At 37.1% G+C, this 72,089-nt stretch overlaps 1 protein-coding gene across 1 annotated transcript; it reads left to right on the top strand.

The window, feature by feature from the left end:
• Nucleotides 1-16,570: 16,570 nt before the first annotated feature.
• Nucleotides 16,571-43,610, top strand: LOC121324618 (cysteine-rich protein 2-like). The gene is made up of 8 exons (XM_041266703.1): nucleotides 16,571-16,705; nucleotides 31,927-32,021; nucleotides 34,775-34,832; nucleotides 36,057-36,194; nucleotides 37,982-38,050; nucleotides 39,471-39,565; nucleotides 40,641-40,698; nucleotides 42,493-43,610. Exons 1-8 carry the CDS (start codon nucleotides 16,663-16,665, stop codon nucleotides 42,558-42,560), a joined length of 624 nt encoding a protein of 207 aa, XP_041122637.1. The 5' UTR covers nucleotides 16,571-16,662; the 3' UTR covers nucleotides 42,561-43,610.
• Nucleotides 43,611-72,089: the final 28,479 nt, after the last annotated feature.

The following is a 72,089-nucleotide window of genomic DNA, read 5'->3' on the forward strand; positions in this document are numbered from 1 at the left end:
TATGTGTTTAGTTCTGAAGTGTTGGGTAGTTTCTCCACAGCAGACCTTTGAAACCTTAATGCTAAGATACTTTTTGTTTGTCTCATTGTTTCTGAAAAATAAAGAAAAAATGGCTCCCATTTAATTGACACAATCATTCTACACTCTTGAGTCCAACACTAGTAGCACTAAAATGTCTTGTTTGTTATTGTATACCGAGCCTCAAAAGAAACTTGTCACTATTATATACGTATTTAAACACTATTATAAAAATAAGGTATATAAATGATGGACATTGACAAAATGGTTTCTTTTCAGTCACTCGATCATTCATCCTTGACCATGACACGCTTGAGTGACTATTATTGAAGCATATGCACTTAATCACCTAATTAGTGAGACAGTTGACTGGATATGGAGTGATTTCAGCTGTTGAATTGCAAGCTTGAATAAAAGCAATAAAGAAAATCATAGAAAACCCCCAAATGCCACATCTGTCAAGAGAGCAGCGCCTCATGCAATCAGCATGTAGGAGGCTGGACCAGGGCAGCGTACTGTGGCTCACCGTCTTGGGTGCTCACAGCCAGCAATTTCAAACCTGGCGAGATGGTATAACCAGACACACACTGTCAATGACAGGCCACGAACTGGGAGACCAAGAGTCACAACACCTGCCCAAGATTGACAGATCATTTCGTAGCATCTTCGTGATGTCAATTGTTAATCAGCACAATAAAGTCACTGCACCTGCTCTAAAACAGTATTTTTATAGTAGTCATTTTTTGATCACATCCAGTGAATTTTATAAGTGATAAGTTTCTTTTGATACTCAAATATAAGTGATACGTTTCTTTTGATGCTCAAATATAAGTGATAGGTGTCTCTTGCTCAGTATATAATGACTGAGACTTACAGTTGAAATTCTTCTAATTGTATAACTAAGTTTGTACTTTATTAGAAATTTGACAATGAAGTTTGTTTACTCCCATTAGTAGTTTTGACCTTAGGAACACATTATACTGTATTTACATGCTGTAAGCCAGCTATATACACCAAAGAGGAGCCCTGGAGACTACTATCAAAAATTTGAATAGTATTCCATTCCTTTCATAGAGTTATTTTAGTTTATTGTAATAAAAGCAACTAGTACAGCAGTTTACATTCCCTTTCGTTAACTTGGGCATAACAATATAATTACTGGTAATACAGGCTAGTGGTCTGTGGCATGGTGTAGTGTGTGTGTGGGGGAGGAATATTGGGTTGACAGAGAGGGGGTTAAATTCCTCCCTGCCAGAAATCACGTGAGAATGTGACTGGAGTCAAAAATTTGAATAACTGATGATTAATTAGTCCAGTCACAGGTGTATACAAAGGGTCCACAGTCCACAATCCTGCCTGTCCACAATCCTAACTGGGCGCTATATATATGATAATCAGTCCTGTAAATGATAGACACTTTTCACATATACAAAAGTGGCCCAGTTTTTATTTATTTTTTTTAAATATGGGTAATTCACCTCCTCAGCCCCCATTTCTTATTGCAATAAAACAGTTGCCAACATGAAGGAAAGGGAGAGGGGGGTCTTATTCAATATTTTTAAAGATTCATTTTTAAAGCTACAGATAACATGCTTTGACCTTACTTTGAACTGAGATTTTTTAAAATAACAATGGATCATCTGTGTTATTTTGATGGCTTCTTTGATGGTGTTAACCTCAGAGAACAGGAGGCTTACTGTCTTATTAATAGTCAAAAGAACTAAACAGACACAGATATGACTGTTAAATTGGGTAGTTTATCGTAGAATAAAATAGCATTCATTCATGTGGCAGTACTGTAATATTTCCAATAACATTGTTTATCTCTATAAACAAATAGTTGAGCTTCGCATTCCAACTTGGCTTGACTTACATGAATTGTTTACACTGTTTTTTGATTACTCGAGAGCTCTACGGATACACATTACACAATGCTGGTTTACAGGCAATGACAAACTTTTCCATCATTGTTTCCATTATCGTTTTTATCTTCAGTGTAGATTTTACACGTCCCTCCAGTGATCACCAAGATGACATTTCTCCACAGAAAAATCACCTGTGGCCTGTTTAATGGTGAACTTGTGCAAGAAGAACAAAAATTGGAATCACAGCCTGGACATCTTTCTATCAGTGATTATCGAGACAGACACTCTAAGGCCATTTTCCACTTCCAACCTGGAGCGGGACGTCTTGTATCACAGCTAGCACAGAGAATCCAATCTGGGGTACTGATTGCACACTAAAGCCCCTTTCACACTGGCACTCCTACCCAGGTCCGGACCCGGGTTGTGGCTACCCGCCCGGGTCACAATCCCGAGCAGTGTGAAACCACATACCTGGCTCGTACCCAGGTTGACTTGAGTCTCAGTGACCCACCTCATGATGTGGTTTGACACGCTTTGACCTGAGTTGAGCAAGACAAAATGCAAATATGGCCGTTCGTGAGCCGACGCAATAACAAACAGCCACGTCTGTGTGAAGGTTTCACTTCTGCAAGGAATGTTTCTTTTTATTCTGTTTAGCCTTATTTTTGTTGATTGAGACACAGCATGAGCCAGATTGCAGAAGGGACGTATAAACATTAGCTTACATGTGTTTTTAGGCCTTGACATACCCTTAACTTAACTGTTAGTTTTTTGTTTGTTTAACTTGCTGGTATGACATATTGTCACCCAGTGGATAAATGGTTTAACAGCAAAAAAAAACAAAACAAAACAAAAAAAAAACATACGAGTACACAATTATGAAAGAAAAGGAGCAGCTACACAATTTAACTAAGAATGGAAAGCTAGTACCACTGTTATTACAGTGATAGAAACATTACACAACATATTGGGTGTTGGCTGCCACACCCAGGCTTTGAAAAACGATGTGAGTTCACAGACCTGGTACTCACTACTCACGTCCAGTGCTCTCTTGCATTTGAATCTGTTTGTCTTCAATTAAAACAGGTAATGTTACAAACCCCAGAGAACAGAACCCTCACCTTTCTTAAAATGATTGTAGCACACAAAGTAATTCCAGAAATCTTATCTATCTTGTACTTCCATTCACTCTATACTCCAGGTTTCAAACGTACAGTTTATTGTGCATCTTACTGCAAATATTTATATTTTAAAACATGATATCTACACACAAGTCTTCTGTTTGCTTACCTAGCCACCCAGAAGGTGTGTTAAAGTTTCACTTTGTGTTATTTCCCCTTCATGTGTTTTCTGGGTCAAAGCATGTTATTGGCTGCAAAGCATGGCAGTAAATAAGAGATGGCTGGTTAGTGTCAGGAAAGAAGTCAGGGAATGAAAATACATGCTTGACATAACATGTGTTTCTTTTAATACCTGTATAGCAAATGAAAGCGGCTGATAGGAAAATAGTTATGTACAATTATTTTATAAGCTACAACCACTTTAATTTTCTTATCTACAGGACTCACAAACTAACAGCCTTTAATTGAAATCAGCATTCCTCAGGTCATTTTTAAAATTAAAGTGCCAGTATGAAATTCACAATCACAAACATAAATACAAACTGAAAACCACATTACAACACCAAAAAAAAAAAAAAAAGTAACATTCTAACCTTCAACACTTTAAACAAACAGGAATGCAAACAGGGCATGTCTTCTGTTGGAGTTGAGTGCACAAAAGACTACATTTGGATATAGGGAGTTCCCTCTAACATGTAGGGTATTGAGGCTCTGAAACACTGTGGCTGGGTGATGTAAGAATTCTGGCCTGCCAGTGTGTTCATGGGGTGTTTTCATTGCTGTCAAGCAGTTCTGATCACAGAAGAAATCAATTAAAGCACCCAGCTGTCTTCCTCTGTGTCTTAGTAATTGCAACCAACTTCTGTGCACAGGCACGCTCAATAGAGCTATTGTTATAGACTCCCCTCTACACACCCTGACTCAGCTCTCGCGCTGCAGGGTTCGGCTCCAGGGGGTGTCCAGAGGAGCTGTGTACTATGAAATTAGGTGGAAAAGAGAAAAAATAACCCAACATTTTAAACCACCATTTTGTAACCAAGTGAATATATAAATAAAAGCCTTGTAAACTAAAGAAAAAACAAGGAAGCAATTCAAGAATAAATAACCACCTATCCAAACTACATCTGGGTAATAAATTATACCCAGAACTCCATGCTCTCACATTTGACGCCATCATCTGTGGGTATACAGTATTAAAATCATGTCATTGCTCAGTTATTTATTAAATATGCAGTAGGTGGCAATGGTGTATACGTATGGTTTGTTTTGGGTGTAGTCAAGATTTGGTTGTAGATCAAGGTTTGGTTTTAAATGGTGGTTTGGTCAAGTTGATATAATAATACCAACTTGGTATGGTATGTAATATGATACACATTATCTCTATGTATTCTTTTTCTTGTGCAGATTCACTTTGTCTATCTTTTTTTTTTTTTTTTTTTTTTTTTTTTATTCAGCAGTTTAAAACATCATTGTGCCCTCAAAAAGCTCTCAGAAAGGTGTCTAATCTCCAAATACATTTGGTGCACCAAACAAGTTAATGCATACAGGTTAACAAGATGTACTTAGAAATTAGACATGTTTTTAAGCGCTGTAGTAAGGCCATATGACTATTTTACCATTTTTACAAAATGACTAGGATCAGATGACTGAAACAGAAAATTATATATATATATTGAATCTAAATAAGAATACATTAGTTAAGATAACTCAGATAATTCATACCCATAGCAAGCTGCTAATTAAGGAGTCAAAACAGGAGATCAAAATTGATTCTCACTAACCTGTCAGCATGGAAATATCCACGCCTCCCATATTAAACGTGTCAGGACTGAGGATTAGAAAACTTACCTCTGGTTTTCTTCGGATCAGTTGCTTTTCTAATGGGGTTATTTACAATCCTTTAAACATTCATATTGTAAAACTATTTTCAATCAGTTGTATTATGTTCTAGTTGGGGATGAAAAAATGGGGACTAGAGTATTGAATTTTATTTGTGCATAAAAACGAAAATATGGACATGCTACTTGTATGAAGTATAAGGTCTTGTTTTCATTGTATTTCCATGTATTTTATTTTTTTGTGGTAGTAACTCAAGTTCCTCATATGACTGGCTAGGTCTTCTGACTAGAAATGTCCCTGTTATTTTTTTCCCCATCCAGCTGCCTCTGTGTGCTCCGTACGGAAATATAACGTTATTGTCTAGATAGTTGGTCTCAGCGCCATCTTGTGGACAGTTAATCAAGAAAAAACTAAACAAACATGAATGTTTTTTAATTGCATTATTTTAAATATTACTTTTAAAAAAAATGAACTATTACATAAATATGTACAGCTTTAAAAAAAAAAAAAAACATCTGTTTTATAGTGCAGACCATGAAGACACATAATCCACATTAACTGAAATGAAAAGCCATCTGCAAAGATCCACTAGGTGGTGCTATATTCTCTTTTGTTTGTAATGTATATGTTATAGTAAAAGTCAGAATATTGGTAAATCTAAGATTTATTCGTGTATGTCGACATTTACAATGCAAAACGATTAATGTCCAAAATAAACATGGTAACACTTTACCTCTAACATTTACCGGTAAATTTCAAGAATAACCAAGTTCCTTTGGCGAAGGCCTGTCTTTGTGGCATTTTGTGTCAAGTGTGATTTGTTGAAAAAACTAAGGTCCTAAATGATTTAATTTGCATTTAACATAGTTGCATTTTTCATCAAATACTGCGTATTTGGAGTACAGTATCCAGAAAAACCACTGTGAATCGTTTTATACACAAATTTACTAGAATGTTGGTTGTTCTACATAAGTGGATCACAACATTGTTAAGTACGATTTTGACTAGTTTAAATTGTTTAGTTTTGCAGTAAACCCATTCATGATTATTTTCTTAATAGAAAACGAGTATGCATAAATAAATATATTCTTTGACATTATCGATTATTTTGCTACTTGACCATTTATATGCAGGAATAAACACATTCTTTGATGATACCTGTATTTACCAATAAGCTTCGGTAAATCATAAGATGAACAGGTAAATGTCTCAAACGCAATCTAATTGTTCATCATTTCAGACAGTTACCAATAAGATTTGATAAATATTAAGAGTAACCAGTGAATGTCAGAAAAGCAAGCTATCTCTTCATCATTTCAGGCAATAAATCACTTGAAAGGCTTTGTATAAAAGCGATCGGGGATACTGTATAATAATATCTAAAAGCTTCTGCTTCAGGGGTGTGATCATCTTGTTTTGAAATGGCAGCTGTTCTGCAAAGGGAGCAAAGGCATAAAATCCCCATAACAAATGTTCCAGTACTTGACGGTGATATGACTTGAGCTCATTTTTAACGCAATCTATAATGACGTCATCTTTGTGTCTTGTGTTGTTTACAGTGGCTTATATGATTGGATATAGTTGGCCACATGCGGTGGATTTTTCCTGGAAGCTCCATGTATTGTGATTGGATGCAGCTTAAAGAGACACCCAATCACAGGACTGAATGGAACTGTCAGTACACTGGTTCACATAGAACTTTAGATTCAGGTACACAGACTAATTGCAACTAAATAAATTACACGTCTTTAGGAAAAATACAATTGGGTCCCAGACTGGCTCACATTGGTATGCAGGATGAGTCAGACAGTCAGTGGAGCAAAGGTCTGCATTCTGACTGCAAAGTTCCTTTTCTTCTCTTGAGATTCCACTGGGTTATGGAACTCCTGGGTTTAAACAAACAGGCAATTGGCCTGGAGATGGGATGGAGGACAACCACTGATCTTCGGTTCTCCTGAGCTGTTCTGGGGAGTTGCTGAAGTGGGTGAATATAATTGGACATTCTTAATTGGGGAGAAAATACGGATGCACATAAATAGGGCACTTTAAATGTATATAAAAATAAATGAATAAATACAAATAGACAATTGGCCTTGTGTGATCAATACGCACAACAACAATCCAATTGCTGTACATGATGGGTTATAAGAGTAGAAAATTAGAGTAAGCAGGACAAACATACATCCCAACTCCACCCTAAACTATCTGTCCCATCTGGCACGCCTGCACCCAGGACCCAGCAAAGGGGACAGCCATGTAAGGCAAAGAAAATGCATTGGCCTTTTATCAGTTTGACGTGGAAAAGCTGGTGAAAAGGGCCTTAGCAGCCATAAGGCGTGTGGTATGTTTCAGCTGCTAACTCGATTTATAAATAGGCCACTCTAGAAGTGTGACTGCCTGAGCATGCAAGGAATAACACTGATAAACTCTGGGCTAGCCAAACTAAAGTAGTGTCCCATCAAGAACTTGTGAAGAGCTAAAGAAAACTAATGACACTCTTATTTCAAAGCGTGCAGGTCAGCACCTTCACAAACTATAGATTTTTTAAATTGCTGTGCAAAAGTGATGTGCAAATATTTTTCTGCTAATTTATAGAATAACATACAGTGACATCTGGTGGCTAGATGTTGTAATTGCACCAAGGATCTTTTTCAACTAAAGCAGATGGTGTAACAGTGCTTAAACTGCAGCTTTTCTTGTACACTATCTGAATCTTATTCCTGATGCTATCTTGATACAATAGCATATGCGTAGTATAGGGCAGCGTATGACAGGGTATGAACTGTCAGTATGACATAACTATCAGGGACATCAATTTGTGATGGTTTTGAAAGATGCAAAATACAATTGGGATGCCATTATAATACCAGTATGTTACCCAGCAAAAACCTGAGCAGAACTATTAGCAGGCCACAGCATTGTCAGCAAAGTCAAGGGATTTGGATCCAAATCTACATGCAGCGTGCATTATTTTTATACCATTTTTATACATGAAACCATGAAAATGTTACCAGTGTTGTGCAAAAAATACCCTACAGTTACCCACATGCTACCTCAAGATAAAAGCTTGGCCTTGTGTGGTGTGCAGGGTGAGTCATACAGTCAGAGGAGTGCTGGGATAGCAGCGGGAGCATTGCATGGGCTCTGATGCTCATGTAGTTTAACGAGGCAAACCCTTCTGGGACTGATTCTTCTTATCACGCTACAGCAGACCATACTGGCCAGGCGCCTGGTGAGCTCAAGCCAACACCTGCAGTGCTGGCCTTTGTCCTCTCTCTTGAGACATCTACTTTGGAGTTCCTGGGGGTAAAGAGGAAATTGGGGTAAAGAAATTGGGCACTCTATGCATGTATCATGGTAAATAAATAAATACATAAATAAATATTAGTTGACTGTCCCTATGTGGGGTTCTTTTGGTGACAGACAGCTGTCATCACTTGTAAATGTTTCTGCAGGCACCAGTATTTGGGAGGGGTGGCGTGAATGCCAAGGGGAGGGAGGAGCTGGCACTGAACAACTGGCAGCAGAGACAGAGAGTCTGTATTTTTTCCCCCCACAAAGTGTGCTTTAAGGTTTGGAAAATAAAGCCAGTGTCTCTAGCAACTGTCTGGCAGTGTTCCAGCCCTCAAACATGGTGTACTTGTGTGGCTTTCTTTTTTTTTTATGGCAGTAGAAAGGGACTAGCTGGCTTACTAGGACACCAAAGGAGTGACTTTATTTATACAGCGTTTGTTTTTTAAAACCAGATCTTCCTTGTTGGACACTGTAATTCTGAAAGAATTTCAAGTTAGATTTTAATTAAACTTTTTTTTTTTTTTACAACTTATATTTTGTTACATTCAATAATTCCTGTATTTATATAAATGGACGATTCAAAAAGGGGTCAGATTTTTCATTATTATTTCTTAACAAAAAAAAAATCAAACATTATTCTCCTGCGTATGTGTCATTCATTTAATTTGTTTCACAATTCTTCTATAATTTTTTTGTTTTTTTCACAGACTTTAAAGCTCAGCAGTTTAGGGTTAATCTCATAGTCACAAGCTTGCCGCTGAAGACAATTTAAAGAAGCCTTTAGCTGAGTATCCCACTAGAGAATTTCATGTCATCACTGTGAGACTAAAGATTAGAGAACGACTATTGGTATCACTTGCAACACCTGTGTCCCTGCCTTGTGATTAACTGGTTCATTTCTGCTATTAGAGAGTCTGATGTTTTTTTTTAATAAACATTTAACCACCAAAGGCACATTGATATGAATCGATTTTTGAGATACTACCACATAAACACAATAAATGAATGTCATTTCTCTTTTTCCTAAATATTTAAATCGACACCAGACTCAACCTGCTCATTACACCTGTCTGCAGGGAGGTTTGCACAGGTGTTGAGCTCTCTAACCTCCAACCAATAAACTGCTGAGTTATTTTACTGTGTCACTAGCGAGAGTTATAAAATGGATGCTGTTTGTTTACAGGGCAGGAGTAAGATGGAAACAAGACGGGGGTTGGCTTTAGAGTCAAAAGACTGAAAAAACGTAGCCCTGTACACATTGACTGTGGCTATCACTTAAGAACATACAGCACAAGGAGAACTGTATCCGTTTAAAATCAGTAGTTTGTGAATTTATGGGATGAAATCTTCACTGCTTGGGTTAAATGGATATTTTCCACCTCAAGGAACGAACGTTTTATGTTGCAAATAAAAATCCCTGTTTATTTTAGGTTACATAAACCTTTCCAATGAGGACACCTCCAGCAACTATAGAATATAAAGATAGTACAGTAATATTTTGGTAATTAAAATAAAAAGCAAAAAGTTGTGAAAACAAGTCATGTTCATGTGAGGTCAATAACCTATTGCTGATTCTACTGGTATGAAGGGGGGTCATAAAGTCCTTTTGCAGAGTTTACCAGCACATGGTGGAAGACAAGATGAGTCGATAAAAATAAATTCATAGGTTTTGCCACCAGGGGGCGTAATTGTCGCCTTAATTTGCATAATCAAATTCAATTTGGATGCTGACTAAAAGAACTATCAGTATGACATCACAAGAGAAGGCTTGTGCTGACTCCACACAGAGTCTTCGTCTAGGTTCATGAACTGCACAAACAGTACGAAATCTGCACCACCCACGCCTGATTTCAAACCGGAAGATTACTGGTTAACAGGATCTCAATACTTGTGTTTACCAGGATGCTCTGCAATCACCCATGCTGAAGTAACTTGCATTCCTCAGGAAGTGACCAATGTTGTGATCCCATTAACAACATTATTGCCCTAGGGTGCTTGTAGTTGAGACCAAGAGAGGACACATTGAACACCTACTGTAAAAAATAAGCTCTCTTTTTATTGGCTCGTCTTGTCTCCTGTGTGCTGATATTCAAGCTCCCCAATTTTCACTGTCATACTTTGTACCATTTCCCAGCTATGGCACTGCAAAGTGACCAAAGGACTTTGTGACCACCCTGTACTTAAAGCTTGTATCACAAATACACTGCAGTCGGTGTATTTTCCTTTGATTCATCTGTAATACCCACCCACTTTCTATTTCGTATTCTCCTGACTTCTGAAATCCCTGCATAGACAATAAAACTTACAATACAGTTACCATTTCAAGAGAACAGTTCATATATAGAGCAAAACTAAAGTCATGGTTAAAACAAGTCAGGACATCCAATATCCTCCAGCCTGGGTCATCAGTACTGACAGTAATCCCAAGTCATTAAAGTATACAGTAGAACTGAACCAAAAGCAACTGGAAGGTATTGATGTTGAAATAAAACAGGACTGATGTGTTGGTAAGAATCAATACTAATCATAGCGGGATATTTAGTGGGTATTTATTTACATCTAGCCATTGCTGAACCTCTAAACTGATTGTAGTTAACAAGGTAAATCCACAACCGTTATCTGTCATACACTTTTATTGGTTTTGAAATGTGCAGTTTTGAAAGAAACATATTATAGCAAACCTCTATTTTCATTTTAAAACATGATATCTGGTACTAAAGCAGTCTCTGTTAGCAAGCTCTACTTTTAAGTACTCTTGCACTTCCTTGGTCCTTTCACATGTAGCGTGAACATTAACAACATGTATTTAAAGCTAATTTCCCGATCACATTGTTTTGTTGTACATTTATTAAATAATGTAACACAAGTGGTGTGTATCTAAATGTGGCAGGCTGGTGAGTGGATAGAGGCCCAGAGACAGTCTGAAGTTCAAAAAAATAATTATTTTATTATAAATACACAAAAATATAAGGGCACAAGGGCAAAATAAAAAATCTTCAAACACAAATAAAAAGACAATAAAACAAAACTTATAAAAAAAAAATAAGGTTTCCAGGCTGGGCAATGCCTTCACTGGACTCAAAAATACAAACAACAAAACACCAACCTGCTTCCTCAACTCCCTCCTCCCAAATGAGAAGCAGAGGCCTCCTTTTATGTCAGGTGGCTGGGCGCTGATTGATCGTTAATTAACCTAATCAACTAATCAACCCCAGCCACCTGAACACAATGAACCCAGGCAGGTAGGGGAATTTAACCCCATCCCTGCCAATTTCTAAAGGGCAGAGCTGTGCTCTGCCACACTAATCTACAGTGTAGTTAATGGACCTGTATTTGGAAGACTAGCCCATATTTATTTCTCTTGATCAAGTCATGTTTCTTAGCTTGGTCACTATATAGTTCAGTGCTATGCTTGCTGATTTTAAGACACTATAAATTCAAACTGTACCATACATTTCACACAGCATTCAATCATCAGAACTGCTGAGCCATACAAAACTACATCTCGAACTGCAGTCCAGCTAATCACTTTGACCATAGCGAGCTTCACCAAGTAAAGCTTACAATACTGCCAACGGATTTAGATTTATTCCAAATCAGCTTTCATTTTCTGCTGGGAGTTGATGCTAAGATGCAGTGCTATGGGAAGAAGCAGCAGACTGAATTGATTGATCGATAGATGGAGGCATGCTGACAGCGTCGTCCTTAGGTAGATGGCCTGTCAAGAAAGACAGAGCAGTGAAAACTCAGCTTTGTATAGACATTGCCAGGTGGGAATTAAGACAATTAGCTTTCCTCCCAGTCTATCCAAACCATGTATAGGTACAGTAGTTGTAAGCTGAAAAACATGTTAAGGTCACAAAGTCATGTAGGGATAGGGTATGTAAAAAGTGAGTTTGGAATACAATTAGTTAGTTGATCCATCAGTTCTAGTGCAATTCGTGTGCCTCCTTCCACTCTTTCAGAACAGAAGGTAATTGATCACTCGCTTTCTTCTGTACTAGATTGTTGATCCATTTATACTCTATGTCACATGCATGTGTTTTCTTTCTGCATAGTGGAGTTCTGTAACCTATTGGGTTTAAATAAGAGTTTACATTTTACTCATTGACTGTGCTATTTTATTCCTGGAAATTATAAGAACTTTCTTAATTAAGTTAATTGAACTAACAAAATAAAACACAAAACCAAAAAAATAAATACATTGGCTCTCCAATGTACAACTTTTAAAAACTTTCTAAATACAGCAGAGCACTAAACAACTCACAAGCTATCCTTTCCTTTGCTTTGGCTCCTCACAAGCAGATGCCTGTCCGCTACCCGGGTGGAGAAATGCAAATCAGCTTAATATCAGATATGAACTTTGCATTAGGGTTCATTACAAATTCGGGGTTTCAAATCCAGTGCTGTTTATTAAAGTATTTCAATTAACTAATTGAAGAAGAATTTCCCTGTAGGGTATGCATTGATGTTTTATTTATTTTTTATTTTTTTTATAGCGATTGAATAAAGGAAGTCTGGTGTTGCTTTGAACAATCCTATTCATTTAAACACTGCAGTGTGTAAGACTCTTTGGTCACATTCCCATTTTAGATGGAGAACTGCTCTTAACAGATTTTAAACCTGGATATCAACAAGGTTTGTATAAATGATTGAATATATAAATTAAATAGAAGGTGGCCACATGGTAACTGGATTACTGATATTTGATTTATGGAGTAATTAGAACACCATTAAATGGTTTTAAATGGGTGTTTACCTGTAGTCATTATTAAAGTACTGGCTATGGGATAATGTACTTTTAAGTGTAGTGTTTGTATAAGCATAGAATTTGGAATGTTTATATCTGTGTTCACTACATTTAAAAACAAACAAGCGTTATCGTATTCCATTTACTTCACAGAAAATTACCGTAAAAGGTATTTTTTCTTCTCTTTCTGAAATGGTTTGTTCTTTAGTCTTGGTTATTTGAATAAATGTTATTTCTCATACTGTGCTTATATTTGCCTTGGTATTTGCTAGTTTAGATGAGTTCCATTTCATATACGGAATTCCAAAAAAGCTACTTGAATACTACAGGACAATAAAAATAAATCGACTTTAGATGCATTCATTTTCTAATAGAGCCCTTTGCTGTGGACATTTATCTGCAGGCCTTACCAGACTATAGAGTTCTCTTTTAATAGTATTTATTTTTTTATACTAATTTTGTATATGATCAGGGTGAACCAATTACAGGATTTCCCAGAAAGGCCATGAACCCAGAGAGTTACAAAGCTTTCTCTTTATTCTGTCCTAAAAATGGGTCAGGGAGATATATACTGAACACACGCACACACACAAACAAACAAACAAACAGTGCCTCTGTATTCCGAAAGGAAGATCAGAATTTCAGCATTGTGGGGCCAAATGCCTGACCAGTACCCAGGCAGTGATCCTTTCAAAAGCACCACATGCTGGCCTTTCACACAACCCAGAAAGATATGAACCCTGTCTCAAATAGGGCAGGGGCTACTGTGTTGAAAATGAGATTGTATAATGATTTTGTAAAGTGGACTATAACATTGAGATCAAACTCATTTCACTTGTGATTCAAACCCAGGTCTTCAGATGTGGAAAAAGTGTCAGGGGTTTGAGCATTAACCTACTGCATTACATAACCCTCAGATATATACATTTTAAAAGAAATTACACAACATACTGGAAATACTGGGAACCACAAGAAAGAGAGATTAAAAGCTATGTCGAATACATCACAGCATTTACATCCTTTAACTAAATTTAACATTGCCCAGAATGTTATTATGTCAAATTTACTGGAGCTACCAGCTATTTACCCATAACTCCATGGCTGTCAGTTATCTTTGAAGCTTCCTATACTTTGTGGAAGTGGGAAATATCTTTAAATATCACATAGCAGTGATTTTCTGACATTAATAGAACAAAGACATCTGAAATCTATTTCCAGATGGTGGGGGTCTATGTGAGATTTTGCACTTGTGGTTCTTCTGACCCACAAGCCAAATGATCCCATTTGGGCAAATACAAAAGACTAGCTGTCTTCCAGTGGTTCAAACATACCTCCAGAGAAGACCAAATAGTTTTAAAGGGCAAGTGCTGTTTGAGCCAATTAAAGGTAATTAACCCTAATTAAAAAAAAAAAACATGTTTGGATGTATTTAAGGGTCTCCACATCTGCAGGTTAAAGCAGGCAATGGGTTAACAAAACACATCAAATGGCTTTACATCATACTGTACTGTACTTCAAAAACTAATATAGAGACCCTATGGAGATGATCTTACCTTCCTTTGCAAGAGCAATCCTGAGATCCAAATCCAACTGAGTGTGTGTAGGATGAACTTGAGTGTTACATTTGGGACTACACTCCTCTGCTTGCCTCATATACTGAAATGCTTTCACTGGGGCTATCAGGTGGAAACGGAGCAGATTAATCTTTAACACACTCATGTGTTGTGTCTAAGCACTATTATTGAAACTTTAAAGTCCAGGGTTAAAATATAACTTTGAACTAGAAAACAGACAGGAGCTTCCATTTTTCTATCCTTCAAGTCACATCAAAATGATCTCCATCCTTGCACTCTGTGTGAGTGAATCATTACTCTCTTCAACAGCACTGTTTAAGTATAATATAAGTATAATATAAAAAAAGCTGTAGAGCTTCAACTTTATAACGTTTTTCCTGGTACTATTTCTCATAAAATCAATAGTTGTGAACAGCTCCACAATCTCTACCTACATGAAACAACGAATGCAAATCCCTTCAACTTATTTTGCGTTATCGCTTGCAAAACAGAATTTGAATTTAGAAGAAGAAGAAGAAGAAGAAGAAGAAGAAGAAGAAGAAAGAAGAAGAAGAAGGCTGAGAATAACTACCTATTGACAGGGAAGATGTGACTAAGGGGACCAGAAGAGCTCTCACCCTTTTCGACAAATATCTTCTCAATTTGTGCACTTGTCTTTTGAATGTCATACAGTTCACTCAGCCATTTGATGAATGACGCAGATATTTCTTTGCATCACTTTCAGAGGTCAGCAGGATCAAGTAAGAGTACATCTGCTGCCAATCCCACCAGCCCCCTCCGAGAGCAAGGCTGATGCTTGAATACTGTGAATAGTTATCCCTTTCTTCTGCTAATCACAAGGGCTCTGTTGATACTGTCCTATATGCTTGAGTTGTGGCTCAAGTTGGCACACCCAGTGACATCAGCATTAAATCATTGGGAATAAGGGTGGGAGGAATGTGATTTCAACACCTGCCCATTGCTTGTTATGCGATCATTAGCAAGACAGGGTTAGAGATTACGGCAGCGATTTGAAAAGGAATTTAACTATCGTACAAAGGGAATTAAAATGCTCCACCTGTTTCCCTGCACCTTTCTGCACACTGAAACTCTACTTAAATTCTAACCCTCCAATGTGTCTGAATCTTTTTGACCACAGTTCACACACAGCTCTCCAGCACTGTCTCCCTGCAGCTACTGGGTCTATTTTTATAATAGAACAAAACCTGAGCAATCCAGTACTGCTGTAACTTCAGTTGTCCAACACATTGTCTTGCACAAAGCACTTCATAGAGCTCTCTGACGCTTCTGTCTAGCACATTACTGCCTGAGCATACAACAACTCCCCCACATGCATTCCTTTACAATGCATAGCATCAGGACAGCTTTATCAGTACTTATTTCTAAATTTAAGTTCATGTGATAGTAGCCGTTTAACGGAGCAGGGCAGGTATTGGTATTGCATGGCTAACTACGCATTTCAGCAGATTTGTGGTTCAATTAACACAGGCATCAGTGACAGCAGTTAGATAGTGGTTCTTTGGAGGGCAGAGTTGATGCTAATGAAAGGCAATAACAGCACTGGAGGGAGGTCTGAGAGCTTTCTCTGTGCATGGGTCCACAACAACATTGTCTTATTCTGCATTACATGTATTGAATTAGGTAATAAAATAGGTATTTGACTACTTTAACAGTGTTGAAAGAAAGAAAAAAATACCGTTATGGTATACAAAAATGCACCCCGTTTCAGTCAGTTAGCTGTAATGATGTTGCAATATACATATGCAGTTTTAAGTTGGGATCTAGGTCCCAATTAATTTTGTCTAGACACCCGTTTAACCACAGAGTGTGATGTATAAAAGAACGTACAAGACCCATTTTGAAAGCAACACGATTGGTTCATTAATACTTAATTAACAGTTATTCAGTCAAATGCTCCGTTGATCACGCTGCAGAGCGGAGCGCTCAGATCTCAGCTATTTGCTCCTGCAATGTCAACTATGCCTGAATCGCCACTGTCCGCCTGTCAATGACCGTGAGCTTTCCATAGAGAAATCAGAAGGGCGCTGGACTTTATTCGGGAGGGCGTGGGAGTGGTTATGCAAATTAAGAGCGGTGCTTTGCAATTGATGAGAGCCAGTGGTGCTGGAGAGAAGAGCGCATTTTCTTTGTGGAGAAGAGAAAGACAGACTGGGGTGGCGTTGAAATTGAATCTAAATATCATGGCATCCAAGTGTCCAAAATGCGAGAAAACCGTATATTTCGGTAAGAAACATTGAGTTATTTATTTAAATGAAAAATGATTACTCTTAAAATGAATGTCACCTGCGTTCTGTTTTCAGAAAAATGCTTTGATACGCTTGGTGGTAATGGAATTGAACCACTGGTAAAACTGTCTGTTGGGCAGTCTTCGAGTTAATTTTGTACATTGTTTTCATTAAAATAAATAAATAAATAAATAAATAAATAAATAAATAATAATAATAAATAATAATAATAATAATAATAATAATAATAATAATAATAATAATCCATTAACATTATGCAGATGCATTGAGCACGTAAGGGCTAGGTTGCTTACGGTACGTGTTTTAATGTATTTGTATTGTCAGCGTTTTATGTCAAAATTGCTATTTCATTTAAAATTGTAAGCAGGAGTGAAATTGCCTACCCCTGCAAGGTTACTGTACATTTCAGCACCACGAGTAGTCCTAACAATTTTGTACTCGACAGACTGACTAGTAGTGACTGAATTAATTTCTATGCACTAGTTAGCATGTGTCTGTCTGGCTGTCCATGAATCGTAAACTGGGGTGGATCCTAAGCAATCCAATTGATTGGAAAATAAAACGAGAATGGCTTGGAAAAAGCTGAGCCGTTAAAATAAAGAAATTATGAGTGATGTCTATTTTCTTTTTGTATGACATAACGATGACTGTCATGGGAATTAAAGTTTTTTTTTTTTTTCCTGAAATCCTTTGGTGGAAAGTTCAGTAGATTACACAAAGACCATGGAAGTTTTTTGTTATTTATTTATTTACCACAGTCGCTTGCATATGTCCATTTAAAACACGCTAAAGTATAGAAAAGTGATAGTGAGCACATTTTTGAGCCTGGTTGTGGGAACTGTAACCACAGTGGCACTGTATGTGTGGTTCTGAATGTCAATACCGGTACTAGGGACTGCCAGCCCAATAGTTAGTTTACAGTAGTTTGAACTTGGTGTTTAGTTTTAGGTACTTTTGACACAGCATGCAGTCTTTTTATCTTTTTCAAAGTAGTCTATTTTTAAAGGACACAGTACAGAGTATTTCTCTGGTTCGTTTGCAGTTCTAAAAATGGAAGTCACTGGTTAGGTTACTGTAAACTACAGTGTTTTGTTAACATGTCTAAACAATCTTGTGGAAGTGTGTATGTTTAAAGCTTTAAGAATTATCAATATAAAGACCCTACATTTCAATATGTATATGTAAAATAAATAAAAATTCCCAACTACATATCCCTACATGATTGCAGTACTGAAAGAAGACCCTGAAACAGGGTTTCAACCTATACAAAATGTTTCATGTTTTCTGAAAGTTGTTTCGCAGAAAGTCATATCTTTCTCAAAACAGAATAAACTATGTACTCATAATAACTGATGTATATTCAATACAGTATTTGCCTTTTCAGTTTCTGTATACAGTGTGTGCAAGGAGGTTACCGCACAAACATTCAGTTGAGAATTGAGAGGTTGACTAACCACTTCGTCCAGTGGTTCGAGCCCTGTGCTAAAAGCCACAATATTTGATCTTCACCATTATCAAGGGGGATTCACTTGACCATTTTGTACTTAAGTCTCAACCCAACCATTACACCAGGCAGAAATTAAAACTACGTACTGTAGCACTCGAGTTGGGCTATCCTTGAAAAATAAATGTCTCTATGAATGCTGTAGCGTTTGTAATTAAAGCTTTAACTTATTAAATCTAATATGGAGAGTAGTACATTACTGTATGGAAAACACATGTCTGCTTGAGTTTGGAGTGAACAGAATAGTAGAACAGTTCGAACAAAAGAAGTAGCCCACACTGCTATACTAGTCATGAGTTTCAGTTGAATACCAGTGAGTTAAGCTCTTATCGGTTAAATGTCAGAGGTAGCTGCTGAACACTGAATGGTTGCATGTGTTAGGCACCCTTTGTGCATGGTCAATAGCAGGGCCTCCAGGCTTGTAGGATTCATGACGTTTTAATCATTAAATGTCATTCCAGTTAAGTCAATTTTAAATCACCAAATTCCGTTAATTTAATACTTTTGTTTTAACAGATTTTGAATTAAGTCCAGCCTTCTATGCTTTGTCATCAACTGAGTCCCATCAGCAGTAAGCATTTAGACCTATTCCTTATAAAATAGTTGCAGTTTCCCTGTACAATTCGGAATGAATTCAATCTGGATGTTTTCTTATTAAAGTTTCTAGGTTGTACTTCTGTTGTCTGAATAAACACTGAGATGAGAAAACCTTCAGAAAGGTTGGGAAATACCACCATACAGAAAACAATGCAGTATATCCCTGCCTTTCTTTAATTTTAAACAACTGGCCAATTTTCCGGAAGGCAATGCTGTTCAGATTCTCAGACAGGAACAATTATTCATTTTGTTAAAACACACCGTTGGGGAAAAAAGTATAATATTTAAGTAAGTTACAGAAGACAATTTCTGCCATTCAGAAAAGACATTTTCTTGGTAATGTTAAGTAAGACCAAAAATAAGGGGAAGAATTGGTTTTCAGTTTTCAGTTTCTAAATACAATGACCAGGATAATTACATATGGTTTTATCATTATGGAACCAACGTGACCACTGGGATCTTTATAGTTATTCGAGGATGGCTTTATTTTTCAGCTTGACCTAAAACCAGGAGGGGGCAATCCAGAATAATAGCTTGTGAACAATGAAAGGAGAACTTTTTTTGCAGCATTTACCAGCTGGTATTTTAAGAAGGAGCCTCTTTTGTATTAATTGTGGGTAAAGTTAGGTTGTCACAGATTGGTGCTAATCAGGATCTGTAATGCCAGATGTATAAAATAGATGTTTATTTTCTAAACCAAGCAAATGTTAGCAAAGAGAATGTTTTCATATGTTCCCTGAAACGTGTCGGCATGCGACCAGCCATTGTTATCTCAGCCTACACTATAGTCTGGAGGAGGGCCGCCTAGTTCTCTTGGATTACAGGGATCAGCGTTTTTTCCTTTGAGATCACATAGTTTAATAAATGATTTGTTTAGAAAATCCTGAAGTAAATATTCAAACAACATTTCTATCAAACCTGGAAGGAATTACATAGTAGTTTTGAAAATAAAAATAAAACAGCCATACAGATATAAATCACATTAAATACTGGCATTGAAGGAATTATGAAGCCAATAATAATACATGTTATTGTGTTTAAGTGTTTGTTTATAATAACTGGATTTTCATGTTGCTGCACAGATTGTTCTTTCCAGCATTATGATTGCCAAATGATGTTAAGTTCCATTTTCTGTGGCTATTGTTCTGGAATACTTGTTCAAGAGCATGCTTCCTGATGTGCTGGTATCAGATTCAGAGGTGGAAAATATACAGTATTTAGCAATTAAGTAAAGGAAATGTGTTTGTGTGCGTCACAGCATAGAACAGCAAATCTCAGTTCTACAACAGTGGCAATGCTTTTTAATCTTTTCAATCAAAACCATGTAGTCAGCTTTGATATACTGGAGTACAGGCTCATTATTCACATACAAATGGACAATGCTGTGACTCTCAAGGAAGTGTTTCACTGACCGATTTCCAGCGTCTATTACAATCTGTCTGCCATTTTCCCCCAGTTGATCTAACACTTAAACATCTAAACTTCACAGGAATGCTTAATAAGGCAAATAATCTCAAAACTGTTACGTCCGAGTGTGGTAACTGGGCTTTCCTTTCACACAGCCCTAAAATTTTCTGTCCTATGCCAGTGATTTAAATCAGACAACGCTAATGACGTACTGTAATAGACCAGTTTGAGTGATTGCTTAAGAAATGCTTTTTAAATAAATGATTATTGTCTCACTAAGTGAAATGCCCCTGTGGGGAGCTCTGTAGGTGGATAGCACTGCCCACCTGTCATCAGGCTCTGAGGGACTGAGTGAGTGGAGGGGAGGCAAATGGCTAATGGATAATGGCTACTGAGCAGAAAAGCTGTGTCTGCTAATGTTAATAACAGAAATAAATTAGATTAGAGCATGAGAACTGACTTCAGGCCAGGAAGTGTTTTCAGCAAGGCTCATTATAGAATCCTTTCCATCATTTCCATCCACCCTTTCATAGAGTTTAGTTTGCCCTTGGGAGTTGGGATGAATGCTGACCACATCACAGAATGGCCTCATCCCTTATATTAAACAGCTTCTGTAGTTGGCACCTCTTTACATTGAACTCTCTCAGTATTTGTTTACCATGTGCATGAAGGAAATCAATGACCTTGTCTTGTACTGAACAACTCTGTGAACCTTTTCTATGAAGGAACACTCCCTCGGTTGTTACTGTTCTAAACAGTCTTCTGCAACAATTTCAAAATGCAATACAACATTAAATGGGTTCTTCCTTTTTATGTAACGACCTTTTTTGTTCAATGCTGTCTGCCCCTATCACTGTCATCCTCGGCCTTGTTATATAATTCTTTTGGTCTATACAGGTTATGTCTGCGCCCTGCCTTTTTTTTTTTTTTTAACACAAATCCTCTCTCGTTTTCTTTTAAATGCGTTGTTTCTGGATTAGAAATTCTTTCTGCCTTAACAAATTCCAGTCAAACGTTATACAGGGACTGCCTTTATATCCTTGTATATCTCATTATCTCTGGAATTGTGCTTGGTTATAAAAAAGCTGTAAAAATATCTATCGATTGTATGCTTGTATTGCAAAACAGCAGTGGCTGTCCCCAGGCCAGCAAAATGTGCCCCTCAGCTCCCAGTCTGACAGTCCAGGGCACTCCTGTGTGAGAGGAGTCCACTTGAAGCTCCGTCAGACAAAAAAAGTGATTCATTCGAGAGGGAGTGAGGTCATCCCTATTTTCTGTCCTTGCGTATTCTCAGCCATGGCAGGAAGTGTTGAGAGGACCTTAGCCAGATGAAATCACAACAATCTTTACTGTGGTCACCAGGAAAGTTAAAGACAACTGCCTTGAGTCAATGATGACAACTGTCTGCTGTTACACCCTGGTTCCTTGTTGAATCTGATCCCAGAAACTGAAAGGTTGCCTTCTTCCTTGGATGGGCGATCTGGAGTTGGGTTGAGGAAGTGATGTTGGGTGATGTGGGTCCTTTGCTTTCCACTCTGAGCCAATACACTCAGTGCCACAGCATTCATTTTATGAGAGGGCAAGGGATATTTGCACAATAACATAAAAATCCATTGATATGTTTTTAAAAAAGACTCTGCTTTTTAGGATGATTTCAATTACTCAGGAAGGTTCTTAGTTTTCTACTTTTAGTGTTTGTTTTTCCTATGTATTAGAATGGCCGCACTGCAGGATAAATCATAAGATATTAAGGTAGAATAAATATTAATATAATGTCTTAAAGCAAGCCCAGATAAATAGGCCATATTTATAAACATAAAATGACCAACAAAAAAAAAGAACCCTATATTAATTGGTATAGTCCAAACACGCATGATTGAGGCACCCTTGTCAGATTGTGATTTGTGTGTTAGATTGTTTGGGAGGAACCAGGGTTACAGAGGCAAACGGCAAAGCTAGTGAATTAGTCTACATAGTTTCCAAGCCTCTTATGAAAGTGACATCTTTGAAAGTGAAATAAGTCATGTCTCAGAATTGTTAAGGGAGGAATCAAAGACAAACTGTTTTCTTTTATTCAAACTCCAGTAGCTTCCAGCTGCATATGCACAGTATATACTTTCTAATGGTCCTTAACTGTTTACTTTGACACAGTGTTTCTGTTATGATGGATGACATCTACCATGATTTGTGCATTCGGTATGTTAGAATGACGGGTCAAAAATCGCAGTGTTTTTTTAAAAAATGTGAAGGGTTTCTTTGTTAAAACAGCAAAGCCCCCCCCCCCCCCAAACCACACACACAGTGCTGGTTTCCCCTCAATCGCTTTGCCATATGTGCCATAGCACTAACACGCCAATGAGACTGAACAAAATGCTATTGTGAAGTGACTTTCCCCTAGCCAGTCATGTGTTCAGATTTCACATTCCGTTAGGAGCACCTGTGAGGGGCAGAGGCAGTGAGGCAAACAGCACATGGAATCAGAGTCAAAGAAGTAATACTCAAAGCCATAGAAAGTTGAAGGTCTGTGTAAGTGTTATATTCCCCTTGGTTAGGAAAATATAATAAATATCATTATTTTTATAAACAGCACTCAGGCCTACGAAAAATGTAAAGCTACTTGTATTTTAATATTTTCATATTATTATTATACTGGTCTATGTTATATTAGACACTTGGATACTTTTACCCACCATCATTTTATTTTTGAAAAATCCCTTTCTGTAGAAGTATATCTCACAGTGCAAAAGGTGTGTATACTGTACCACTTCAAGGCAGAAAAAAAAATGCTGTGCCTTCCTGGATGAAAGTTTGACTTCGTGGTGTGGGTGGTGAATCAACAGAGAGCAGGTTCACCTGGCTGTGTGGAGTTGCCTGTCTTCGCTACAGTAGTTATACCACAGGCAGTGTAGCTTTGGCTCTGTTGGACCAGTACACTGAGTACAGTGAGCTGAAACAGACAGCTTGCCGACATTCCCCCTGGGTTCGGGTGTAGAGCGCTAATTTGCTTGGTCATTGGACTAGAGGATGCCCACTGACCTTCATTCCTCTTGAGCTGTTGTGGAGATTTGCAGTGGTGTGTGTGTCTAAATTGAACATTGTAAATTGGTGGTAAACCCCCCCCCCCCCAAAAAAAAAAAAAAAAACTAATGAGAGAAAGAACATGATAAAATATACAAATGGATATGACAATTAACGTAAGGCAGGGATTCCCAATCCTGGTCCTGGTGACTCACTGTGTCTGCAGGTTTTCATTCCAACTGAGCTCTCAGTTACTTAACTAGACCCTTAATTGAACTGATAATTTGCTTAATTAGACCCTTTTAATTGTTTTCATATCTTAAACAGTTGCAGAGTTCAAGTTAGCTATAACATTGTGTAAGTAACTTGAACTCTGCAATTGTTTGAGATCTGAAACTAATTAAAAAGGTCTAATTAAGCAAATGATCATGTCAGTTAAGAGTTTAATTAAGTACTGTAATTGAAAACTTAGTTGGAATGAAAATCAGTAGATAAAGTGGATCCCGAGGACCAGGTTTGGGAAACCCTAATGTAAGGGATAGTAAAAAGACATGCTTGACCATGGTAAAGTAGTGTAAATGCATCGTAAAAGCTAAGTGACCATGCAGATTTACCATGGCAAGACTTTTAAAGAGATTAATAGTGTTTAGAATGAGCCCTGATGATTCAATAGACACTGATCTCAAGAATAAAGTTTTCATTTTGTCAGTATCTCCAGAAAGTTGGTTCAGTAGTTGGTAAGGATCAACACAGCTTCCATGAGAACCTCACCCAGTACCTTTCACGCTTGCCAACCAGAAGGTTGTGGTTTGAGAAATCTCTCCACCCTTTCTATATTCATTTCAGGAGCCACCCTTGTCAGATGTAAAATGGTGTCTGGTGTCAAAGGAATAAAAAAAGAATCAAAGCCATCACCATCTTGCAAGTACCACATTAATGACATTCCCAAAACACTTTAATCTAGTCTTGTTGATGAAGAATTAGTCAACATTAGCCAACACTTTTGTATGCTTAACGCTTAAAATATGCTTACATTCTAATAAACATTCTTGCAATATTGAATAGTTTCAGCTATCCTGTTCTATTAACTTGGTTAATAGAAGTCTCTTGTTTTCTCTCTATCCACATTGATTTGAGGAACCACCTAACCTTGCATAATAACTACGAAAGCCAAGACTAACAGGAAATCATCACAACTTACTGAAAGTGGGCAGCTGCACATGAAGAGAATTCAACCAAAAATTGCCTTATTTCTATTTTTGGTGAATTTGAAAAGATTTTCCGTTTTATTCAAGTAGTGTGGAGATTAATGAGTCCACAAAAAAGACCAAGAAAGAAATGTACTGTCTTTCCAGAAGCAGAAAAATAAAACGCCTACAGACAGAAATCAGACCGCCCAGCTGTCTGGCACGGTAACCATAGCAACTAATTTTATAGGTCCTCCTAATTCTGGAATATGATAAACAGAGGGCACTTGTCATGATCATACAGTTTTACTATACAGTAGCTACAGAGGTTTCTTTCATTTTTATTTTTATTTCATTTAGAAATTCTTAAATTGTGCCTTTTACAAGGTGCTAATTGAAAGTGAATGGATGTGGCATTTCAAAAGGTGTGCACATTAGTGTGGTTTACAGAGTCTAAAACACAATTCAACTGAATTTTAATCAAATTAATAAATACAATAAAATTGCGTCAGCATTAAAATTATTGAAATTGTGACCATACAAGACTTTTTAGTTGTGTGCAGAACATTTTGATGTGACTTTACCTACACATTAAAAATGATTAAAAAAATGTATTGCAATGATTGGTATTTAGTTTTAGTTCTTGAAGAACGCTGTGCTGATCTGTCAATGTGGCTCTTACAAAGGGTTGACGCCCTTAAAGATGTATCACATGGTAATGGAAATAATGTTCCTCTGGCCGTGTACACTGTTCCCTTCATTTTTTTTTCAGTTGATTGTTGTAGTGACTGTGCTTCATGGATATTAATTTAACAGTATTGCTTCTGGCTATTTCAATTTTTATAGCATTGTAGAACAATGAATGCAGTTACGGTAATGATTTTTCCAGCTACAACACTCAGCTTTATGCCAGAGCAGCTTTAGGAACAATCATAGAACAGTCAGCTTTTTCTTTCATTCTTAAAACCTGTGTGGACACTTGAACTGTGACCAACCTAGTCATCTAATTTAGTTACCTTCTCACAAATGAAGCTTGTGTCAAGCACCACATCTGATTTAATAATAATAATAATAATAATAATAATAATAATAATAATAATAATAGTATTTTTATTTTTATGTTGCAGCTTTCATAGTGGACCACCATCACAAAGTGCTTTAGAGGGATAGGCTGTGAACTGTGCGTTATAAGCAGAGTCACTTACAGTAGAACATTGATTTAACATCTCATCTAAAGAGGGGCTCCTGAGCTCTCTGCGTAGGAAGCGCCCAATAGCCTGGAGATCGGGAGTCCAAATCCAAGCTATGTCATTGCCGACCATGACCGGGAGTTCCTAGGGGGCGGCGCACAATTGGCTGAGTGCCACCTGGGTAGGGAAGGCTTAGGTCTGCAGGGCAATCCAATCCACAGTGCTAAAAAAGACAGCTAGGCAGGGACACATTTTGGAGGATGAGTGTGTCAGCCACTGTTTCCCAAGTCATCAGGAGGTTGCAGCAGTGAACCAGGATTAAAAACACAATTGGCAATTCCAAATTGGGGAGAAAACTGGGGTAAAATCTTTGGCAACAACTAATTTTATATATATATATATATATATATATATATATATATATATATATATATATATATATATATATATATAATTAGGAGCAGTCTTCCTCAGGTTTCTCAACTTGCTCAGGGTTTTTAAGTGACTTGCTCAGGGTTAGTCAGTGGCAGAGGTGGGAGTTGGACCAGTGACCTTCTGGTTATAAGCCCTGGACTTCAGCCACTGGACCACTCTGCCTCCTGCAGTACTGGAGATCCCTTTTCAGGAAGATTGAGATGGAGAAGCAAGCTGTTCTTATGACAGTGAGCAAGGACTCCTTAGGGGTTGTACATTCTTTTACACAAGCTGAAAACTTGAGGGGGATACCAAGATAGAAACAAATGCTTACAGTAGTTCTAGTAACCAAAGAGGGCAGAATTCAGGGAGATAGGTCAGATACATGCTGTATGATTTAAAGTACATACAGTACAGTACTAGAGAAATCAGTATAATCGGTTGCCCACACTGTTGATGCCTTGATGAACAGAGCTCAATGTGATGCTTGACTGTTGGGTCTTGTATTCATATTTCTGAATTTACATGTCCCCAGATCACATCAAATGACTCCACACAATACAATTCCCAAATCTCATAAGGAAGTGTGCATGAGCAGATGTGAATAGGGTTTCATGTGTTGTGTAAACATTGCTGATTGCAGTAAATAAAAACAGAAGCAAAAGCCCAGGGAGTCTTAATCAGACCTAATTATCTGATCCAGTTTTCTTGCTGATTCTCACTTGATTGCAGCCTGTGTTGTTGTTCTATTAAATCTCTGGTTCTTGCTGTTCTGGCACTAAATCCAAGGATTACAGATGGTGCTTGCAGGATCATACTTTAGTTACAGTATAATCTATAAAATATGCCAATACTGCTCTTATAAATAGTAGTAATAATAATAATAATAATAATAATAATAATAATAATAATAATAATAATAATAATAATGCAAAGTAACAAGCAATCCATATTAAGAGCATCTTATAGAGTAAGGCTGTGGATGCGTTATCCTTTAATGTTTTTTAATGTTTTTTTTTAATTGTTTTTATTGTATTGTGTTTATAATGCTAAATAAGCAGACTGTTCCCTGTGGAGAACCAAAACCTGCACATTGCAAATTGTTTCAACACAACCTTGAAAACCTATTGATGTCATCCATTCGGCTAGCTGAATTCTATGGTAAAACTAGTCAACTAGACAAACATTGAAGAAAGCATTAGCCGAAACATTTATCTACTGGTTATTAATAGATATTTGAACATAATCATATATGAAATTGATGTGAGTAGCTGTGCTAGGCAAACACCCTCACAGTATTACGAATATTATGTTGCTACACCAAAATCGTGAGACTGCAGATATTTTATAAAATATAAAGTCATCCAAAAGCTTTCTTTAAACAGCTAAATAATGTCATTTTAAGTCATCTGTTATTTTATAAAATATGTACTGTAAATATGACAAAGAAATATATTTAAAAAATTGTACTGGAAGTAAACACATAGCTTTCAAAACAATCCCAAAGGTCTCCATGGTAACCATGCATAGTCTGCATGTTTGCCATGATGATAAAGAGTGGGAGCCTTGGATCATGCAGACGGTTTTAGGGTGGGAGCTGGTACCTCATGAGACAATAGTGCAACAGAGAAAGTGTAGCTGTCCCCCTAATTTAGCGTGTAACAATGCAACCCAACATCTGTTCATCAGGAAATCCCCCTGGCTTATCATGTGGCTCTCCGTAATATTCAGGGTGTGCTTTTGTTTTTAATTCAAGTCCTGTCACTTTTTCCTTGCTCTTGGACTGCATTTCATCACATCTTCCTGTTTTTTCAGTTTTGTTTGCTAGCCTGTGACGCAGTTCAGTTCAGTAATGCTTTTAGAAGTAGCCCTTAAAAAAATCTGGCAGAATGTTCTAGAAAATCAGAACTAACGGTTCACAAATCATTATGATCCATCTGTTAATATCCAGCAGGTGGGTTTTTGAGTGTTATGAGGGAATGGTTTGATTAAAAACAAAAAAACAAACAAAAAAAAACTTGAACTGTACCTGTTTGGTTGCCCCATCGCTATGAAGGGTATTCAGTTTTACTATCAATCCAACAAGGCGTTCAGAAGTTATAGGCCAAGATTTTGCAAACACTGTGCATAAAGCTAGCAAACATAATCTTGTGTTCTTCTCAAGGATAACATTTTATTAACAGGATCTCCTGATTTCTACTTGCTTTATTAAAAAGAAAAATAAAGAAAAAATATATATACCATACTAGGTAAAGATCTGTTTGCAAGCCTTACTTTCAAGTTATCAGTTATATATACTTGTACTTTCTCAGTCATCTATCAGCGCTGCCATGTTATACTACTACTGTACCTACAGAACTTATATGATTGCAGTGTGCCTGCTCTGCCTTACTGTATCTATGGGATGAAAAATTATACATCTATTCTCCTACTAAAATATATATATTTACAGAAAATACCTACAGATCTTATCTTTTCAGCATTGGTTCATTGTGTACTACATACTCTGCTTAAAATTATTTTAAAACCATAGGGAGCACGTAATCTGTTCAGCAGGAAGATATGTTTCTGCATGGACTGTTTAAATGGGAACCACCAGAAAATAACTGGAACCATACAAAGAAATAAAGGAATTGCGCAGTTTTTTTCCCCTCCCTCCCATCATCTTCTGAAATGATTCTATTAAACTTATTAGTAATGACTTGATGTTGAGTCATTACATAAACTGCTGCCAGTATAGGGCCCCCATTTTATATCTCATGTTAGTAAAAGCCTGTCAACTTTACAATAATGGAGACGAATAATACCATCAATTTAAACGTTTTTAAAGTACAGTAACCAAATGTGATTTCACAATCGAAATCTTTAGCAATCACTCATGACCTCCCTGTATTTACAGAGAGCGTCATGCCCGGGCGGTTAATGGGCATGTGTTTTCATAATGTTTAAGATCATTTTGTTGTCTCTGTAACAACTAGATTAACTGTGGCATTAATCTTCCATTAGGAATTTAGGCAACATAAATGCATTCTTTGAATAAAACTCCCAATTGTTGTAATCCATCACCAGGGCTCGTGCAGGGTTTTGTACTAAACTGTTTTGGGGGGAAAAATATTTACCACATTTTAATTAATGACAAGAATGAATCGACCAAAAAACTAGGTTTAACCTAAAAGGTATGTTGAAAAGCCCCAAAAATGTCATTTGTGCCAATTGATTAATCAGATTGGAAGGATAGCATATATTCTACCACAGCAGATGATGTAATGCTTTTGTCTTCCCTATCAAACAAGTAGCCAGATCTCTAAAACACCACAATTAAAAACAGAATAAACTATTTCAGACTAGTGGTACTTGCTATAAAATGGATACTATCCTTTTCTTTTTGACTACGAAATGGCAGTCCCTGAGTTGAACATGGAACTGAATGAACCAGCTGCTGTTAACACTGGATGTGACTGTTGCCTGGTAACAACAGCTCTGTTTGATAAACATTCTCACTAGAATACTGCAGAGTAACACACTAGTCCTTTAAAATTAATACATAACAATAACACAATAATTTAATTTTAAGATGAGAATGAATTAAAAAATGTGGTAGAAATAGGTTAACGTATTTGTTGTGTTGAATCAGTTTTATGCCAGTCATGAGAAATTGCCTTATATAAATCAAGTTATTTGATTGTTCCTCAACATTCTGGGCATAAAACTGATTGATTCCAGGCCGTTACCTCAGTATTTATTCAGCAGCACAACCTTTCCAACCAATCAGGTTGCTCAGTTGCCATCTATATGTCACGGTACACGTCAGCTTTTGATTTCTGTAGTGTGGGAACTAGTACAAGCTAAAGAATAACTCGTAATGTTAACCTCCTTGTACACGGCACTGTAATGATAGAAACATGTAGTTTTATTGCACTTTTATAAATAGCACAATTGTCTTATTCAAACTTAACCAACCAACGCCCCAAAAACGTGAAGCTTATTGATCCGAAGGGTAACATCTATTTTAAGATCTCTTTTCTTTTGTTGCCATAAAAAATGACCCTACCTAACATTAAACATCTGCTGAAACTTGAAATAACAGGAAGTGTCTCCTCATGCATCGCCATTTTCTCCTATTCAATTTAAGGAAACAAAAGGTACAAACCCCATTTAGATAAGGGAGCAGTGTTTCCTGAGTTGGGCTATAACACTGAGGGGGGCACTGTCTCAGTATTGTTGACTGTTGTTATATATTTAGAAAGAGTAACATTTCATGTACTATATTTAATTTGTGATGAAAGAAATGGGGCAAGAGACAACCCAGCATATTCGCTTGGGATCTGAACTAGAAATGTGATGCATTTCTCAGTTCGAACAGGATGCAAACTCGGATTATGTCACAATGTAAAATTTGAAGCTTGCTGGCTATGGAGTTGTATTATGCTGGCAGGTGGCAGTGAAATTGGCTCTGCTGCCGGTAAACCTTAGGGACCGCAGCTTTAAAGAATAAGCTGAGGAACTTGTAGTGGTCTCCTTTAAGAGCTCCCAACTGTAACTTTGTAGCAAGCATATGAAGCGTGTCCAGTCAGATAATTCTCCTGTTATAGTAGGTGGTCAAGGGGAAGAGAGAAAGGGGACATGCCAAGTAATTTGAATCTCTGTTTATTGCATCACTTGATGAACTGCTTAGAAACCAAGGTTTACTAAAATATGTGTAACAATGATAGTAATCTTTATATAGCACCTTTCATACTGGACCACCATCACAAAGCACTTTACAGAAGTAGGCTGTGAACTATATACAGAATCACTTACAATAGGACAGTGATTTAGCATAAGGAGATTTTCTCAGGGAGAAAAGTGGCAGAAATGGGATTTGAACCAGTGATTTCTTGGTTACAAGACCTGGACTTTAACCGTTGGACCACACTGCCTCCTTAGATGTATTGTACCAGCCCCCGGGTTACTTTCCATGCCCTGCTGTGTGTCCTTTATACTCTCCAAATGAAAGGTGTGTCTCAGATGCTTTTATATCCAGATTTTTATTATATTATTTTATTTCCACACTGCTGTTCCACAGGGATTAGCAAAGGCTTCTGATACAGTGCATTACATTCTCTGGATTCCATTTCCCATCTTCTCTTGGAAACTATTTCATTTTCAATTGGAAAATAAATCTGTACTGCATGGTTTGCCTTTCTAGCAAGGGGTAAGAGGATTTTCAAGTTCTTTTTGTTTATAGAGAATTTCGAAGGTACTGAGCTTGGTGTCAGACTGTTGACATTACATTTTTTTTTGTTACTGCAAAATTCAGAGTTATGTAAATAGAGGTTTAAATGTTACGTGCAGTGTATGAAAATAATTGGTTAGATTTGGCTACTATTTTTGTAATCCACAATGACTGGAATTTGCAGATCCTTGTAGAGTATTAGCTGACACACAGGGATAAACAATTATCTGAACCACAAAATGCTGCAAGAAATATCAAGCTAATATATGCTAAAACAAAGCACTTGTCATATAATGGCTATACCTACTATAGATGATGCATCAAGTGTACGTGGGGATAACCTGTCTCACATTTGATCTAATGAGTTATACTTATCACCTCATACACTCGATGGATCCTGTAGTTATCTTCTTCGTTTTCCAGGATTTTTACAGCACCTTAAGTAAAGTAACACACCCATGTTATTTATTGCTCATTTTGTAGAAGATGCTCAGAGTTTAACTTGAGACCAAATGGACATTGCTTGGATAACATTCTTGTTTTTTGTATTCCTTACGTACTGTTTGAATACTCTCTATTGTAGTTGACTTGATTCCAGCAAGACAATCATCTCATTCCTAAGTCTATTGCTAGGTTGTCATTCATTATTTTTGGTTTTCCTTGCAGCCGAGAAGGTTACTTCCCTGGGAAAAGACTGGCACAAGTTCTGTTTGAAGTGTGAGCGCTGTAACAAGACTCTGACTGCAGGGGGCCATGCTGAGGTAAGGCTATACCCTTGAATCTCTGTGTCTTTACTCAGAACTACTCTCTGTACTATTTATACAACATATTGTACTTCTTCCCTTCCCTCTCAAGCTAACAAAGCGTGTAATGCACTAATATTACTGCACGTCTGACATATTAGGCCAAGGCCTCACCTTCATTGTCTAAACTATATATTTTTGATGAATGGGCATTTAGACACCCCTACAAAATGACAAAAAAGTCCACTGCTCGCAGGAAAGGGAGCATATTAAGACACAGTCTAGGTGTGACTTCATTGAGAGAACACAAAAGAGATTATTAACTTTTATTCTATCAGGTATTAATGGTATAAGGATTTACAGTATACGGTATACAGGATTAATCCAGGGGCATGTTTAAGACACCACAATGAGCACGTGCACAAACCTTAATTCTAGTACTTGCAGACCAAACAGTAGGTGTGTGAGATGTTTTTTAGAAAGTTTGGTGTAGAAATACAACATATTAAAAATATATACTTTGTCCAAAAAAAAAAAAAAAATTTCAAACAGTTCTTGGCAAGTGAATAGCAACATTTGGTCAGATGGGGACAGGGGTCAGCAAGCATACAGGAAGTTGGCCTGAATTTTCAAGCGTAACCTTAAACATCCTCCTTAAACATTCCTGTGTCCTTTATCAGTGCATTCCTAAAAGCTATATCAGAAGTTTTGAGTACTAGGCCAGCCTGCCTCCCAAGTCCTTAGATGCAGTTACTTTGCCAGGATGATTACACTGTGCAGATTCATGGCGTGCTGGGGAAGGTGCTGAGTGAGAGTCTCAGCTCCAGTCCTCTCTCTCCAGCAAATCCTGTGAAGAGCCTATTGTTCACCTTACGAATCGCCGTCTCTGATCGGGAAGGAGATTTATAACTGAGATTCATTCTCTCCGTGCCACAATGTTAATGTGTGTTTTTAATAATGTAATTCGACTTTAATATCACTGAGACATGCCAAAATGGCAACACTGTCTCACAGTTTCTGTGCTCCAAACACAGCCTCCTACAGCTCTCAGTTCCAAACACTGGGCCACAGAACCTCTGAGGTTCCACGCTGTAAACACAGGGTCACACTTCTCCAACACCAAACCAAACCATTCAACTGCTACACACTACACAACAGATAACAACATCATAACAAAATAGCATCCAGGCCTCCTGTTAACATCCTATTAATAATTACGAAAAATACACCTCATGCTAGAATTAATCACACCTGACACAAACTTTTTTTTTTTTTGATTTGTATAATGGTCTGAGCAACACCAGCTGGTCTGTGGGGGCAAGCCCTTAGGCTAGAAATCACTGTACTAGACAAGCAGAAGTATAGCGTAGCCGAAATGTGGATTATGAAAGGTGAGGGACACTGGCGACCAGTAAGCCAGGAAAGCCATGAAAGCTTCCCCTGAAAACACTCCTCTGATATGTCTCTCACCCCATTTAATACATTAGTCCTTATTAACACATTACTTTGTCTAAAAACATCCTCAGATTAAAAACATGGTGAGATGGAACAGTTTACAAAGGATATCCTGGGGACATTGACAAAAGCAATATCAGATATCAATATCACATTTAAGTCTCATAATTGAATTGTGCTGTATACAATTAAAGAGATTTCTAAAAACAATTCAGTTTATTGAAATAACAGGCAATCACCCCTCTCTGACGAGAGCAGTAGCCCAGTTTGCTCCTGTCCTGTTATTCCTTTTTTGTCTTGGCAACAGTGGGAGTCGAAACAAAGGAATAATATGCTAAGGAAAAGCAGGTGGCTGTTTATTGGCAGATATACTGGATGTGTTAGAAAATCTGGAGGAACAAATGCAGACAGTAGCGCTTCCCCGGGGACACTTTAACTAGATGGAACTCTTTTAAAAGTAATGTCTGGGCACAGCAGCGCTCTGTGTGTCATTAAGCACACATCTGGCAAACTCTTTGGTTAATATATAACGAGACAGGCTCAATTTCAGATCTGGTAGCTGGGGCTTTGCTGTAGGAAAGTCTCAAAATTTGATATGTATACTTTCTCGTAAAAGTTTGAAAAATATTAATGATACTTTACAATGTGATTTATAGATCACATTGTAAAAAATCATTTATAGTTTAGATTAACAGTGTATTACCATGCCACAAAGAAACACAATATCACTATCAATGGTAGCAATTCCATAGTGTGATATTTAGAGAAAACATTCCACCAAAATAGTTTACACTACATCATTAAACATATGAAGATGAAATGTTTGTCAAGTTTACTTTGATTGGATCAACCTATAGTATATTTTGCCTATAAACCACAACTGGATTTTTAGAGCATTTTACAGCATACCACATCACACTAAAAACTGTTCCTCTGCTATAAACATAAGTCCACCCAGCCTCTTAGTCCCTGTGCTCAAAAAACTAGGCCACATTTCCTCCCACCAGGCCACCATGCTCCAAATATCAGCCCTGAGGTCCAGACATGTGGTCTGTTAGTAAGTCTTGGAACAATACCATAATCAGGCTGGTAAACAAGGATATTTGGTCGATCAGAGGTGATCTCCCAGTGATATAAAATCCAGCTGTGGCAGAACTGGTGGGGTATCTTAGTTTCTATAATTATATGTCAGAATTTCTATTTGAGTGTTTGAATTTGGCAAGGAATTACTAATTGCTTATGGGTGACTCTTTGGATATGTTCCAGTTTAGAGGAATTAAACACTATACCATACCTCATTTTACCTTGTTTTTCAGCATGATGGAAAACCATTCTGCCACAAGCCGTGCTACGCTGCTCTTTTTGGGCCAAAAGGTAAGCCTTTCATTCATACCTGTACAGTACCTTCTCTGAGAATGGAGTAGACACAAGGACTTCAGCCTCCTGTGCTGTTATCCCCTCAACATTCATATTAAGCTGACCCTGCACTGTACCTGTCATTACTCATTTTGCTTGGAAATGTACATTTCTTTACATTTTTAATTTGTACAAATGCAACACAGGATACAATCCCAGGACTGGAACTGAACTATGAAAAAGGTCCTCTTGAATAGAGCTTACTAATTAATTTGTTAAGGAAAGGCACCGTGATTGGCAGAGCTTAATTGTCCTAACAAGAATCCTGCCTGTCTGCTGTCAATCATTATGTGGGTGCATACAGAGATCCTTCATACAGCGCACCTGGGAACCCTAGGGCTCTAAAGCAGTGCATTTACAGCAGTGCATTTACTCTCCATCACATAATCATGCATCTATACAAAACGACGACAGACTATGCCATCCACTTCAGACTCCATCCCTATGAAGTGGTAAAACCTCTGTTGCAATAAAGGCTAAACAGTCTTTAATATCAACAGTTATACAGCACGTTGTCTATAAATGTTGTTGACTACAAGCAGTTATTTTAAGTTGCATAATATGACCTTACACCGATTTAAGTATAACACATAAACTGTTTCAGTAATTTACATTTCAAATTAAAGAGCTAGTTTATAGTAGCTTTTATTTCATTTTGTTCAGAGTAATTCTGAGTTTTATTGCGCCAATATGTTTTCTCTTGATCTACCTTTTAGTTGCTCTGAACTTGTCTGGAGAGCTCAAAGCCACGTATAAGCAGATGTAGAAGAAAAAAAACAACTAAATAATGGATCAACCCAGAAGCGTTCAGAATAATTGCAAACAACATTCAGTTGTAAGGGGAAAACAGAAAAGCAATGGCAACACACTTACACTTTTACATATTATTGTACTTATCCTCTGCAAATGTTTTTTTTTTTTTAGTAATGGAATGAAGGTATTTTACTGTGAATGGCTGAGAATGTGGAAAATATGAATATGGAAACTTCTGGTAGCTGCCTAAAATAGTGCTATAGCATTTATAGCCCGTTCTATAATTAGATTTCATTCATTCATGTGTCACAAACAGCCAGCAGACTTCAGGCAGTGCTACTGGCACTCCCTTTTTCCTCTAAATTCACATTTGTATTTCTGAAGCCATGTATCCGGTAATAAATACCAGCCAAATGTCGTTTCCTCCAGGTGTTAACATTGGTGGTGCAGGGGCATACGTCTATGATAACCCCCCTGTGAACTCCCAGCAAACGAGCGCTGCAGTCGAGTCAGCCCCCAAAACGGAGGAGAGAAAAACCTCCGGACCCCCCCGGGGACCTGTGAAAGGTACGTAAGGGTCCCGAATAGCCAGCTTCCTGGAGGTCTCTAAATAAATAATTCATCAAATTCATCAAATCAATTTATATCACCAGGGAGGTGATAGAGGACAGCTGCTCTGTTAACATGGGGCAGGTAGGGCACAGGGGAATTGTATTTTGGATTAGTCAGGATATGGAGAAATTAGCCTGGCCATAATGTGATTGACCTTGATACTGGAGTTTCATTGGATCTTTAATGTGCACGGTTTGACAGGACCACTGTTTAAAGGCTCCTTCAAGGATTTTGAGAGCTCTGTTGAGCACACAGGGGTGCTTTCATCTTCTGTGTGTTAAAAAGTAACCCAAATGTGTTGACTGAAGATAAATGATACAAAGTATAGCTAAACAGTAATAATTATTTAAGAAAACTCTGATATATCCTCCCCATATGAAGTTGCATTTCAAAGGGATGCTTTGCACCATATACATTTTTTGAATATTTAATTTAATTTCCTGTGTCGTTATTTATCAGACTTCCTAACTAATGTCTTCTTTCAAATGCGTAAGCTGCTTCTGACTCCTAAAAGCTGAATTTCAGAAGAGAAATGTAGTTTTTAGAAATGAAATTAGGGATGCGCAACTGTCATTTCTGCCCCAGTCTGCAACTCTGGGTTACTAAATAGAAAATGTCATTATCAGTTTTAAAGTGATGATCAAAGGAACAACCACAGATAATGATGTGTATGGAACACACAGGCAAAATATGATATTAAGCAGGCTTCTCAAATAAATATTATGTACATGCAGCAACAATTTTAAAGTAAAAAAAACACGTTTTATGTAGTTCCTGAAACAATCTTTATAATAAGTTATGTAGTGTGCAGGGTGTCTCTTATCATTATAGGCATCCTTCTGCACAGTTTGAGAAGCCAGAGACCAAACTGCACAGAAAATGTGTCAGCCTGCTCACAAACCTTAACTGTGGTACTTGCAGACCAAACAGTAGGTGTGTAAGATGTTTTTGGAAATTTTGGTGTGGAAGTACAGCATATTCAAAAAATCCTAAAGTATCATCTGGAAAAAACTCACAGTCCTTGGCAAGTGAATAGCAACAATTGGTCAAGTGTGGACAGGGGTCAGCAAGCTTACAGGTGGTCAGCCAAAATGTTCAAGTGTAACCTTAAACGACCTCCTTAAACATTCCTGTGCCCTTGTGAACAGGCTGGCTGTAGGGGTGACGTCAGGCCAGAAAGAAACACACACAGACAGTACTGGCAGACTTGAGGCCAATATAAACAGACAAACAAAACAGACAGTGGACGAACACTAAACAAGTATCGTGCGAGTCCTCTCCCACGAGTAGCATTTGTTATTTCTTTTTATTTTCTCCTCCCTCCACACCCGTTCTCCACTCATTGAAACCCCCACCCTGAGTGAGTGCATCGTGCCTCTTTATATACAGCTGTGCTGAAATACAATTACTAATTAATCATTCACTTGAATCCCAGCACGTGAACTAATTTGTGCAGTCCCGTGCTCACATACTTTATCTGCATATGAAGTGATTATGCAATCCCTGTGTCTAAATACAACTATATGTTTTAAATCACTTGTGCTACACAGACCCATTTATATCCCATGCATCACTACCTATACACCAACATTCTTCTACACAACGGCCGTGACATCAAGGGTTTTTTATGACATTTTATAATGTTTCGTATTTTGTAAATATCAACGTTTTGTAAATAGTTTGTTTTAAATTAATACACAGTTTAATGTTTTTAACAATAAAACATCTCTTTTTTTTTTTAGCTGCAAGCATTACCAGTTTTTCAGGAGAGCCCAATATGTGCCCCAGGTGTAACAAGAAGGTTTATTTTGGTGAGTATCCTGTTTTTTTTCCACTTTTCCTTTACATCGCTTTATAAAAATATTTAATAGACAGGTTTCTGGTTTTCCTTAAGTTTTTAAATTGATTTTCTAACAGAAGTATTAGACTCCTTTAACATTTACTCTAAGTACTGAAATCAGAAGTAGCATATTGAGGTCCAGACAGTGAAAAGGTTATGAATCTTAGGTGCCCGTAGTTACCCACACTCCCATATCATATTTCTAGTCTGCTTGTGTGGATAATGTCGGATGCTTTTAGGTAGGAAGACATTGCTGGATGATCGATTACTTTTTATAAATCTTTACCGTGGTTATTCAATAGAATAAGATGAAGTAGTCTGATATGTCACTTAATTGCACACACATGAATGTGAAAGAATATCATGGAGATGGACCTATTGTCCCTCCTGATTTACTGAGCTTTTGAAGTTTTTTGCTTGGGAAGAGCTTGTGCTGTATAATTTGGATAAACTTTGCTTGGAGGTTTGTACGATTATTCCTCACAGTGTACTGTATCTAAGTTTTTGGGGGGTTTTTTCGTACCACTTTTTTGGTTTTGACAAATATATATTAATGGAATTATTAAATGTTGATCTATTTTTTTTATCTACTGACACCTACAAGGTGTCATTTAAATCTTTGACAGGGGAAATATGTATAATTCAAATACCTTATTATTGCATTAATCTGAATTCAAAATTCCAAAAATGCTTTGAAACATAGCCCAAAATGTACAAAAGTAATTTATCTTCTTCTGTTGCAAGCGTGAAATTCAAAGATTGAAGTCAGTTTTGGCTGCTGAAATACACCTGGGTGTTTGAGAGGTTTATATATCGCCCCTTGCTGGAGTTATATATATATATATAATATATATTGAGGCAATCTTAAACTGGGGTCTTGGTAAATTAACAGGTCCTATAACCACCGACTAAGGCAGTTACAGATGTTTTAATTTGTTTCTTTAAATATTTAGGTAATTACTGCATGACAAGGTAGCAGATTATATGCTCTTGGAACTCCATTATTAAATAAAAATAATCTTATTACATGTATGTTCAAATTTACCATGGTCATCTTTTATAAGGATACTGTAGCTGGTTTCTAAGAAAAGGAAGCTCTGTAAAATGATGCAGACAGTATCTAACGTTTGAAATAATGTAATTAATGAATATAAAGCAATGCTCTCTTTTTTTATATATTTGCTCCATGTACTAAAAAAATATAGCCCATTTTATATCATTTGATTCTTTCAATAAGTAAAAATAATTGAAATGTAATTGGTATGGGCAAATTATAACAAAATGATGAGCTAAACTAGGCCAAGGTAATGCAGCTGTACTGTCACAGCTAGAGTGCAGATAGATACAGGGAGCTGGTTGCCGTGGTGACGGTGTCGGTGTCTATGTTCCAGCGGAGAAGGTGACGTCCCTGGGGAAGGACTGGCATCGCCCTTGTCTACGTTGTGAGCGCTGCAGCAAGACCCTGGCTCCGGGGAGCCACGCAGAGGTACTGCTGCTTCTGCTATCTTTCCTTTTCTCATTTACAATCATTTTTTTAAATATCTACTCTACCACTTCACACTCTTAGCCATTCACATTTTCGTCTACCCCATTTCCTTCACTTCCATCTCAACTGGCCATTTCCCCTTCCCTCTTTGGATGAACAACCCTTTAGGTCTGACTTTACTCAGATTTTGCTCCAGTGAAACGACAATATTATGATATGATGGACAAGGCCATCAACCTTTTCCAATGTTCAAAACCTAGAGGTTTTAAAAAACAGGCAGTTTCCAAATCTCCAATATACTATGGTAAGATATTCCAAGTAAGAAATTCTAGGCACATAGTTGTGAATAAAACCAATGACCCACCATATCCCACATTATTATTATTATTATTATTATTATTATTATTATTATTATTATTATTATTATAGAGACTAGGGGGTGAACTATGCATCACACTGCTGCTGCAGTCACTCACACTAGAACCTTGGTTTTATGTCTCATACGAAGGACATTGTTCTTGGTTTATACAGAAAGATCATACGAAGGACATTGTTCTTGGTTTATACAGAAAGATCAGAAGCAAGATCAAAAATAGGCTCTTAAAATCTGTACTTGACTTCTCTGAAAGACAGTGAAGAGATTATGCTCTACAGCCTTTCCAGCGCTCCCATACAGACATTTGTCTCTGTCTGCCTTTCCCCATCCTGTTTTCTTTATGCTATCTTTCTTCCTTCATCTTCCTCCTTCTCTGTCTCCTGCCTTCACGATGACCCTAAAGAGAAGCATTCCCCAACACTGTCGTCTGTGTTGTGTTTAACACAAATGAAGACCAGCTTCTGCTGCTGGAACGTATTTGTATTGGGAATGACAAAACTAGACTGGTTGTCTCTGTTTGATATGAGTGAAAGAGACACATAGATCAACATCGCTATTATGTCACCATTGTCTTTGCAGAATTGTTTCAGTTGGATATTTCCTTATTAATAAATTGTATTTAATAAAGAACATGATGCTCAGATTGTAGTAAACATTGAAGATATTGATGATAATTTATGCATTCATTTTATTTAACAGCATGATGGGCAACCCTACTGTCACAAGCCCTGCTATGCAGCCCTGTTTGGACCAAAAGGTATATTTAGTATTGTGCATGACCAGATACTGAACAAAATGGATCCAAACTAAATATCCCATTTTACCACTAGATGGTGCTCATAGCATATAAATAAATGCAATTCTATTCCACCAGGGGTTTCCTAGGGGCGTTACCATGGTCTTGGGTTCTGTTGTTACTTCTTTTGAATATTACTGTTTCAGGCCAAAGTGGGTATATTTTATTAATTTAGAAAGTAGTGGGTTTAAATACTGCTGCTCTTTAGTTTTTCCAGATAGGGTTTTTTAAGGTTGAATTATTGATCTACTTAATAACATTACTTTACAAAATGCAGTGAAATGAGGTATGTAGAAAATATGTCAATGTTTAGTATTAATATAGAGCACACTATTTTTTGTGCATTCTAAGAAAAAGAAATAAATGTACCTCAGGTTTACTGCGATATACCATTTACGAAAGGGCACTAAAGTTATGGTGCACCATAATTTCAATTAGTGTGCACGCTCATGATTTCTGTATTTACTATTGCAATTTTATTCATTATGGTAATCAGAATGAATATGTGTTTTTTTATGGTAATGCATGGTAATGTATTTAAATGAGGCACCCCGCTCTGAAGAATGAGTAAAGGGCGATAATCGTAGTGTGCACCTTAAAGTGAGTAATAATTAGTTTGTTTGGAAACCAGACTTTAACCACTGATAGATGCACTATCTAAACTTGCATTAAAGTTTCATATAGAGCAGTGAAGATTACCTGTAAATAACAGGTTATATTAAGCGCAAATAAACTTAACATTATAATTAATGTTATAATTTCTTAGATTTTATTTTATAGTTCATTACATTGGTACAGATAATAGAGTGGTTAAATAAAACACTGGACCAAACAAGATATTCTAATTAAAAAAAAAAAAAAAAAAAACCTCCTTCATTAGAATTTCTAACTCCTCTGAGTGCAGTTTTAGTTTACGTTGCCTCTGTCTGTCCCCTGCTGAGTGCTGTGTCTGTCGGTCAATGTAAGCCACCTCCACCTTTTCACAATAAGCCACTGACCAAAAGATATGTCTGGACTGCTGGGTCCTTTTATATCACGGTGGTCACGGGTAAGACTTGGACATTATCGTGCACATTAAATTATCGCTCACAATACATGTAGTGTGCATGCTGTGGTATGTAAATTTGCCAAATCATGTGCATGTAAATCATTGCGTTCTCTATTGGTAAATTGGACAGTAAATTTAGGTTTGTGATGCACGTTAGGCTTACCACTTAATGTGCATGTTACAGCTACATTTAGTGCCCTGTCGTAAATGAGGCCCTATGTGTCGTAAAGCACAGTAAAAGCACAGGCCAACAAGGTTAACCAGAGGCTGTGGTAATGTGTGGAGAGAGTATTTAATTTACGATGTGTTGCAGGATGTAATCTTAATCCAAAATTGTGCTATAAAAAGAAAAGTTTGGGGTTTCATATAAAAATGGATATATCAGAAATATACTGTAAATGTAATTTATTGAACATCTAAAACTTTCTTATAGTTTTACCTCATTTATTTATAATGAAGTGTTACAACAATACAACAGTAGTTCATTTTATATGGGTATTTTATATATATATCTATATCTATATCTATATATATATCTATATCTATATATCTATATCTATATATATATATATATATATATATATATATATATATATATATATATATATATATATATATATATATAAAAAATTCATTCAACATACATATAACTGTTTAGAACTCATGTCAGTGTTGATGCGAAGTCCTTGAATTGTTTTTCCTTCCAGGTGTGAACACTGGTGGGGTGGGCAGCTACATCTATGAGAAGGAACCAAGCACTGAAGCTCAGCCCTGAGAAGCATGCAGCTCTGTAGTGCTTCCTATCATCCCACTACTTGGGGAAGAAACATCCACAAACAGGGGTAGCTCTTCAGTCATCTGGACCAAAACAATACAAGGGAATCAGGAGATTGCCATTGGCTAATAAATTACTCACTGGACCACACACTATAAATATATTCACTGCACCAAGGCCTCTTATTAACTCTTTCAACACTACAGACCTGTTTTCAGGGCTTGGAAAGTAACTGCTGCTGTAGTATAGGAACACCACTTTAAACACCAAACCAGTCTAGTTTGACCATACATGTTCATAAACCACTTTTTTTCTGTATAAGACACTGAAATTGCTTAATAACCTATTCTAGTGTTACCTTTCTGTAAAGTTTTTGAAATAATTCAAAATATAGTGCTGTAAGAATTACAGAAGGAATACAGGGTTGTATAAATATTATCACTGGACCATTGCGTCATGAGACAAGGCTTCTTTGTTAAAAAGGGGCTGCCTTTTCTTAAAAAACAAAATCAAACAAACAAAAATACCCTTCCAAGCTAATCTTTTAAGCACGTCTACTCTGACAACCTGCTATAAAAAATGAAACCAAATTTATATTGTTTGCTTGATCTGATTTTGAGGAATACCACACACTTGCCAAATTATCTAAAGAACATTATTTACAAGTAAATATCTGGAGTATCTTAATTTGTTTTAACATTGGAAAATACAATTCTACTGAATACACATTTTTTCAATTTGGGTCTTGTAAAGTTCATTTGAGCTAGAGGGGCATCACTATGACCAGCAAAGTATTTGGTTATTACTAGGAAACATCCTGAATAATGCAGGAGCACGACCACCTCTATACAGCAGAGAGCACTAGGTACTTCTGTTTGCCCAAAACATATTTATTGCCCAACTATTTATTTGTCTACCTGGTGACTGAAGAACTATTCCTGTTGCACTGTCTTTTTATTTTAAGAGTAATACTGCTAGTAGTAGATATTAGGCTAGAAGCTGCAAACTGACCTGTTGTCTTTTTGAACCCTAATTAAAAAATAGTTCTTATGCTTTTTGGTTGTTTTTTGGGATGCTGCTATTCGACCATGCATTCTTTTTGCCTGATGAAAAATGACATTGCTTGTACAATTGGGTTGGTAACTCCCAGTTGGTAACAGGTTGCTGGAGAATATGCAGGACACTTTGCCATGCTTTTCACTGCAATGAAAAGGTACCAAATAACGAATAACAGGGTTCTTGGACTACCAACAGAAGTCATATAATCTTACAGCTCTGTTACTATTTAAACTTTGACACACATTTTAAATGAAAAAGAAGACTTGATATTTTACTTGATATTTTTCAAACTTCACATACAGTATTCAATTACAGTGGTTTACAGTGCATCTATAAAAATACTATAAATGATTCAACCTTTTTGAAAAATGTGAAACAATCAATGCAAGATCCTCATAAAACACTACATTTCCAGTTAAAGAGCCATTAAATACTATCCAATGTTATAGCAAACATGTATTTTTTTTTTTAAAACAGACATCTGGTGCAACTAAGTTCTCAGTTTGCTTGTCTTGCCTTCTAGGAACACCGGTAATGCTTTACTTAGCCATTTCACCACAGCACTGTATTCTGGGTCAAAGCATGTCAACCAATAGGGGAAGCAGATTATTATTAATGACAAGAAAAAAAGCCAGTAAACGAGCAAGGACAATTTTACCCTCCAGGTGAAATAATCCAGAAAGTGCGTGACAGTCTAAAACCATAGCTTGCAAACAGGGATGTATTTAGCTTAGGGTAGTACCAGATATCGTGTTTAATTGAAAACACATGTTTTCACATTTAAGACCTTTGTAATATATGATGATGATGAAAATGATGGAACTACTTTGTTAGCTGCAATTACTAAAGCATTTAAACCTTTATTTACAGCCTTAGTTGTATGGGCTAAAGAACGTCCCCATTGTCCAGATAAGATTAAAAACATATTTCACAGAAACACAACACCTATTCGTGGATGGCCTCCTTCAAATAAGGTAGGAATGTATTGTTGTCTACAGCAGCATTGCAGAGTGGCCAACTGACTGGTGACTATGGAGTGATCACCACAGACAGACAGACTATCCTATACAGGAAGCCTTTAATGTGGGTTTGCCGGTTATACTGCAATGAAAACACAACATTCAAGTCCTCTCCTGTCATTTCTTAATCATTACTAATGCAATTGTCATCTGAGTGAACCCGGTTGCACAGCAATTCACATTCCCACCCAGCTGTAAAATTTGGTCAGCGCAAGTCTTTAGCACCGCACCCATAGTGAAACATGGAAAAATCTTGACAGAAGAAAATATATTCTTTAAGATCTGCCAAACATAACACTGCCATGTAAGATGAAGGTCTGGCAGCCAGAAATCAAGCCTTCCTGTCATTGAGGAGCCAGGACCCAGCTGTGACCAGACTGATGTGCCAATAGTCATGGTGTTTCAGATCGAATTTCAAACAATAGACAACGTGCCTTGCCAACAGCTCTTCAGTGGCACTGCAATGATTATGTGCTGTGCAGCAAGGGTAGCTACCAAGATATGAGCCATTAGTGGTTGCATAGTGGTAACATTTCCATACAAGTTGTCACGGTGGTTATCCATTTCAGTGCCATGGTAACTTACCTGTGTGCAATATTTGTATTTGTAATGGTTCAAATCCATTGTGTTTGCATACTGCAGTCTGCCAATGGTTAAGGTTTCTTATGACATGTTGATACTATGGTTTCTTACAGTATCCCTCAGGCTATAAACTACCTTCCAAGAATTTGTGGGATAAATACATAAATGAAGAGCAACTGGAGGTCAATTTATTTTGCGTTTTATCCCAATCATTCCCTTTGCTAAATATTTGTGCATCGATAAATATGCTTTATTACACTTTGCTTTTACTATGGTAATATAAGGGATGGCTGTGAGCATAAGGATATAGCTTCAGTATAGCCGAGCATACACACAGCTGCATCTTGCAGAGCTTTATAGAGTGAGGCCACAGAGCAGCCTGTCTGTCCTCCCCTTAGAGACTAGCCACACCAGGACGATCTCAGTGCTTGAGGTTTGTAGCCAGCTGAAGGAAATCAGAGCACTTCCCTAGCTCTGGTTTAGGGAATGATGATTAAATAGCCAGATTGTAAGGCTGCTTGAGTGTGCCTTTGTGCATGCCAGCTCTATTAGTATAAGAACATTTTGTCTTCTGAAAAATAATAGATGTCCTTTTATTTTCCATCATACAATTATTTGAGGAATAAATAATCAAGATGTTCCCAGTTACACACAACCTGTCCCTAAATTTTACACACAACTTTAAATTTTTTATTTTTCAATTACGCGACCAGGATTTTCAACATACCTTCATACAAAGTTACATTTCTGACACAGTATGTGATTCGAATCTGTCAATAGATGAATCTGTGACTGTAGACCAGTGAAGGGAAAATTAGAAAAAAGTATATTCAACACAATTTAACTTCTTTACAGTATGAAATAATAAAAAAAGGTATTTTGAAAATTCAGGGTTTGTGTTAGTTTCATCGAAATGATAGATAGGCCCTTTGAAAGTACAGGTCAGAGTCAATTTCACACTTTCACTCATGAGGTAAGGGCTGAGCTGCTCTGAGCAGTCAAGGCTACTATTGGTACTCTTTTTTTTTTTAGCCCTGTACTTTACTGTAGTGAGACAGTTTTATCAGGGAGCTGTATACATATTTATCTGTATGAGCTTTGTAAAACAAAGTGAAGTTATGGTACATGAGATCAAGTTTTAAAAAAAAAAGTACACTTTTATTTAAAAAAAAACAAAACAAAAAAAACACGCAACCATTTTTCCAGAAGAGGTTTCTGCTGCTTCAGCTATTTAAAAAAAAAAAAAAAAAAAAAACAACAACAAACACAATTTTGAAAAAGCAAACAACCCAACAAAACATCATGCAGCCTACAAAGCTATAATTGCTGCTGCTCCTTTTTAAATTGTACCAATATATACCCCCACCTGATTAAGCACGAGCAATCCTCCTTAACTCTATCAGTTAACTCCCAATTGACTGTATAACACATTTTACTTTCAGTGCCTAATGACACCTTTTGAAAAGCTGACGTAGTGGTTCCGTTTGAATATTTGATGACCAGACATTACTTAACTTCCATTTTAAAACAACACACAGGTTTACAGTTTCAAACATTTTGTATTGAATCTGGTCAGATTTTGGCATTCATGAGAACAGTTTCTGTTTTTATATTCTAAAGCTGTGAACAATTCCAACACAAAAATATAACAATATATTTAAAGAAAATAATAATAACAATAATGAAAAAATAAAATACAGAAGCAAAACCCAAAGCTAATGCCTAAAAATAAACCCTTACATACTTACATACCTTACATGCATATCAGTAAGTAGAACACAGATCTTCAAAAAATATAAAGTGTTAACTAGAATGTATGATTGCCAACAGCTGAAAATGAATTAATCAAAGGCTTCCAATGGGTTTCAAAGCAATTTAACTGCCTTCCGTCTACTTGTAATAGACTTTTTTTCCATGAAAAGTTTCTAAAGATGATTTATATTCTTCAAAAAGTCGATTGTGTTCATTAACAGGTGTATAGGTGTATTATTATGTTTTAAATAGGACTCCTCATTTAAAATAACGCCTTACCTGTCATTAGCATAACCATATTCTTACCAGTTCCTTTTTAATTTGGTTGTAGAGCTTCTTATTCTCATGTACACTTAGTGGCCTTGAATTCCTCCATTCTTCCATACTCTAAATCCACTTTCTTTGTTACAGGTACATCCCAACACAGCCTTACAATAAAACTGTATGTTGCCCATTGGAAACTGTGTTGGCCCAGGTGGGGTCCAATTATGTGTAACACAGGAATCGATCAGGGAAAGAATCAATGCACTGAATAGGCTTCATCTGAAAATACTGGCAACAAAACTGTAAGGGACTTGTGATAAAGTTGTTATGCTATATGGTGTAATGAGAAGAACATGTTTTTTTTTTTTCATTAACCTTTTGTATGACACCTTAAAGTTGTTTAAAAAAAAAAAAGTTTAATGGATACCAAAACTAGATTTAATGAGACCTGGTTTTAATAAAAAAAAAAATAATTAAAAGTCTTTGGAAAGTGTTTTATGATTTGGGCCCACAGCACGATATCATAACTGCATAGTGAGCTGTTGTCATACACACGTCTATACAGCCACACCATATCAATATTTATCCACACAGGCACGATGTCTGCTATTAATATTAATCATAAATTAAGGCTCAGACAGAGAGTGCTGTGAAGGTGCGATTAAGTCCAGCTTGAACTCAGTTCCATTAACACTGACTGGCTACTGCAGCTCTGGTATGTTCAAAGCCCTTTGGATCTAGGAGAAACATCTGGTTTCTATAACAGAGTTCTTCTAAAGCACACATCTGGTTTGCAGAAATCAGAAGGCAACACTTAAGAGCTAATTGCAGGCTGTAATATCCATGCACTCAAACACAATCAAATAGAATCCATTTGGCCTTTTTGATGAGTTCCCGACACAAATAAATGATAATGTACACTTTACAAAACAGCATTAGTAATTTGAACTTTGATTTTACAAATACCTCTATCCAAACAGCCCCCTACTGGTAACCTTCTGTGTTGCATGCAATGCTGTTCTGCCCCATTGTCATGTAGAAAATGTGCTAACGACTTTCAGCCCTCTGGCAAGTACATTACTTTGCTATAGACAATAGCCAGCTAGGAAGCTTCTAGAAAATCAGTTTTGCATGGTGGATGCATCAACCCTAGTATATATTGGTACTGTCTCATACACAGATGTATTATATAGTGGGAAGTTTCTGGATTAGAAATGTTATTGTGGCAGAGCAAAGCTCTGCCATTTAAAAATTGGCAGGGATGGGGTTAATTTCCCCTACCTGCCTGGGTTTATTATGTTCAGGTGGCTGGGGTTGATTAGTTGATTAAATGATTAACTTAATTAATGATCAGTCAGCCCCCAGCCACCTGACAGAAAAGGAGGCCTCTACTTCTCATTTGGGATGAGGGAGCTGAGGAAGCAGGTTGGTGGTTTTTGGCTTGTTTGTATTTTTGAAATTTTGAATCCAGTGAAGGCATTGCCCAGCCTGGAAACCTTATTTTTGTAAGTTTGCTTTTTGTATTGCTTTATTTGTGTTTGAATCCTTTTGTTTTATCCTTGTGCACTTTTATTTTGTGTTATTTGTAATAAAATTGTTATTTTTGAACTACAGTCTGTCTCTGGGCCTCTATCCACTCACCAGCCTGCCACAATTATATTAACACCTTAACAGTGATTGGTCTGTTCAACTTCCCTTGGCTGATCTAAAAGATCACTGTCCATTGACACTATTAAGGGTCATTGGTTAAGCGTTCCCTAACAAGTCAATTTCTGTAATCCTTGTAATGGCCAAGCATGTCAAGTTTAGCTTCTTTGATCCTACACATCACAAACTGGGATGACGTCTGGTCCCATAACTCTGGAATACTTTACTTCTCAATTCACACTGCATGATCAGTTTGGAATGACATGAATGGCAGTCATGTGGTTTCAAAGTGTGTCGACTGCACGTTATTTATGTAGTGTGGAAAAGACATGTCAGGCTTTTTCTCAACCATCTATTTTGTTGCAATTCTCTCAGTCAGCAAAGGCAATTTAATGCATTTATCGATGCAGTTTAAGTGTGGCTGTCCACTTTAGAAACACAGTACATCACACCGTCGCTGTAACCACCTTCATTGGAACAAGCCTTTGGCTATAACGTACCTGACCCCTGGACCCCAAATAAAATAAAAAAACTAAAAAAGATAATATAAACATACATTGTCAACATCCCGGTCTGTAAGCACAGGAGACACCTCCGCAGTGAAGTCAGCTCTTTTGTCTAAATTGAAAGTGTGTGCTGTGTAACTGCCTCCGAAACAAAAAGCATTTCATGTTTTCATTCTTAAACGAATAGGATAAAGCAAAGGCAGAATACTGCATACAAGAGACAAACAGGTACATGTAATTCTACGTGTATTCACAATCTCAACTCATTAACTTACTCCAACAGTTTATTGTTCATTTTGATTGTCCTTTTGCTATAACAAACTCCTTGAAATAATGAACAAAAGGCTTGGACCCCAACAGGTTTCTTATAGCGAATGTGTACTGTATATCTATTAAAGCCTTTGATGTATCTTTTATGTGTGGCTAACTGTGTGTAGCAGCACTGGATTTTTTTTTTTTTGGATCTTTTAACTTGGGGCTTACTGAAACCTAAATATAAACCACAGTTTGGATGAGCATCATGGTGGACGTCATGTGTATATTTAAAAGCTATAACCACATGATAACTGGAAAACTTGCGCTAAGACCATTCAGGACAAGTATGGGGGAATGATGGGACATGGCTGCTCACCAAGGTACACAAACAAGTTATTTAATATCCGTTCTGGTCTGGAACATTCACGCCAGGTTCACATACATGCTATTATGGTGTACCACAATGTTGCCTTACCTTTTACATAAGGGTCAACTAATTGTTATTAATGCGCCTGCCTGATATCAAGCTCTAGAAGTGGTCTGTGCAGTCCTTCAGCTTATGTCTGTAAACACAGTAGTAAATTAATTTTAAGTGCTCATTTTTTTTACCCCCGATTTTCTCCCAATTTAGAACGTTCAATTAGTTTCCCCTTACTATGGCAATTCCCTACACGGCTCAGGAGAATTGATGGTCAGTGGGCCTCCTCTGATCCCATGAACAAGCCAATTGCCTCTTTACACAAATCAGTGAGCTACTGACTTCTGGAGGACCGCTGTAGCCCCACTGTAGCACCAGGAGAAACAGTCCTTGTGGTTTTGCCTACCTAACCCACAGGAGCACCGAAGCCAATGCAAATCTCCCTCTGGAATCCCCATAGCAGAACCTCTGGAAACACAACCAACTCAGTTATTCAGACTGGCTTCTTATTCTCTTAAGTGTGTTTTGAGATGACAGATATTACTTCATAATGATGAATTGCAATACATGGTTGTAAGAATCTACTAATGCTCTGATAACAATTAGACTAATTTATTCTGAGGGGGTAATTTGAACAGTGACATCCACCTTCTCTTTATGTTGGAATAACAAGGGATTTTACTGTAGCCACGTCACATTCCAGAGAGCAAGGGTTGGTATTTATAGCAACGTCAGGAGAGATGGGTTCAATGATCAATCTAATGTTATAAAATGCACCGAATCTCATGAGCAAACAAGACCCTTTTTACAGGACCCTTCTAGATGTTTTCCATAGTAAAGTGTAAAGTAAAAGCATGGTAAAGACCACAGAGGTATAGCAACTCAAATAACAAATTAAACAAACCATTTGAAAAGCATAAGGAAAACAGCAAAATTACAATGCAAGTTTACTGAGGACATAGATTTAATAAAATACATCTAGTAAGCTGTATTTAGTAATCTAATACCATCACTTATGTTCAAAAGACGCAGGCATAATGGTAAACATATTATTTTGTAATGGCAAGTCCCTTTTTGAAACACAAGCAGATTTCAGCCTTGGTCTAACTGATCTACAGCAAGTTACTTCAACTCCAGACTTACTTGGAACCACTCTTTTACTAGCATTTGAAAATATATATTTTTAAACTGTCCCAGGAGATCTCAGAGGGCTTGGTCTGAACAATATCCTAGCATCTGAAGATAATAAAAAAAAATGACATTTTTTCTTTGTTTTTGTCTACTGCATACTGAAAAACCATTCCAGTTGTGCAATACACAAGCTTTATTAGAAATACCAACCACCTATAATATATTGCTTACAGTCAATTTATCCCAACAGCTGTGAGACACTGGTTTTAGATAAATTATTCAGAAAACGTTTGAGAAAGCTCCAACAACCAGAAACCTCAACCAGGATCTCTTCAAGGCTCCACAATCACCCGGTTTTTCCTGCAACAAGATTCATGTTTGTTTATGTTTTATGGACTTGTTTCCATGGAGGCCTCGAATTCTCAGACCCCAAATAAATACCATATTTAAAAAAAGGACAATAACTCTAGCAAGTCTTTTGATTTAAAGTTGTTATGTCTTTTACTTCAACTTTGTAGCATTTAGGTGAAGAGCTGCAATAATTTCATTGATTTTGACAATACCCATCATCTCAGAGGAAGATAGCTATGAATGCCTTAATTGTTTTCTTCAGATAATCCAGCAAGGAATATATTGTGTATCGATATAGTGGCTAACATGGGTTTCCATTGTCTTAAGCCTGTCTTTTCTTAACCAGAAATTTAAAAAAAAAGGTTTTATTTGAGATAGAAATATAAATAAAAATCACGTATGAGAAATAAGCCACTTAATCGTTAAGGATTTGTCAAAATTCAAGTTAATCTTATCTTGTGTATAAATTTACACATAGAACATACAGCACAACTCTAAAACAACACACCTTTATGTTTAATAGTAGTTCATTTGTACAATATTTTGGTTCATAATAGGTTAATATGTCTCTTAGTAAAACAGAAATAATTTTACAGTTTTCACCAGAATTGCTCAGCATTGCACAAGATAATAAGAGACAATCCACAGTACACAAAATAAATCAAAGTAAACCCACCCCAGATAAGTTATATTCTATGCCTTGCTATTCAATAGCATCCATACAAACCTATTCATTTCTCTATACTGTTGTAATGAAAACAGAATTTCAATTACCTAATTACAGCCCAACCATATTTCACAGAATGTCTTTCTTTTGCCACAAAGTTCATCTTAATTTCATGGGCTTAGTAAACTCAACCGTTTTTATTTTTAGCAATGTGTTACGTTATTAGAAACATTTTATTTTTGCAACTGCAAGTGTATTGTTAACGAGCAGAGCACATACTGTGTTAACATGTTTTCTTGTTTGGATGTTTGTTTCTATGAGACTTTGGGATTCACATGACTTGAAAACAACATATTGGATTGATTTGAAAGTTTGGATGCCTTCATAATGGTAACACACATGGATGCACAATGTTATAACGATAGGTTAAGGATGTAACCCCTGTTCCCTTTAAATTCGAAGATGACCGGCAAACAATACTTTTGGGACATGCCTGCTTGTCAGGTATTTGTTGAGCATTTTATACAGGCCCATCCGTGGAGTGACATCCTCAGTCCTGCCTCCCGAGGTAATAAATAATCACTGCATGGAGGCTTCAATCTCTTTTGCAATGAACCCACGAATGCAAGTGATGCGACCTTGCAAGGCTGGAGTCATCTTTTCTTTCAGGGACAGGAATCTGCCCGGTTCTGGGTGCCAGAGGGTGCCTTTTGCCTGGCTGAGGAGATCCATGCACAGCGGGCTCTCCCAGGGCTGGTCTCGCAGCAGCTGGCAGAAGTTTGAAAACCAGATTCTCCAGGGGCATCTCGGGGCAACCAGGAAAGAACTGTCACCTCGTCTCTCCTGACCTTCGAGGAAGGCAGGAAGCAGCGGTATAGGCGGGAAAGTGTACAAAGAGATCAACCTTGGCTTCCCCAAAGTGTTCCCAAATGCACTGCACCATCTGAGGGAGGAGGTCCACTGCCCAGTTCACCATTCCCGGGAGGTGTACGGCCCGGAGGGACAGGAAGTGTCTCTGTGCCCAGATCAGTAGCCGAAAGCTATGCGGTGTTACCGAAGCCCTCCTTGGCGGTTCACATACGCAACTACTGACACGTTGTCCATGTGGACAAGAACATACTGGTTGTGGAGCACAGGGAGCAAATGTTACAGCTTGAGGTGAACCGCTTTCTGCTCTAGTTTGTTAATGTGCAGGGATGTCCAGCGATCCGACCAGGATCAGCTGCCAGACCAGACCACCCCCCCCCCCCCGAGTTGGAGGCGTCTGTCGTTACCACCTGACAGCTGTAAATCTCTCCCATCCTTACGCCTTTGCTCAGGTGAGGGGCTTGTCTCCACCAGCGTAACACTTTGCAACACAGGTGAGACACTGTCAGACAATGGTGTCTGTCGTGTTTGGAGTGCAGCTGAAAGGCATTGAACCACGCTTGATGCAGGCTCAAGTGAAGTAACCCCAATTGGATGGCTGACAAAGCTGCGGCCATCAGACCCAGTAATTTTTGGCACAACACCAATTGTACTGTGGACCCTTGTTGAAACAATGCCAGACAGAGAGTTACAAATGGCAGCAACTCTGTTGTCCAACAGGCAGGCTCGCATCATGAGAGAATCCAGCCGGAAACCCAAGAAGACAGTACTCTGCATCGGTATTAATTGGCTTTTTGCATCTTTGAGGGTGAGACTCAGCCTCGACAGATTCTCCATCACAATCACTGTGTGGGCCAATGCTCCTTCCTTGGACTGGGAACAGATTACCCAGTCATCCAGGTAGTTCACCACCCTGATCGCTTGCAGCTGCAAGAGAGCTAGGATGGCATCCATGCACTTTGAAAATGTGCGGGGGGCTAAGGTGAGGCCAAATGGCAGCACAGAAAAAACTCACAGGCGCTCCCCTGAAAGACAAAGCGGAGAAATTTACTGTGTTGGACGGATAGGAACGTGAAAATATGCATCCTTCAGGTCCACTGTTGTAAACCAGTCACCTGGTCAGACAGACTGGAGGATGTGGCGATGTGTGACCATCTAGAAAAAGCTTAGGGCTGGGGACCATTGCTTGGGTCAGGTCCTGGTCTTGAGTCTCTCCCTGTAGGAAGGACTCCTCATCCCAAGAAGCCGCTGTAGACAATGAGTTCCATTCCCCCTCGCTCATCACCACATCCTGCTCTGAAACATCTGGAGCAACCACCTGGTGCAGGTGAAGCTGAGGCAGGCACGGGGGTAGCAATTCCTTGATCTTTTGCTACCCCTCAAGGGAGATCTAGAGCAGTTGCAGGATGAACGGGCTGGAGCCTGCACTTAAGGTATAGTATGCGCCAGGCTCGAGGGCAGGCGGAGGGGGAGAGGCCTCGTGGCTGAGTGAATACCACAGCCCATACAAAATCCATTCTCTTCTGGCTACAGTTTTCTTATTGTATTTCCCTCGAGTACTATTCAGTGGGAAAGCTCTAACCTTGTGCCTTTGTGTTTAACTGCACAGTGGTTATTCTGGGGAAATAATGACAGAATATGAAGATATTACTGTGCAGTAGTTTTGAAACTTACTGATAAAAATACTGTAGGTACAGAACATAAGTGGACTTGATTATTATAAATTGGCCTGAATTAAATCTAAATTATAGCTCTGTCATAGCTGTTATAAAGAATAGCTATGGCGGTACCATCAAATGAATTCAGGCCCCAGCCTCCAATGGCATAGCAATCTTCTTTTACTACACTGTGGATAACTGCACATCTTTTTAGGCCTATAAGCTTGTTTAATGTGTGGAAAGCTGTAGTCTGATATACACATATATTTCATCAGCGGCTGCTGCTGCTTAGTCCCTAATCACCTCCTTTGCTTGAGTTCAACCCCATCTCCATGGTCTAGCTGCAATCAAACTAGTTGACCTGCAGCATAGGTACCAAGATGCAGCAGTCTATCTTTATTGTTGTATTTGAATGTAAAAAAAAAAAGAACCAAAAGATCTGCGCATCACAATACAAAGGAGAGCAGTTATGTTGTTAATTGTGTTAAGAAGATGGATTTTAAAGTATTAGTTAACATGCCTTTAACAGACCACACCTCTTTGATAAGGGACAGTTCATATCAGGAAGAGCACTACACCTTTTTCTGTAAGCATCTAGTATATACTAAGAAAAGATATGCTAGAAGGAATAACTAAGGTGCACACACACTACCCTAACAAGCAATGGAATACATTAATAAATATAGAATCCTTTGATCACACAATTAATGTTACAATGATTTGAACCATTGGTAGTATGTTGTAGCTGTACTAATGGACTACAATATTCTTACAAATCCTTTGTCATTGCTGGTGATGTTGCTGCACGTGCTGTTTTAGGGTAATTTTGCATAGTGGGATTTTTCTGTAAGGGTTCAGTACCATGGATCTCAGAACCAGCATACAAATGAGCGGTCAGTACTGGAGATCTGAGAGGGTTGTTTTTTCAATTGCATGCAGGGGGACATTATGTTGTGCAGATGGAAATTTTATCTGACGCAGTCTGGTTCTTCATGGTTTGGATTCAATTGCTGATGAAAATGTAAAAGTAAGGAGCGTGGAAAATTGGTCACTCTGAATCTTGGGTCATACTTTCGCCATCCTTTCATGACTCCAATGATCACTGGAAAAGAGTTGCAAGTGCCAAACTGCAGGCTGACAGTGTTTGAAGCAACTTTATTTATTTAATTCTCCTGAGCAAATCCATTCAAACTTGGGATGGGTTACATATGGAAAAATTGCTTTTGAAGCAATTAAATTTATTGCACAGGAAGGAAATAAAAAATATTCTTTTATTGTAGCCAATATAAAAAAAAAACAACTAAACAAAACAAAACAAAAAAAACTGGGAATAGATTTTGAAATTACACAGCATGCACAAGCTTTTCCTTTTTTTGATTATGTTTTATTTTTTAATTCATATAGTTGCAGAAAGGCAAGTCTATTGCCATCAGCAAACAACAATGCACATCACACAAGCGTTATTTATCTAATATCTAGATAACTCATGTAAGACAATAGTTCTACAGCTAAATGTAGGATGTTGACCAAGATTAAATACATTATAATCTGTAAAATGACTATTATAGTGTTTTTGATTTCAAAACAAACAAACAAACAAACAAACAAAAAAAAAAAACACAACAACAACAACAAATACAATAAAGGCCTATATCAGCTCTTTCACTTATGGGTTGTAAGAGACCAGTGCCCTTCAACAACTTAACATGAATATTATTGTATTGTGTTGGTCAAATAGTCGTTATTTATTCATAGTTTAAACATGAGGTTTAAACAGTTGGACTATGCAAATGGAAAAAATAATACATTGTACAATAGTAATGATTAAATCTAGTGAGACATTACAGACATTGCTGTGCAAAGTACAAGTAATATGTAAAAATGAGTCCCTCAACCATTTACTATAAGTTATTCCCACTTGAAAAAATTTAAAAATGATTGACTGCAAGAGTGATAGAATGACACAAGTTAATTGTATCAACCTGTGTGAACTACGTAATGCCTAGATTGATACTTCTAATAACCCATAGGCAGTCCAGATATTGATAGAATGCCACAAGTTTAATCTATCAACTTGTGCCACTTGATAACTCTCTAGGTTGATACTTTGTTGCAGTACATACTTCTAATAGTGCACAGATGGAAATGCCTGACATTCTAAACAGCTTGACATTATAAATAGGCTTGGTAGTTTTTTATTTATATTCCTAACAAAACTACTTGCCTTCAAATGTAATTAAAAAATCGATTAATAGCAAGACTGACTTAATGAGACTTTCTTTTTCTCCCCAGCAAATGATGCACAGCACAAAAGGTTCTGTACTAATTGACCAGTCTGGCGATTTAACAGGCTCACAGCATTTACATAGAGGCCTTTTTAATTCAAACATGTATTCAAAATGTTAACCTTTAATAAAGGAAAACACCTGCATCTATTTCAGTGCAGTATAGTTTCTTCAGTGTATTAAGGAGATAAGCTTAAAAAAACCCATTTAAATTTGATTTCTGTTTCTTCTTTTAAAAAATCAGGGGAGATTAACTTTGATTCATGTACTAAGGGTTGCTCTCAAATAATTTCATGATCCAGTTTTGGTGTACATTTTTTTGGTAAACTGATCATGACCTAGAAACTGGGAAACTTTAATCTGTAAGAGCAGAACATCCCAAACACTGGGCTGAATTTGGAACAGTTATCTGAAAACCAAAGTGTCCCAGAATGTGGGACTCTCTGAAAAGTAAACAGCCCAAAATTTTGGACGTTATCTGAAAACCAGAGGCCCAGAATTTGAGATGTTATCTGAAAAGCAAAGGGCCCAGAATTTGGGACGTTGAGAACAGGGGCAGTGTATATTTAAAACTGTGACTACATTAGAGATACACTAATGTATCCTGTAACAAAACTGTAATAGTGGGCAGGATATATATTTGCCATAAATCACGCAAACGATTATAGATACATGCTATTTGAAATAAAAAAAAAAAAGTACATCACCACAGAAAGCCAATTCTTACATTCGTGCATAAAATGACAATTTATATAAAGTAATAGTCACCCATAGTTTGTAATATAAATACAGCAAAATACCATATTATATGTTAATTTAAAGGTTCTAGAAAGCAAATTTTTAAAAAAGGCCTCCAAACTTTCCCACTCGTGGTGATGTCATATTCCTCGGACAGACAAGGACCAATCAAAACACAAGACTATTATGCGGTTCCATCCCAAAAACCGGGCCTGTCATACCGCCTATGTCCTAATATGGTCATCTACCGGAAATACACAAGTAGGACCTTGGCTGCATCCCAAACCACTGCTCACTCGTTACCTTCCCTGAGGGGCAGAAGTATTATGTTCGCCATCTTAAGGGTTGTCCCAAATCCTTTGGGAACGAGGGAAGGATGTTTTATGTGCCCTTCTGCACTGTTCGACTAAGTGTACAAAACAGCTGACTCTGCGGAAGTGTTTTTGTGCTTGACTCCCATAACCCTTTGCGTTAAAGATGTAATTTGTAAACTTATGGCAAACGCGGCTACACACAAATATAATGTAACTGTAGTTAACTAGGAAATTGTAGATATTGTTAAGTTATTTAACAAGCAAATTATTTTTGAAATGTATGTTGTATTGAGTCGCTTAGTTAATAAAATTAATCTTTTTTAATCTAGGATCAGGATTTAAATATATGATTAGAAAGTACAGCAAAAAATCTTTTCAGTACATATTGATTGCTGGAATTAATTATCTATTAATTAATGAATCAATGAACTAGACAGGTAGCTACAAAACTAGCAGATGATATAAGCGAGCAATTATTATTAGTTTAATTTATTTTTACGAAATACAGGGACAGAGGAAGGGACCCTAAAACTGATCCAGCTGCGTGTGACAAACAATGCCATCTTCACAGGGAAAAGAAACGCCGCGAAGCTGGGCTTAGAGTGACATTTAAAAATAACCATACACATGTAAAATCTTCTAAATGTCTCTTGTTCGCTCAGCTTGGCCATACAGCGAAGACGTCTCCCACTTGCCAAAATCCTTCCCACAGTTCTTTGAATCAGGAATAGTGTAAATGCTACAGCCATTCTTCCAAAGTACAATCTGACAAAAAAAAAGATAGTGTAGCTATTTGCTCAGTCAAAGGTAAAGGCACTGAATGATGAATCTGAAGTGCGTCCCATTTAACGCTTTTAGCTCCACCCTACACCCTATTTCTTCGCTCACCCAAGTGCACACTCTGTGTCGTCAGTAAAATGTCATGCGAAGTGTACACTTGTCAAAGGGTGTAGGGTGGAAGGGATTGGTTTGGGACGCAGTCCTTGTTTTAAAAGTCTGAATCTCCTCTGAGTATAAAGAGTTAAAGGGTCAGGAGAGATATTTAACATTGGACAGACCCTAAAAGGTTAAACAATTAACCCTTAATCAATTAAAAATGTGGCTGTTTTAAAACAGCCACAAAACCCCTTCTGCCCTGTCACAGTAGATCTATAGACACCCTGCCAACACATGTGCTTTGTTTTGCATCTCCCTGAAGAGGATGTTAAAATAAATTAACTTGTTTCATGAAAACATTCAGAAGAAAAGATATTAAAAAAACATATTTCTGAGCTGGCAAACACATTTATTTGAATGCAGGAGTCTTCGGCTATCAAAAAATGTCATCAATTTTCCAGATTAAATAATCTTTACAGCTAACAAAATAAATCTTACCTAATACTAATTACTTTGTTTTTGTAGGTCTCACTTTTCATATATACAGTAAAACACACACACATTCTAAAGGTGAATTTGACTTTTTAGTAGCATTTTATTTGAAACTTCCCATGATTTATTGATTGCTCTTTGCTGATACTACAATGCTGTCACTTCCGGTCAACTTCAAGAATTCCCATGAATGAACGTAGTCAGCACTGAAATATGTGTAGTGTTTTTTCAGCTGTGTTGTTTGGGACAGCAATTCCCTGTGTCTGATCAAGGAGCCCAGTACTTTTGGTACAAAAACTGCTCTGCAGTTCTACCTAGCGGAGGCCAATTAGCAGTAAACTGACTTATCCCTTGTGGATTGTCCAATCATACAGTAGCTGTATCTTTCACCAGTCTTATTTTTAAAGTAGACACTCCATTAGCAATGTAATTGTGCATGTATTTGTAACTATTAAAGTATAAATAAGTATTGGAATATAATAGGAACAGCCACTTGCAATCTTCCCTAACCTAAAGAAAAATGTAAAGATCGAGGCACAGAATTGATAGCTGCAGCAAAAAATGTCATATGAAACGATTAGGCTGTTTGGACCAGGATCTCACCGTCTCGTCCATCAGTCTTTAGAACTTATCTGTCCATAGGAGACCTCATGGCAAATTCTCTGTCTGGGCCTGTATATTGCTTTTTATTATTCAAAATGACCTGCTCTGTGCAGGAGGCTGGGGGTTTGTAGTTTGAACATACAGTAGACTTCAAATCGTAAGCCACTGGTACTACAGGAAATTTCCAATCTCATTCCAGGAGATTTTAATTGTAAACATAACATCCATCCAGTGTTTTGTCTCATAAGAAAATTTAAATTCATCAAATTCCAAATGTGTTGTGACTACCGCTATCTTAACTTGATTTTCTTGCCAGAACCTTGAGGAAACAAGGTTGCTTTGTGGAATGAGTCATGTTATAAAGCAATCATGCGGGTTTCTTACAATCTCATATTAACAAGGTTCATAGCAATGTATATCCATGTGCAGTTGTAGTCAAAAGTTTACTACCTCAATGGAAATTTATAATTTCTAGAAATGTCTCAAAAACAGAATTTTAGGAAAAACTTTTGTAGCAAATGTTTTGGTTTTGTGGATGAGGAAAAAAAAAGTTACAAGAAATAGATGTCTCTAATTATTTATTTCAGCATTTTTTTTTTTTTTTTTTTTTTCTTTTGCAAAAATCCAAAAATGCTAATTCAAAAGTATTCATAACCTTTGAAGCTATGATAGTATTGTTAAATTTCAATGATAATGCAGAACCTAATTCTAGAAAAGTCTAGAAAATGCTGGATTGTAGGTGAACATTATTAGAGAGTATAAAGGGGTTAGGCATAGGATGATTGCTGTCATTAATATATATAAAAGATTAAAAGATGACTATAAAAGATTTTCCTTATAACAATTTTTTTTTTTTGAGAAATTTCTAGAAATTATAAATTTCCATTGGGGTATGTAAACATTTGACTGCAACTGTCATACTTGAAATGTTTAATTTATAGAGAATATTAATTAGATCATGGCAAATATGGGGGTGTCTGTCTGTCTGTACATTCGTGCATCTGTACATCACACTTACATATGTGCATATATCTGGAGATCTGTTATCCAGTTGTCATGGAATTTGGCAATAACATTATTTAGCATATGTTATTGAGAGTATCATCTTGGGATATATAGATATATGTCTGACTGTCCATCCATCTGGCCAGGATTCAAACCAATGAGCTGGTCTTTGCAGAACCTTTTGTAATCTACAAAACCAACAAAAAGCCTAATTATTTATAGAACTTTATTGTGTTATGTGTTTTGCTAAAAAATAAATAAATAAATAAATAAAAAATAGAAAAACATCCACATAATTTTATTTGGAAACAATAATACAGTTTGTCCTGGAGACTACACAAGCCTAGGCATGCCATGCTTTCTTGGTATGTTTTCTTAAACTTGAGGGCCTGTGAACTTACATTAGCGAGTTTATTTAAGGATTCCACTAGACAGCATCAGATTTTTTTCAGTCTCCCCATGCCTATAGCCGGAAATCACTGTTGAGAATTGATATAATCTGTTACTTGTTATTATTTTTCCTCTTTCTGGTTGCCTTGGAGGGGAAAAACACACACAAAAACAGACAAACACCAGTAGCGGGTTGTCATAGTAACAGACCTTGAAAATTGTTGTAATGGCAACAGGATGTGGTTGAAGCCTTGCATTTTTTTTTAGCTTCTGAAAGTACCGATCTGAAATGTGCAAGATACGGTTTCACTGTACTAAACTTATACATATACTTATACATTTTTAACACATTTGTGGGTCGTTTATTTCAAGTTTTTACTCCAGTCTTTAATTAATTTTTATTTTTTGAAAGCTGAAAAGCAATTAAGTAATATAATTTAAAGTTGCACTCTCAAATTGAAGTAAATGCTTAACATTGTGAAAGGGTACTATTGTGTCTCAATTCCAAAGGCCAGTACTTTCTCTCATGTAATACTGTTATGCACACCATCCTCACGGAAGAACATGCTCCCAGTTTGTTATAGTACCAACCCTTCCTATTAGAAAACTATTCAAAACTGACCTTTTTACACATGCTATGCAATGTTTTGGAGTCAAGCCTAACTATCTGCTTCATAGAAAATTAGTTAATTGCCTTCATTCTTGAAGTCTGCAAGCCTTAATCAGCTCCTACTACTGGCACTTATTGACTACAGATATGGCCATATGCTTTGCATCACCTTGAATTTTAGGAATGAGACATAATAATAATAATAATAATAATAATAATAATAATAATAATAATAATAAAAAAAAAAAAAAAAAAAACTGTATGAACTTTTTAAAATTATATACCAAATCCATAATAGTAGTACATTATTTCACGTTAGGTTTCGAAATCTCACATTTTTCATTTTTTGTCAGTTTTTCATTAAGTATATTGAAAACTACAAAACGGTATGTAATTCAATATGTTAACATTATTCAGCAGGTTTCATTCAACATTCAATGAAGCAAAATGAGCTAACCCTATAGTGTGATGCAAAGCTTTCAGCCATAGGTGTACACCCTCTTCAACAGGAGCTAGGCTGCTGAGTACCTCTGGGCAGTTTCTAGAGGGTTCTACAGTTGTCTGTGTCTGTCTTCTCTCCAGTAGGCTGAGCTTTAGGCTGCACAGATGTCTCCTAGAGCTTTTTGTTTTAATAGGGATTGTTTAATGCCAACCCAGACAGTGGAAAGATTTTCAAATGTGTATATATCAATTGGATCCCAGTGGTATTAAACAATGCACACTGACAACCCATTGCAGTATCATGTTAGTACATGTGCAAGACGGTATCAGTGCATTTTCTTATAAATCAGTTGTGACGCCATTGCTGTTTTTCTAATGTTTCTTATTATGCTTCTTCAGAGTAATACATCGTTATTTAGTGCTAGGTATTTTTTAAAACTATGATCCAGTGGTTCTCAAAATTTGCTCAGGGGAAAATTCTGGAAATGTCTATTTTATAAAACAATGAAATGTGTTGTCGCGGGAGACAGGCCTTGTGATACTTACAGACAATATACTGTGCAAAATAAATAAATAAATATTTTGACTGCTGAAGTAAGGGAAGCAGCCGATTCAGAAACCTCAAAACTATTGAAGCATTTCATTCTCCTGCCCTTTCGCCAGTGTTCATTACTAATTGCTGTTTTTATTCACCAGCAATTTAATGTAAGGTCCATGAGCAAGGGGGTAGTGAATCACAAAATTCCAGCATTTATCAAATTGATGAAAACCAGCTTCAGCTATTTTCTTGTTCATAATGATGTTAGCAAACTGAGGCCCACAAAAAGCCATGGAATGTGCGTGTTCAGTACGGCCGCAAATAAAATAATGACCTATTTTAAGACTAATTAGGTAAAGCAGGCAATTCCGCAATCAGCCAATTTAAATACCCCTCACCGCAATTAGCGGTGGAGAATTACACACCTCACACAATAAAAATAGGGTTTGGGTCAACCCTGCGTGTGTAGGCTACACATTCCAAAAGAAAACGAATGGCACACAGAGACCTCAGCCACTAGCCATGGTGATGAGGATGCTCAGAAGCAAAAACTGAAATTTGCCCATATGGAATTGGAGATTTCAGTACAAGCAGCACTTGTAATACATGAAGATGTGTTACAAGCTCGAAATACATCACCAGGACTTATGAATAAAATATGGAATGTGCGGTGGCTTCTTAATAAACAAATGCACCACTTCAGAGTTTGTAGTAGGCTGCTTATACATATATTACGAAGCATAGTTACTGTGCTTCGCATATTAGTTAAACTTCTTATTTCATACAGAATAATTCCAGGCATATAGACTTTTTAAACTCCAGAAACAATAAGTTGTATTTACTAACATCCATGGCAGTCAAACGGGTGGATAATCCTTTCATTGTTGTACAGCAAAATGTTCAGCAACAATACAGCTGCATACAAACAGTCTTCAGTTTAACTATGACTTATACCTTCGTAAAGTCTTATGCAGTTACAGTTAGTTGTCTGTATTTCTTACTCTATGTACAATTTTAAAGCATATCTGTGTCAGTTTCTTAATCTCCTCCACCATTCTTTTAATAATGCCTATACTCAAAGAAGTAAAGGCTGTCTTTAGAACCTTGCTTTGACACTGTAGGGAGACCTTTTTAGGTGCTTCTAAGAACCTTTTTTTATGTGGATTCTAGAGTCTCTATTTGCAAACTTTCTGTTTTGTCATGTAGGCTATGAAACATGTATTGAAAATTGGAGTTTGCAAAACAATACAGTACCGGTGTTATAAATCGGAATTTACAAACTGATTTGATCAATAGGGTTAAAAAATGAGATCTTCGCAAAATGTTATTAAACATTTCTTTGTCCTTGAAAACAATGTCTCCTTCTTGCTGCAGACAAGTATTCCACATCACCTTGCCTTTTATACAGCCTACTGTCTGACTGCGACAAATTAACACCTGCTTTTCACCGTTCTTAAAATAATCAAACAAATACGAGCCCCGCAATTACCAGCAGCTTTAATAAATTAGATGGAATATTTAATAGATCTCATTTGCAAAATCCCCTCCCAATTTTAGCGGTTTCATTGTGTTTAGAGAAATGTATTGCTTGATTACTCTTGAAAGTTGGAAAGTTATTTTCTCCGAGGGCCTGTTATATCAAAACACAGCCCTTGGTGGAAGCAGGTGCAATATGGAGTAATGGGAGGAAGAAACACAGTCAACATTTGTTGTCTGTCACATTTATATCAACACTGGTATCCTGGCGAATTCCCAATAGTCTCCATTCCTCCAACACCATAATTCTTCTAAAGTCATCTGCTCCCTTATGTATATGTGAATAGTACAATGTGTGTTCCCTTGCTGCAACATCTTACACATATTTCAGTATATTTAAGAGAGATAGGTCTACTGACAGAGGTTTGAGATTTACCGGTAGTTTCACTGAATTTATAAGCTGTATTGATATCAAGGTTAAGCGCCCTGTGACCCTACAACTTATTGTTATAACACAATTCTGGAGCATTGGTTGAGTTTTGGCCATCAGGGATAAGTGCCATTGTGAGCCATTTAAACTACGACCTGGACAAACTTGTTTTCCTTAGAAGACACTTCTCAAAATGTCCCATGTATTGATCTGGACTGATACAGAGCCCTTTATGTCCATAGCTTGTTTTGAATCTCCTCCAGAACACTGAGTTATTACTTCAATTCTTCCCCAGCTGCTTTGCGGGGAACACTGACTGTTCAAGTATTCAATATTTTTCCCACTTCTAGTATTTAGGCCAAGACCAGGGAGCCTAGCTAGGTTACAGGAAGGTATACATCAGCATTCCAAATGCAGACATGCATCAGTCTGAATAATACCTTTTCAAAGTGTCAAGGAACAAAATATCCTTCTCAGCAATTTACTGTAGATTTGGAAAATAGCTTTAAAGTAGAGGGGTGGATAGTGGCTAGATTAGTTGTGTTGGCTTTGAGCTTCCCCCAAAGGCAATTTGAAATGTAGGAACAATTTTGAGACACTCAGTCATTTTGAAGCCAGAAAATGAGGTATTCCAAGCATAAAAAGCTATGCAAATTAATGAATTTTACCAGAGCCGGTTTTAACTGGAGAATTAATAGTGAATCCTGTTTAATGTTAATGGTTACTATTTATACATGCATTAGTAACCTTTTTGGTTGGCTAGTAGTACTTAATAGTTTTGAAAGAAACCCATTTTATTACAAACATGTATTTTTTATTTTAAAACATAATATCTGGGGCTACAGAAGGTTATAAAGAAAGCTTGGTTTACAAGCCATGCTTCTAGATTGTCTTGCATTTCCTGGGTCATTTCTAGCTTCTTTCCAGCCAGTATCCAATCACATGCTTCCCCTATGGACTGATGCTTTCAGCCAATATCACGCTTTGATCCAAAAGACACAGCTAAGTGAAAATGACCCAGAAGGTTGAAATGCAAACAGATAACCCAAGAATAAAGCATAGAAACTTCCTTTAACCCAAAATACATGTACTATACTATGAAGTGTTTCTTTTTGTACTATAACGTGTATTTTTCAAAACTGCACATGGGTAACATGTATGGAATTATTTTGTTAGCTACAATTTTTGATAGCTGATGAAACTGAGATGTGATGTGTTGAACTGAACAATGTCACATATATTGTAAAAAAGTATAATTAAATTGTAATGTAAGGCTATCTGGGGCTAAAATTAACTATATGGTTATATTGACTTCTACAATCCTATAACTAAACATTAAAAGTTATAAATACATTACAGTTATTGTGTCCAAAATGTTACAGTACAATTTATTGCAGTTTTTGAAATGGATGCATTACATTGGCCTCTGGTGTGACTTGTTTTACCCTGCAAGAGACTGCTATAAATCTTTCTTTAAATATATTTTATTGAATTTAGATTATAGGTATGTGACATAGCTATGGGAACTTGATTTTCTGTAGTATTTCCAAAAACCTTTTTTTCAAATATGATTCAGAATTGTCTCAAAGCACACTGCTTACATCACAGGGATCAGTAAAGCACACTGCTTACATCACAGGGATCAGTAACTTTGATCTTTGAGATGTAATGGAAAAAACCTCTGGATGTTATGAAGCAGGGGAAATAAACTGTTGGCCACATCTGGTTGAAAACCCATCTGGAAGAGCTTTCTTGCCCTCGTCTCAAAAAAACATCCATACGTGCTTTTTCATTATTCTTGGAGTACATGCCACCTCTAGAGATAGTTTAGGCAATCATAGGATCTTAAATAGTAAAATAACAAATAAATATTGATGCCATGTGAATGTTTTAAAGAAGGCTCAGAGACAAGCCCGGTCTTCAATTAACATTTGACTTATGCCCTCCAACTTTAAATAATGTACTGTACTCATCTTTACTTTTTTTTTTTTTTTAATTTAGTCATCTCCAATTTTTTTTCCTCAGTTTTCTCCCCAGTTTGGTGTGCCCAATTATTATCCGTATACCTCGGCTCACCGCTCACATCCTCCCCCCGGCAACTTGGGGAATGGAGGCTGGAGCATGCGTCCTCCGAAACGTGATCCTGCCAATCTGTCATTTTTCGCACTGCGGATCCACACCGAGGCCACCAGACCTATAGTGCCGGAGGACAACACAGATCTGGGGGCTCCACTGCAGAACCACAGGCACTCTATCGGCCACAGGGGTCGCTGATGCATGTTGAGCCATGGATTGGCCAAGAAAGTATTCAGTGTTTCTACTCCTCTGGTATTACAAATATTTTGAATTCAATTGGTAAATTACAATTTTAAAATTTTTTAAAAAAACGGATCTCGTTACTTGTCTTTGTGACTCTTTGAAATAAATATTGGCAGAGAGCTCCCCCTTTGTAGTAAATTAGAAAGGAGACACATATCTGGTTCCACGGTATAAAGGGCCACCTTATAAAGGAGGAGCACTTTATTAGTTAAGGAGAGCCCTTATAAAATTAACCTCAGTAAAAGCATAGCAAATTGTAATAAAGCACAGTGAAAGCATGATAAAGCATAGGGAAACATGGGTGATGAGGAGGCCGACATATAAACAGATTCACCCTTGATCTGATGTGTCACAGTCTTCAATAGAGTTTACGATAAAGTAGAAAAACAGATTTGCAGAACGGCATCGGTAATAATACAAGTGGTGACTTGTGCATAATAATAATAATAAATAATAATAATAATAATAATAATAATAATAATAATAATAATAATAATAGCGATTATGGATGCTTAACAACAATGTAATAATAATAATAATGTTGCACTTTAAAATACCTAAAGAAGCAAATAAAAAGGATCAAATAATTTGGAAAAAATAAATGTATAACAACAAAATCATTCTGTTGAAAATCTCAGTTCAACTATACTACTATTGTCCAACTGTCTGCTGACAGCTGGAGGTGTACCAGACTATTACTACTACTGGTACCACGAAGAAAATAAAATAATAATAAAACCAGTACAACTGTACAATTACTGTACAATATATGATAACAATAAAACGGTTGGATATATAGGAATGTTCAATAACTGATCTATAGATTTTACAAGTCCAACCTTTATTTTACAACAGAGTTGCTGGAGGTCAGGGTGGTAACCTTTTATCAAAACAAGACCTGTTTTGCAATTGGACAGCCCATCTCTAGTATGTCCAATATGGAACGCACGGGCGGGATCATCTATTTATTTCCAGTCTTTTGGATCGTTTCTAAGCCGCGTCTGGTGCAGATTGACATTCGGCGACTTCACTCGCTGACGTCGCATGCATCCAGTGCAGTTGAAACGGGTTGGTATTTTTTCGATCCTCTCAGGAAAAGAGCTGATGCTTCTCTATTGGGCTGTCCTGAATCAAATACAAATAGTAAAGAGAAAATACTGTTCAAAACTGGAGAAGCTAAGATGAGTGTTTTTGTGTACAAGCTAATACCTTTTCAGCATGCAGTTATATTAGGTTTGTTTATGGTACTGTACAATCTGCTGCACCCCGATGATATCCCTTCATGACAATCTTTCTGATTACAGCTTCCCTGCCCTTGGGCAATCATCTTGTGCAGTCCTGTGAAAGACAGGGAACCAGCCCTTGCTGGAATGATCAAATATTTACTTCAAGTCAAGGCCCTTATAATTTCATTGTTTAATTACTACCTCAAGATGTTTGGTCCTAGACAAAAGACAAGCGGATGAATTAATCAATGCCCTTGTTCTACACCTAAGTGCACCTCAATAAAATAATATAGGCTTTGTAGCATCTTTTTCAAGCGTCTATCTAAACTGTATCTTGGGGAAAAAAGTAAGCGCATTTTCTGGTTCAAACAAGATACTTGAAGTATCAGTAATGCTCTTTGAATTGAACACTAAATACTGCTTGCTTGGTGTTTTGTAAAGCGCTTGGCTGGAGGTGGCTTCGTATTATTTTGTATTATGGCAGAATGTATTTTGTATTATGGCAGAATGGCGGACAATAAACCTTCCCTGCAGCCGATGCGTCAGGCCTTGCTCGAGTTTGGTTTTGAATTATTTTGGTCATTTTTACTGTATATTGAAAAAAAGTAAATACAGTAGTCTCAATATTTTAGTAATAATAACACACAGCGGTTCTGATATCATTGTCATCTCTTTGAACAAGGTTCTTGCATTTCAATTGACTGAATAACTTAATTAATAAATAAATGTGATAACCAAACAGTACATTGGAGCAGCCCATGTCCATTGCCCTTGGTATATAATCATTGTAATGATGTTGTAGTATCACTGCTCTAATTATTCGCTAAAGGATCTTTTAGGCTTCTCTGGTTGTTCATTAGTTTCACATTTTTTAAATAGGCAGTACTTTACAGAACACAGAAAAGTATTCGATCAATCAATCTTTATTTTATATAGCGCCTTTCATAGTGGACCACCATCACAAAGCGCTTTACAAGATGCAGTAACAACAAGAAAATCCATAATACTTTAAATACAGAGAAATGCATAATACATGATATACAGTAAAGAACAATGCATAATACATTAAATAGTGAAAAAAAATGCATAATACATGATATAGTAGCATAATACATGAACTAGTAACAAACAATACAGCAGCTAATCGCAGATATCAGGCATAAAGAGCATGGAAAGCAAAAGAGAACAAGTGGGTCTTGAGAGTTGATATAAGCGAGCAATTGTGGGAGCATCACGCGCCAAAGCTGGGAGAGAGTTCCAAAGAGTCAGAGCCATGAAGCTTAATGAGCATTCTTCAAGTGTGGTGCCTAGTAAAGCGCTGCTGTCTATGCTGTTTAAAGTTATCAAAGTGTTTCTTTGTTTGACTATTCGCTTGACTAAGGTTTATGGACCCCAGTTACATAATTGTTCTATTGGTATTTACTATTATTAGATACTGTAGATCAGTGGTTCTCAATCCTGGTCCTGGGGGGCCACTGCCCTGCTGGTTTTCATTCCAACTGAGCTCTCGGTTACTTAATTGAACCCTTAATTGAACTAATAATTTGCCTAATCTGATCTCTTACATTTTTTTTTAAACAGATGGAGATTTCAAGTTAAGTATAAAATTGTATAAGGAACTTGAAATCTCTAATTTCTCATAAGCCACACAATTGAAAAAGTCAAAATAAGCAAATTATTAAATTCAGTTGAGGGTTCAAAGCGCTCTGGCTCTAGCACTCCAGCTCCAGCTCTGCTCCGGCTCCAGCTCTAGCTCCAGGTCTGGAGCCGGAGCATAGGCCAACCCTAGTGCATAGTAACTTGTAGCTTGACTGGAAATTATATGAACTATGCGGCTATTAAGCCTAAGGCCCTGTGTAAATCGCGATTTCATGGGCTGCACAGAAATCGTGAAATTAGCCTAATAGTAGGATTTTTACAATATTCTTAAGAAATAAAAATACATTATTTCATAATTATTATTTGTATTTCATACAAAAAAAAATCACATTAACGAAACTGTACAGCTCTGCTGTGTGCACTGTGCACATAGTGCTGTGCAGTGATTAAGTCATGCGACTATAGGAAATCTATGCAGGAAATTCAAATACTACACATTGTAAATAAGAAAATGGATGTCTACAAAAGGCTAAAAATGTGTCTGCAGCAGTTCATGTAAAGGGGTATCCAGCAGGAGTTTTACACAGCGGTAAATGTATGTCCTGCAACGTTACAGATCACTACCGAGAATCGTCTATTGACATGCATTTAGATTCAAGTATTCACCAAAAAGAAAGGCAGAAATCCTGTGCAGTACTGCGACTGGTTTACTTGCAAAGAAACAAAAAACGATCATTTCCATGTTCCAAAAGTTCACTGAAAACCGTGAAGCACGAAACACAACATTGTGACCCGACAGAGGCGTTTGTTTGCGCAAATCCCTCTTAAAAATCCAAAAGTTAAGTACATTTTTCAGACTGAGTGCAGCAAATGTTGGAGTGGTTCCTTCATCAGCCGACCTGAGTGCGACATGAGCAATTAATTTGTAAAACAGTCTGGTTGGTTGTCAGCGGTCGCTGACTAGCCGACTGATGCCCGAGATCAGTATGGGTTACACATTGTATCTGTTTTGCAAGAACTAAAACGGCGACCATACACCAGACGTAGAACTGAAATCTGTTCTTGCACATTCACGTTACCAACAGGCTGTTAATTACAACAGCGAATGCGTTCACGGAGATCATTCTGCGCAGATTCTGAACTGCGCATCTCCTTGAACGCACTCAGCGTTTCACAAGCTATTGTAAAGTGCTTGAATAACTTTGACGTTGATTTTGACATCGTCAGTGCATTTATCTATATATTTGATGTTTTTTTTTTTTTTTTAAATAATAATCTGTACACATAATTTATAAAACAGTTCCGTGCACATTCCGCGAAATAAGATACTTAACCCGTTTTTTAAAGAAAATGTCCACGTTTTCACATGGCCAAATTAAACGTGGTTGCAAACTGCTTTGGCATCCTGGATGTCCAAATTGTACGTTTTCTAGCTGTGTTAAAAAGTATGACTAAAATGTGATGAAAAGAAAATAGGTTTCAAAATAAAATGAAGAACTATGCCTCTATTTCCCAAATAAAATCCTTTGGAAATCAAATGTTACCAAGCGACTGTCAACGTGGTTTGCATTCTGGGGGGCTACATGAGTGTGTTGTAAACAGACACAATAACTGCATATTGTTATGTCAAATTATGTATATGTGTGGTGGGTTACAGTTTAATTCAGTGGAAAATGTGCAAATTCAAAACACTTTATCAGTTAATAAAGGCATATTTACTTTTTTCATTTCTATACTAGATATATAACTCGCTATATTGCTATTGTGGATTTGGCACTGGATCAAAAAAAAAAAAACGTGTTAACAATAAAGAATTATTTTATTAACTTATTTTATGTATTTATTTATTGCATATAAAATACTTCTTTATTTCCCGTAGGCCCACTGATTCGTATTCAGGAAAGACACTGCATTTTCAGTAGAATCTAATTGCACATCATAGTGGCTGTGCAGTAGAGCTCTTTACTGACTCGCGGTTGCTCATACTTCCTTCCTCTGCTTGAAATAAGAG

This window comes from Polyodon spathula, chromosome 12 (assembly GCF_017654505.1).
Source record: "Polyodon spathula isolate WHYD16114869_AA chromosome 12, ASM1765450v1, whole genome shotgun sequence".
Lineage (NCBI taxonomy): Eukaryota > Metazoa > Chordata > Actinopteri > Acipenseriformes > Polyodontidae > Polyodon > Polyodon spathula.

Bases quoted from the DNA above. Each gene is read 5' to 3' on its own strand.
- LOC121324618 (XM_041266703.1), top strand. From the start codon at position 16,663: ATGGCATCCAAGTGTCCAAAATGCGAGAAAACCGTATATTTCG. The intron at 16,706-31,926 runs GTAAGAAACATT...TTTTCCTTGCAG, and splicing joins CGAGAAAACCGTATATTTCG to CCGAGAAGGTTACTTCCCTG. The intron at 34,833-36,056 runs GTAAGCCTTTCA...CGTTTCCTCCAG, and splicing joins TGCTCTTTTTGGGCCAAAAG to GTGTTAACATTGGTGGTGCA.